Source organism: Hylobates moloch, unplaced genomic scaffold (assembly GCF_009828535.3).
Source record: "Hylobates moloch isolate HMO894 unplaced genomic scaffold, HMol_V3 SCAFFOLD_9, whole genome shotgun sequence".
In the NCBI taxonomy this organism is placed as follows: domain Eukaryota; kingdom Metazoa; phylum Chordata; class Mammalia; order Primates; family Hylobatidae; genus Hylobates; species Hylobates moloch.
The window spans coordinates 21,627,900-21,699,988 of NW_026652284.1; the positions used below are offsets into that span (position 1 = coordinate 21,627,900).

A 72,089-nucleotide genomic window follows, 5' to 3' on the forward strand; every position below is an offset into this window, starting at 1 on the left:
GGAAGAAATGGTTCAGAAAAGTGATCATTAATTCAGTTCTGACCAAGGATTTCTCACATGAAGCCTTAAGTTTTCAGTAATGGAAAAATACAAATATTAGGAAACCTACCTTCACCTTTGTTCCTTCAGATTCACACAATCACTCCACCTTTACATTTTAATATTTTCTTTAAATAAAATTTGAACTAGATAGATGAAAATTCTTAAAAATCAGGCCGGGCGCGGTGGCTCACGCTTGTAATCCCAGCACTTTGGGAGGCCAAGGCGGGCGGATCACGAGGTCAGGAGATCGAGACCACGGTGAAACCCCGTCTCTACTAAAAAATACAAAAAATTAGCCGGGCGTGGTGGCGGACGCCTGTAGTCCCAGCTACTCAGAGAGGCTGAGGCAGGAGAATGGCGTGAACCCGGGAGGCGGAGCTTGCAGTGAGCCGAGATCGCGCCACTGCACTCCAGCCTGGGCGACAGAGCGAGACTCTGTCTCAAAAAAAAAAAAAAAAAAAGAAAATTCTTAAAAATCAAGTTACTTGATCATATCCAGTGAACATTAAGCTTAATTTTTTTAGTCAGCTAAAAAAAAATCAGAATATACACATTTTACAAACTCTTCTGCTGTCCTAATCTAAATCATATATATTATTCATGTATTGCAATTACAATCTGAATATTTTATTAGGAGCACAGGACACGTTTCAAACTTCCAATAGTGTTTCTGGAACATTTGGTTTGATGATTATCACTACTATTTATAAATCTTTTATTGTCTCCTACAATCCTCTCTAAATTATTTGAAGACAATGACCATAACTTACTAATTTTGTATGCCTAACTCCTGAAACAAATACACAATGGCCATGAAATTTAGAATGAATATCGTATCAATTATCAATGTTAGGTATAAACTAGACAACATTTTCAATATATGGCTGACTTTGAACTAGTTATCTATATTTGGTTGATGATGTTTAAGATCAATCCATTTAATGATATCCCTTCTTAAGCATTAACAGGTTGCTCGAGATGTTACTGTACTTTCTGAAAAGAAAAGAAAGTTAATTACTTTTATAATACTTCTTAAGGACAAAAGCCAGGAGGGGAATTTCTGGAAATTCCTATTATCGTATCACACTATGAAGAAATAAACTAGCAATTGTCATATAGGTCTTGCAATCCTCATTTTAAGACAAAAAACCCCATGTTACATCAATAAGAACAAGATTAGAATTAAGAATTTCCAACAATATTGCAAGCCATGATAAAGGTTTCTTAACAGAACTCAATTTGGGTTCTATTATCTTATTAGAATTAAACATTTTTCTCAAATGTTTATTGGTAGGCAAGATCACATAAGTTATATACTGAGAATAATTCATGTTAAGTGTTCAGCTGGTGGAGTACTCACACTTCTTTATTCAAGGCTACATATATCTATATACACTTAAGCAATCTGCCACAGCCAGAATCTTTTTTTTTTTTTTGAGACAGGGTCTCACTCTGTCATCCAGGCTGGAGCGCAATGGCACAATCTCAGCTCACTGCAGCCTCTGCCTCCCAGGTTCAAGTGATTCTCCCACCTCAGCCTCCTGAGTAGCTGGTGCTACAGGTGCACTCCACCACACAACTTTTGTGTTTTTTGGTACAGATGGGGTTTCACCATGTTGGTCAGGCTGGTCTTAAACTCCTGACCTCAAGTGACCTGCCTGCCTCAGCCTCCCGAAGTGCTGGGATTACAGGCATGAGCCACCATGCCTGGCCCAACTACAATCTTTTGAATAAATTTTATAAAACATTTATCCTGGTTTTGACTTACTTTCCAGATTAAAAGATAAGCGGGCACAGTGGCTCACACCCGTATAATCCCAGCACTTTGGGAGGCTAAGGCGGGCAGATCACTTGAGACCAGGAGTTCGTGACCAGCCTGGCCAACACGGTGAAACCCCATCTCTACTAAAAACACAAAAAATTAGCTGGGCATGGTGGTGCGCACCTGTAATCCCAGCTACACAGGAGGCCAGGCAGGAGAATCGCTTGAACCAGGGAGGCAGAGGTTGCAGTGAGCCGAGATCGTGCCACTGCACTCCAGCCTGGCGAAAGAGCAAGACTCCGTCTCAAAAAAAAAAAAAAAAAAAAGTTTTTAAAACCATCTTTCTTTCTGTATCAGAGAAGATAACATTTCCTATAACAATACATATGGAAAGCAGGTTCTCTACACCCACCAATTTTAGGGCCCAGCATAGTGGCTTCCGTTATGTGTAATTCTGTATCTTGCATACAAATGCAAACACACACTCAGGTCTGATAAGTAAGCCTTTTAACAAACTCTTCTACAATGGCCTTGAAAAATATAGGACTAAGTCCCGGCATGCTGGCTCACGCCTGTAATCCCAGTACTTTGGGAGGTCGAGGCAGGCGGATCACCTGAGGTAAGGAGTTCAAGACCAGCCTGGCCAACGTGGGGAAACCTGTCTCTACTATAAATAAAAAAATTAGCCGGGTGTGGTGGTGCATGCCTGGAATCCCAGCTACTCAGGAGGCTGAGGCAGGAGAACGATTGAACCTGGAAGGCAGAGGTTGCAGTGAGCCGAGATCATGCCACTGCACTCCAGCCTGGGAAAGAGTGAGACCGTGTCTCAAAAAAAAAAAAAAAATGTATAGGACTGGAACTAAAAATTAGGCGATGGGATAGCTTAAAATATTTGCTTTTTGTTTTTGTTTTTTGAGATGATGTCTCATTATATTGCCGAGGCTGGTCTCCAACTCCTGGGCTCAAGGGATCCTCCTGCAATCTTTTCCAAACAAGTATTAAGTTTACCTAGGTTAAAAACTTTTTTTTTTTTTTTTTGAGACAGGGTCTCACTCTGTCGGCCAAGTTGGAGTACAGGGGCCTGATCACAGCTCACTACAACCTTGACTTCCCGGCCTCAAGTGATCCTCCTACCTCAGCCTCCCAGGTCTGGGTCTACAGAGGTGTGTCACCATGCCCAGCTAGTTTTTTAAATTTTTTGTAGAGATGGGGTTTCGCCATGTTGTCCAGGACAGTCTTGAACTTCTGGGCTCAAGCAATCCTCCCACCTTGGCCTCCCAAAGTGTTGGGATTACAGGCATGAGCTACCGCGCCCAGCCCAAAAGTGGCTTCCTAAAGACCAAAATCCAATACATTTTGGCTTAAATTTTTATAAATGATGAAAAAAGAGCAAAACAAATGACAACTATCAACATAAACAAAAAAGCCTAAGTAATCCTTAATTTCAGACAAAACTATATTACTTTAAATTCTAATTAGGTTAGCTTTATTTTAGACATAAACAGCTTTTAAGTACACATAAACTTTACCACTTAGTTCTACCCTCACATTAGGTCTTTCTAATCTAGAGTAAAGAATGTACACTTTAAGTCAGGCAGAAGAGGATTTGAATCCTGGCCTTGCCACTTCATAGACAGGTGGCCAATAGCCACAAATATGAAGTTACCTAACCTCAATCTTTGAATTCCTTATATGTAAAGTAGGTAGGAACAATACCACCTACCTTGCAGGGTTGTAAACTACATGATATACACAGAATATAAAATGCCTTAGTACAGAGCATGGTACATAGCACTTACACCATAGTAGGTGTTATTAATCTATCATTTTAAAAAAAAGCTCACCATGAAAAAACAGCAGAATGTTTTCCACCCATACTTCATCTACACTATTTTTATTTTTCAAGATAAAATTCTAGAGCTGAAAATCAGACTTTAAAAACATTGTTTTCAGGGATCACCTTCTAGCTCCTAACTTTATATAATAAAGATGGATACATTTGTCGTCTCTATTCTTCACGAGAATTTCCCAGCTGTTGATCTATGAAAATTGTTTTTATTTTTTGAGACAGGGTCTCACTCTGTAGCCCAAGCTGTAGTACAGTGGCGTGACCTCAGCTCACTGCAACCTCCGCCTCCAAGGCTCAAGCAATTCTCATGCCTCAGCCTCCTGAGTAGCTGGGACTACAGGCGTGCGCCACCATCCCTGGCTAAATTTTTGTATTTTAGTAGAGACGGAGTTTCACCATGTTGCCCAGGGTGGTCCGGAACTCCTGAGCTCAGGCGATCTGCCGGCCTCAGCTTCCCAAAGTGCTGGGATTACAGGTGTGAGCGACAGTACCTGGCTGAAAGTTGTTTTTAAAAAGTCACCTTTAGGGCTGGGCATGGTGGCTCATGCCTGTAATCCCAGCACCTTGGGAGGCCAAGATTACTTGAGGTCAGGAGTTCCAGACCAGCCTGGCCAACATGGTGAAACCCTTTCTCTACTAAAAATACAAAATTGTTGGGGCATGGTGGCAGGTGCCTGTAATCCCAGCTACTCGGGAGGCTGAGGCAGGGAGAGAATCGCTTGAACCCAGGAGGCGGAAGTTGCAGTTAGCTGAGATTGGGCCACCGCACTCCAGCCTGGGCGACAGAGCTAGGCTCCGTCTCAAAAAAAAAAAAAAAAAAAAAGTTAGGCCTGGCACAGTGGCTCACACCTGTAATCCCAGCACTTTGGAAGGCCGAGGTGAGGGGTTCACGAGGTCAGGAGCTCGAGATCAGTCTGACCAACATGGCAAAACCCCACCTCTTACTAAAAATACAAAAATTAGCCGGGCGTGGTGGCATGTGCCTGTAATCCCAGCTACTCAGGAGGCTGAGGCAGGAGAATCACTTGAACCCGGGAAGCGGACGTTGTAGTGAGCCAAGATCGCACCATTGCACTCCAGCCTCGGTGACACAGCGAGACTCCATCTCAAAAAAAAAATAGTAATAAATAAGTCACCTTTAACAATTTTCTTCATTAGTTTGCTTTTGCTTACTACCCAAGATTTACTTGGATTTTTTTTTTTTTGGTGGTGGGGGTGTTGGTTGGTTGGTTGATTTTTTGAGATGGAGACTCACTCTCTCGCCCAGGCTGGAGTGCAGTGGTGCGATCTCGCCTCAGTGCAACCTCTGCCTCCCGGTTTTGAGTGATTCTCCTGTCTCAGCCTCCCAAGTAGCTAGGTACAGGTGCACGCCCGCCTGACCTCAAGTGATCCACCTGCCCTGGCCTCCAAAAGTGCTGGGATTACAGGAATGAGCTGCCACACTTGGCCCAAGATTTACTTTGAACTAGTTAGTGAAAACCTTCCTGGGGAGACAAAGTTACAGATTCCAAAAATAAAACCACATAGGCATTTTTAGTAACCTATCAACCTTTCCTTTCTGAGCTTTAAGTTATTTTTATTTTTTCTATCTCATGTAACTGTTTTCAGATCTAATTCCTAAATAAACATGCCATGACATTTTCTCAGCATCCTGATCTTTTCTGCATATTCCTTCCCATTATTTCCTAGCAATTCCTTGAAACTACTAAAACCTGTTTTTCTAAATTCATTTCATTTTCTTGCAGAAAATGTTCCTAACCTTTCCTTGGGATCCTAAACACTATTAAACATTTGTGGCAACCTTTACCATAGTTTTAAATCTCAGACCAACTACATCCAGGCAAATCACTGCAAACATCTGTTGTTATCTTTTCTACTAAGATCATTTTCCAAAATCCCCCCAAACGTGAGATAATCTGTAACTCTGCTACTGAAAGTGTAGTCAGGAACACTGGCATCACCTATGAGCTTGTCAGAAATGCAGACTCTTGCCCATCTCAGATTTAATGAGTCAGAATCTGCATTTTAATCAAAATTCCCAGAAATTCCTACCCACTTCAAGTTTGAGCAGCATTTTTGAATGACGAATTCTGACCTAGACAGCTTAACTAGAAAATTTAAATAATCACCAGAAATTCCTTCAAAATCATTTGATATGTGCAAGAAATGGTCTTTCATCTTTTCTTTCACATTTAGGAAAGTAAAATAGAAATGACATTACAACTAATGAAGACATCCACATTACTACTCATCAATTAAAAGGAAGTTTCAATAAAAATATTTATTGTTGGTTGTATTTAGATCAAATCGTTTTCCATACCAACTCTATAGATTATATTTAAATATGACTCATTTGGTAAGGTTCTATTTCTTAATAGGAAGCATGAAAAAGTTTCAAAATGACAAGCCAATGCTAAACATGTATCACTTAACCAAAAATATTTAGTTATACAACAGCTAGCTAGAACACCCAAGTCCTTCTGACCAAGCCAATTCAGGTACTTGAACAATAGCCAAATAAATAAGTACCATTATAATCAATAGGTTCAAATGAAAACAGAATGTTTTGATAATATTTTGAGTATAACACACAAAATTTTCAAAAGTGATTTAGCTGATAAAAATAGTGGCCTTTTAAAACGTATTAACGGCTGGGCGCGGCGGCTCATGCCTGTAATCCCAGCACTTTGGGAGGCTGAGGAGGGCAGATCACGAGATCAGGAGATCAAGACCATCCTGGCTAACACAGTGAAACCCCGTCTCTACTAAAAATACAAAAACAAAATTAGCCGGGCATGATGGTGGGCGCCTGTAGTCCCAGCTACTCGGGAGGCTGAGGCGGGAGAATGGCGTGAACCCGGTAGGCGGAGCTTGCACTGAGCCAAGATCGTGCCACTGCACTCCAGCCTGGGCGACAAAGCGAGACTCAGTCTCAAAAAAAAAAAAAAAAAGTATTAACTTCTGCTTAATCTACTTAAAAACCTAGGCTGAAACTGAAGTTTACAGACTTAAAGGATTCCTAACTGAAGTACAGAATAATCTCCCAAGAACACACATACAGGAATGTTTCCAAATTCTATTAAACAGTATTGAGATCTGCAATAACCCGGTATTTTTGTATCTAAGGAAATATTACCCCTTAACATACTTAAAAACTGAGCTCCTTTTCTCACCAACGTTACCATACTTGACAATACTGATCCTCACCTTCACCCCATGGGAAAGAATCTTAAAATGATCAAACTCCTTGTTATTTTAAGAGGCATGACTAAACTGTGTCTAATTTAATCTCTTGCCTTTTTTTTTTTTTTTTTTTTTTTTTGGAGACAGAGTCTCGCTCTGTCACCCAGGCTAGAGTGCAGTGGTGGCAGGATCACAGCTCACTACAGCATCTACCTCCCAGGCCCAAACGATACTCCCACCTCAGCCTCCACGGTGGCTGGGACTATAGGTGTGTGCCACCATGCGCAGCTAATTTTCTGATTTTTTTGTAGAGATGGGGTCTCCCTATGTTGCCCAGGCTGATCTTGAACTCCGGAGCTCAAGCAATCCTCCCACCTGGGCCTCCCAAAGTGCTAGCATTACCGGCGTGAACCACCACCACACAGAGCCCCTCCTGCCTCTTAACAAATGGACATCTAGGCCTAAAAGTCACCATTTGGAATTTTAAGTAAACAGCTGAATAAAACACTACTCTTGCTTATGAGTTGGAGGAAATGTCTACATGTGGTCTTGATTTTGGTCACAACTTTCAATTCTAAGGAAATAGAAATGTAATTTCTTTTCATAGCTATAGACAGAAGATATCTCCCTAGGTGAATATAATATACTCCACAGGAAAATACCTAACAAAATCTTGTTATTTCTAAAACTAAACTAAATAAATTCAGGGTTTTGGTAGAGCTAAAGCTTAAGCAACCCTTTATTTTTGGAAGAAATACATCGCAAATCAGTGAGATGCCCCACCTTTCATTCCACCTCCCATTCTGCAAACATCTAAAGATGCCCAAGTTTAGATATTTCTGCTCTTAGAACATTCCTTCCTGTTTCAGTGAGTGATCTTTTGATCTTCGAACAAAAAGAATATAACAAAACAAGAACAGTAAATTCTGGAAAACACTAACCAAAAGGAAGTATACTGTCTACTCTTTATTATCTTGAAACAATAGGGTATTCACTTTTTCTTCCCCGTAACTCAGTTTAACAGTCTTCATTTGAAAGAAACAAGGCAGAATACATTACTAGTCCTTCTTAATGCTTTCTTACTCAATTTGTTTATAGACTATTAGGTCCCAATCATCTTCCTTTTAAATATTTTTTGCTATTAACGGCACTGATTACAGAGGAATCACACATTACTTCAAGTGAATTTCCATTCTGAGTTGCAGAACTTCTATGTTTTTGACTGGTGAGAAACGAAGTACACCCTCAAGAAAAATAAGTCATAAGAAAAACCACTGTATTAGGGCTACCCGCAAGAGAAGAGGAAATCTTATAAAATTAACTTTAAGACATAAAGAGAGAACTCTTTATACAGTACTTCCTGTAAATTGGCAGTATCTCCCCCGATGATGCATCCAAACTGTCCAACAAAGCTTTCCTCAAATAATCCCCTCACCACTTCTCCTTCACTTGTGGCATGTCACATCAAGGGCACAAGGGCACTGGGGCAATAAAAAGCCTGCTTAAAGCACTGTACAAGTGTTTCTGTTTGCCCACCTCTGTAGATTCTCTAGGATCATTTCCAAAATGCCACAATTTCCTCAGAAAAACGCTATTGGCAGCCTGTTATGCCACAGCCAATATTCCTATCTGCCACCTGTAGATCTAGTTCTAACCTCAGTCAAGCTTCCTGACAATTTAATAAATCTCTGGGGAGTTCAGCCTTTTCATTTTTACTATCCTACTCCTTCACTACCTTCCTTAGAACAGGTACAGTATCTAGTACTAAATTTGAAGGCAGAAACTCCATTTGACTACAAAAGCCTCAATCACATAACTACTAAATCTGTTTTGCACAATCAAACCCATCACACCCCACCCAAAATCACCAACACAACATTTTGAACATGTTAAATTTTATTAAAAATATTTAACATCGTACAAATATTCCAATACATTCATGGTACATGAACACTGTACCAAAAGCATGATTTTTATTAAACTAATGATTAAATGGAAAAGGTCTTGCAAATGTCCCTATTTTGGTATTTCTTATGTTACTATATCCATATCAGCAATTTATGTTTGCAGGAGCCTTCAGTCCAATTATAGAAATAGTCTTAGAACATAGTACCTAACATTATAATAGGATTCACTAAGTACAAGTCTACCTATGTTATTGAACAGGCTAGAGAAGTCCCTTTTGCCCAACCCTCATATGTGAGAAATCAAGAAAAGCAATGTTCATGGGATCCTGACAAATCTACTATATAAAGTGAGAGCCCTTATTTAAATTTGAGCAATTTAAGTTTTTTCCCCAGAATGTCTCCTTTGTTGGTTCCATGAAATGTATTTTAAGTGTTTAAAGTCAACAAACTGGCATTGCATTTTCCTTAACTTACATAAACTCATTAGAATTACATGAATATTCCTACTGCTTACCTTAAAACTTCCTAAGGAGCATGCTATTTAGTGCAAGTTTTATATCCCGATCCTTTCTGTCACTGACACATGCATAAAATGTTACCTTAACACAACCCTGCAATCACTGCAATTCTTAAAATTATTACATAATTTCATTCTAGTGTTGTACAACTAGTCTATAGCAAACTTACAGGTAAGGGTTTATATTCATGACACTGACTAGCACATTTAACACCTAGGAAAGTCTTTCTAGACTGATATTCTCAACCAATAAAGAAGATACAGTGCTGTAAGAATACTGAGAAGGTTCTTCAGGCATGAAAATCCATAATTACTTTTGATCAGTGCTGATACCATATTACAATTATTTTTTATATGGTATGGTCAGAAATGCCTAGTTACTAAATTTAATTTCAATCTATACCTTACCATCATGGAATCCCCTACAGACTATAAGATGAGGGATTTTAATCTTCAGCAATAATTTAAATATTGATTCTTAATTCTACCAATATCTACTAATCCTATCAGCTATCCTAGCTTTCACACAAAACACAAGTTGTTCATAGGTTTATGCTTCTGCTATGTTCAAGGTCTTAATATTTCAGCTATGTAATTTCCTCTTGACCCAAAGTCATTGTCTCAACATATCTCTAAATTGAGGCCATTATTGTCAAACTGCTAAAACTTTTTAAAGTTTTATTTTACAGTGTTAAGATTAGTTTGGAAGATTTTTAAAAACAGTATCTTTGGTGTTTAAGCCCTCCATTCTATCAATGTCTTCTTGTTTTCACTAAAATTAGTGTGCAATAAACATCTCTTTAAGATGCATTATATGTTAATCTATCCAACAAAATATAGAAAATATAATACTAGACTGAAATGACAGTTAAAGCTAATTTATTGTCTCTCCAACAGACTTTTTAAGATTATAAGGTGTCTATTTTGCTCACTTAAAATATACCCTGAGTATTTCATTACTTCATACTTGCAGGCCTTTCCTGCTGATCTGCTACCAATTTAAGAGTAAGTGAAGTGTTATTATATGTTCCTATTGAGAACAAAATAATTTAATATTAAAGTCCTATTTTTCTACAAGGCTGACATAATTGCCCACTTACAGGATATGGGCATTCTCCCACACTTAATGCCCCACTACTGATAAAAAAAAAAAAAAAAATAGGAAAAAAAAAGTTCTTACCAACAATTCCACTGGTTATCGTCCCCAGCGAACCCCACCTAGCAAGTCGACATCATGACATGTCAGGTCAGGGCAGCCTCAACCTCGCTTCCCTGATAGTCAGGTGATAAAAGGAAGGAGTTAAAACAGGAAAAGTACACTTGCAGATTTCTGGATAACATCTGAAAATGATTAAAAAACAAAAAAAACAAAACAAAACAAAACAAAACCAGAGCTTCTGGTAACCTCTAAATAAAAAAGTATATACATGTACTTTTATTTAAAGAAAAAAAAACTTTTCTAGAAGGATTAACAATAATTAACTTCAAATTAAATATTATTAAATTGCTGACCAATACATTGTATATGCAATATTTTTAAAGCTTGGTGTTTGCATTTGAAAATTAAGACCTAATCAACAAACTTCTAATATAAAAGTAAACATGTCTGGCTAATGGATTTGTTATTCTGGATTCTCCAGTCAGTCATCCAATCTACTGGTTTTCTCAGAACAACTCCACCCCTAAGTTAACAGAAGCTCCCATTCTTAGAGAAACATAAACACACTTATAAATCCAGTGTAGGCTTTCTATAAGGCTTTTTCTTAGCTGCTCACTTATGAGATTCCACATAGTAATTGTCCACATAATAATGGACTACACTAACATTAACTTTGGTTAGTTTAAGAATACTCGTAGCTCAGTATAATAAAATTCTCTTTGAAAAATCAAAATGACAAGTTTTAACATATTTAGAAGCCTTGATAATTGACAAGCAATAGCCTTATAGCAAGTATTTACTGGAAGGGCTTGGTTTTACAAATACACAATTAATAAAACGTAGGTATGATTATATTCAAATGGGCAGGAGGCAAATGATGTAATGAGTTTCAAGAATAATATTATATGGCTTTATGCTAGGAGTGAAATTTTACGTCCCTTCTCTTTTAGAATTTAAAATATATAATTTAATTTTTGCATGCTGACCTGTTTAAAAAGAATTCATCTCCTAAGTCAGATTTCAAAGTCAAAAGAGAGAAAAATTATCTCCTACTATCAGAAAGCATTGGGCTTTCTTATGCAGAATAACCCCAGTAACTAAAAAAACCTGAAAAACAATTATGCTGAACTCATTTTTAAAAAACTACAGAATCGTAACTCATTTTCCTTATCTTTTCACCAAATAAACCTGGATTTATTAGAAATCTGGCAACTTATTAGAACTTTTTTGCTCTTAAAAATTAAAATACCTTCATATAAATACATACATTTAAGCAACTGCTATAAATGAGTGATCAAATAAAAATTAGTATTCCATTATGGGGAGGGGCATATTTGTATCAGTCTCACCAGGGTACCTACAAAGAATAGCTGTATACCTCAATATATTTCCCAACACACACTTTACTGAAACAGGCTCATAAATAAAGCCAAATCAATTAGCTTGGGGAACAAAAAAGATGGAAAGACAGGAGAGCAGGAAACCAAATTCCTTAAACTCATAATTTGTACCTATTAAAAAAAAAAATGCCAATCTAGAATAAAGACCTCCCTCAATTGACATTTTTCAGGTTTATATATTACACTGTTAGATTTATTTATGTGAAAAGCTGAGCTCTGAATCTATTTTCTCTGAATGCTGCTACAGTGTTAATTTACAAGACATGAAAGAAGAAAAGCTCTTGAGTTTTAATGTTTATAGGATTATGCTTTACAATTTAAAATAGCCACAAAACCTATAAACCAAATATTACAGGGTACCTCTGCAAATGTATTTTTAATTAGTGAAAAGGACAGAGGAGGAGGTGGCCACTTTAAAATTCAAAATATAATTTGCAATTAAAGGAAAGGATTTTGACATGGAACCCAAGTTTTAATCTTATGTTTTTGCGAGGGTTTATGTTTTCTCAGAATCATTTCTATCCCCATTCTTAGCATTCTTTATGACAACTTTGTAGCTTGTAATACCTAATTAAGAAATACAAACAACTCAAATTTTATTTGTAGATTTTGTTCTTTCCAGAAAAAAAATCAGGGTTTTACTTAAGTCTAATTAGATGTATAGTTACAACTTCAAATTGTACTTTCAAGGTTTAAAAGCAGCATTTAAAGAATGTTTGGTGTCTTTACTTGCATACATGGGCATAAGAAAAACAACTGGATCTGTCTTACCAAAGAAATACCCATGTTAACTCAAAATTATCCTACAACAGACCATAATTTTTATGTTTCCAAAAAACTAAAATAAGGTCTGTTAAATGACTATACTGTGTAATGAGTGTACTTTGAAAAAGAAATGAAATATATTGACTTTCATCAGTAAATATTAATCTTACTTGAAATGAAAAGAAGCCATGAAACCCAGTATCATCTAGCCAAGATTACACAGAATTAAGTGGCTTATGATTTTGAAATCTAATATTCCTATCACAAAGACACCAAACAGGAACAAAACACAGAATAATGGTGTATCCATTTTAATTATTCCCCAATGGCTTCTGATATTTTTATCATTATAAAAACATTTGAGAACCACATAAGAATAAGATGGAGGGGAAAACTTAATAGTAATTTGAAAGTGATTCAGACTTTTCTGTACCGTAAAGCTTAGATTCTTTTGTTCCTCTCATTCTCAAGCAAAAAAGTCATTAGAATAAATCAGAATTTCTAAAGGAAATAGGGAAATAGATGTTATGTCTTGGCCAACAAAAAATTTAGGCACCAGGGATAGCAGATAAATAAAAGTAAACGAGGTGTTAACAAAAGTCAGAGGTATTACTACTGGATATTTTTAAGCCTCTCTTACAAGGCATGAATGTTTCTCAAAGCAAATTTACATAGTAATAGGAAATTATACTCCTAAACCAGTAACTGAAATGGTAGTCACGATCATTTTCACTAAAGTCCGCAGTGCAATTGACGCCACAGTACTAACAGTTTTCCCTGTGTGTACATTCACTTATCCAGCAAATAAGGTCTTCAGTCACAAATTATCCCTTACAAAGAATGTGGGTCAAAATAAATTGCAGTCTGCTTCCCCAGCCACATTTTATTTGTTTTAATGCAAATTATCCAATGCCTGCAAGAATGCTCAAAAGTCTATGAACCTGTTTTTTTTTTTAAATAAAAGATAAAATTTCAAAATTAGAAGAGACTATGAGAGAACACCAATCAATGAAAGTGCTAATTGGAATAAATACTTGAATTTAGACTAATCCTCAGTCTAATATCCACAATACATGTTGGAATAGACAAGAAATTTTGCATGAATTTGATCACTCACATAGGCAGTTATACTTTGAAAACAATATTCCTTGCAAGGATTACGAATAAAATAATGTTTTAGGACACAATTGAATTTGAAATAGGTAATGTTTTGAATAGATTTTTTAGTTTTATTGAAATCTTACATGAACAAGAAATTGGAAATACAATCACATCAAAGAACAAATTGTCACGGCTTTTGACGTTTAAGCCAAACAAATTTTGTAGGGCAGATTTCAAAAAGGTGTGAAGTTATAACAATTTAAAAACACAGTTAACCTACTTCTAGGAATGCAAAACATACAATCATAGGTTATTTTCAATACAAGAAAACTTAAATTTGTTTGCTTTAATTTCTTAAAACTAAGACAAAGCACTAGCTTGTATTTTTATTTACAGCATACTCCATACTCCTATGTAATCTATCCCAAATCCAAAAAAATGAAACTGTCCAAAACCAAAGGTTCTGCAAAATCATGATTTAACAGTGTGCCCAGCTTGTTTTGAAGCTAAAATGAAGCCTGAAACAATAAAAGCATTGTAATCCCCAGAATAAGGGAACTCTGCAAGCCCAATAATGTCCAAGAGCATTTATGAAAAGAGGAAAAATAAAAAGACTTGAGTATATACACAATAGTGATTTCTTCAGCCCAATACAAATGGCAGCAAAATGCTACTTAAAGATGAAACAGTTAAGCCAATTTTTTTTTTTTTTTGAAGAATGTAGATCTAGAGCCAATTATATCTTGCCAGTATCATTTTCAAGCCCTTACTTGTCTACTTCCACTGTTGCCCATAAGTATCCTGATAAAATTCCTGGTTGTCATTATTGTAACCATAGTTACCAGAATAGTCACCACCTTGCTGAAGCGGCTGCTGAGCGATGGGTTGGGAACCCCAGTTCTGTTGGTTGTTGGTCTGACGACGCTTGGAATCAGGCTGGTTGTACCCATCTGCCTTTCTCTTGCCTCCTACATTGCCCCCACGATTGCCCCGAGATCCACGGGAACCACGGCCTCTCTGCTGTTGAGCAGGACCCCCTCTGCCACCCCTAGAGCCTCTTGGTGGTCCCAAAGGTGCCCCCCTCTGTGAATAGCCAGCTCTACCTCTTGGAGGTGGTGCTCCCCTCCCCCTTGGTGGTGGTGGAGCACCTCGCCCTCCCCTTCCTCCTCCTCTTCCTCTTACTGCATAGCCATCATCATAGCCGTAGTAGGGATCTTCATAGCCTCCACGATAGTCGTGATAATCATAACCATAGTAATCATCATAGTAATCTTCATAGCCATAGTAATCTGGAGGGTAGCCATATCCACCTCTCCCCCCACCACGACCCCGACCTCTAATTGGAGGTGGCATGCGAGGAGGAGGGTGGTAGTAATAATCTTCATACCTAGCAAAGGAGAGAAGGGAGAAAAGAAAAAACAAATCAGTTTGCTTCAAGACTCTGATTTTGTTTTATTAATCTGATCTCCATTATCAAGTTATTCCTCGTCCAAAGATATATCTACTAAAATGTAGACTCACGCAGTGCTTCTGGAGGCCTGTCTAGCAGCTTGGCGCTCTTTCCTTTTCTTGTCTGGTGGCTTGGCTAAGACTATTTCGATCTCTTCCCCTTCTATTTCTTTGCCATTCATTTCATCCATAGCCTATAAAAAATTAGAAAAGTTATTTTACAACAATATAAAACTATATTATGTTTTATACAGTATGTAAGCTATTATACTTGTGTAATTTAATATACTTAACAATTTACTTCACAATTATTTTAAATGGCAAAAGGTGAATCTAGCCAGAAAGTTAAACACAAACACACAAAGAAAATGTTTCCCTTGACCTTATCTTTTTATACGTAAATTACATTTAGAACAAAACCGACCTCCTGATATTATAATTTAAAAGGTAAAAGGGCTGCCACCTATTGCTGCTCCTTAATTCCAAATAACTCCTTAAAAGATAAGCCATACCAAAGAAGCAAATCCATACCAGGGAAAAATGCCAGTATTAATACGAGCCAGACAAAGATTAACTTCTCGGGATTAGAATTTTAAAATAAACATGTAGCATACAACATACAGGTCTTACACTGTTCTTATACAACAATTTCATGGATCTGAAGCACAAATGAGGTTACTGAGTGAGATTATCTGTAAAATTCAAGAAGATATTAACACAAAAAAGCCTAGGTTTCCCTCACAATGCTTAACCCAAAATGTACTTTGCTTGAACAGTTAAAAGTATAGAGCCAGAAAAGGCCTGGACTAAAGAAGACTCAAGCAATTATGTAGAAAGCAGTAATCAAACATTCCATGTTCTAGCCCTTTGTTCATGTTGTTCCACCTAACAACCTCTGCTGTACATCAAAAGGTTCATGTACTCAGTAACAAAATGTCACCTCCTCATGATATTTCATTTTTTGTTTCCCTATACCTTTCCCCACTCTGGGCACACATAGAAAAATGTTCTATTAGAGCTATCAGTGATTTGTAAGTATCTAGACAAAAACAAAACTAGTCCTCAAGACTGCAATTTTCCCTTTTACCACCTCAGCTTTGCGTTGCTTCAGTTAAAGCAACTAAACAAGTTTACAAAAGCTTCCTGGCATAAATTAAAAAATGAAACAAAGCCAGGCGCAGTGGCTCAAGCCTGTAATCCCAGCACTTTGGGAGGCTGAGGCGGGCGGATCACGAGGTCAGGAGATCGAGACCATCCTGGCTAACACGGTGAAACCCCGTCTCTACTAAAAACACAAAAAATTAGCCGGGCGTGTTGGCGGGCGCCTGTATTCCCAGCTACTCGGGAGGCTGAGGCAGGAGAATGGCGTGAACCCAGGAGGTGGAGGTTGCGGTGAGCCGAGATCGCGCCACTGCACTCCAGCCTGGGGGACAGAGAAAGACTCCGTCTCAAAAAAAAAAAAAAAAAAAAAAAATGAAACATCTACCCTCTGCCCTGACCATCCTGGTGACTCCCAGTTCCTGGACTAGATATTTTACAATTTCATAGGCTTCTTTGGCAAACCATCCTATAAATATTTTCAATCAGGACAACCAGTTATTTAAAACCAGTCAAATCAAGAGGAATATTTGGAAAGCATAAAATTATTAGTTATCTGCATTCTATACCAGTGAAATTTCAGAAGCCACACATTAACAGATAAAACAGCATAACAGATAAGACTCCACACTTCAAAGCCAGATTATTACTGAGTTTGTGATCTTGGACAAGTTATGAATTTTATGAACAATACTGCCTCATTAATTAGCTACCATCAATGAGCAAGCCGATTAATTATAAACCAGTCAGAGATTCTATAAAGCCTGTTTTAAAAGCAGTAGCCTGGGCAAAAAACAAAACCAAAAAATGCTCAAATTAGAGGTGGCAGTATCCCACCGACCAAACATGCAGAAAAAGAACCATGCCTGTGTCACTAAGCATTCTGGATCTATCTTCCTAATAACATAAACAAGATTTTTGTAGTGTTTTGTCTTGCTCCCATCTCCCCAAGGAAGGAGAGATGAATAAGAAAAGAAACTGAAAATTTCACCCATTAAAGATAGTCCTAAACCATTGTCAATAGAAAGCAGGTTTTGTGTTCCAGATACCATATGAAAATACTTTCTTCACACTTTTCATTATCATCAAAGACTAAATCAACTATTATACACAAGTGATATCTCTAACAATTACCAAAATCAGTAAAACATAGTGAATGCTATTTTAACTCTAAAATGATTAAATAGGCCGGGCGCGGTGGCTCACGCTTGTAATCCCAGCACTTTGGGAGGCCGAGGCGGGCGGATCACGAGGTCAGGAGATCGAGACCACAGTGAAACGCCGTCTCTACTAAAAATACAAAAAATTAGCCAGGCGTGGTGGTGGGCGCCAGTAGTCCCAGCTACTCGGAGAGGCTGAGGCAGGAGAATGGCGTGAACCTGGGAGGCGGAGCTTGCAGTGAGCCGAGACTGCGCCACTGCACTCCAGCCTGGGCGACAGAGCAAGACTCCGTCTCAAAAAATAATAATAATAAGATAAAATAAAATGATTAAATAAAGGTAAAACTAATCATACCCTCAAAATATATCTACTCGATTAAACATGGTATACTGTATGAGTCATGTACACCAGTTTCCTTCATAGGTACACAAACTGAGGTAAACTAAGTAGTTATAATGCATTCATTACCTATTTAGTGTTTACAGCAGCTAATTTTTATACCTTGTAATACTTCCAAGGCATCATGCTATCGAATCTTACAAATACAGAGATTAAAAATAACTTGCCTAAGATCACAAACCCAGTAATAATCTGGCTTTGAAATATGGAGTCTTATCGTTAATATACTATTACCACTTTACAGAGATTAAATAGAAAGAGTTCAGCAAAAGCTAACAACCAATTTTATTTCAGTTTTTAAAGTTACTTTGTGTTTGGCAAGTTTCAGAAACAAAATTCAAATATCAAGAACGAAAATTTCAAAATTTCTACCTTAACAGCTGCTCCTCTGTCTTCAAAATGAACAAATGCATAATCTTTCAACTTCTTTACTCTTTCGAGTTTTCCAAATTCAGAAAATGACTTTTCCAATATTTCTTCTGTCACTGTAGTAGCCAAGTTTCTCACAAACAAAACTTTTACCTAGTAAGCAACAAATAAACAAAACTGTCATTGGCCACTTAATTTTACCTGAAAAGTGTTTCTTCCTGTCTTCATAGCATAGCTTTTCTCCTCTAAAACATTAAGTGCTAAAAGCACTGTTACAGGTAGTAAGAGAAATTGCTAGGAAAATGACACTGATATCAGTCACCAATTTATAAAAATTATTGGTTCCTCCCTTCTCTTTGTTGTCATTAAAGCACCTAAGACTGAGCAGAACCTTCAAGGAACCAACACATAATTATTATTACCAAGTTAATCAACAAATTTAACATGGTTTCCAAGTCCCTTTCAAAACAAGTTTTTCTGTTTCTTTCCTCTAAAACTGAATAACTTTCAAAAGTTCATATGAAAAAATAAATAAGCAAGAATAACCAGGAAAAAAAAGAGTGAAATTTAGAGGCTGGCCCTACCAAATATAAACAAACTATAATGCTTAAATCATTAAATCAGGTAGTGTCAATTAGAAAAAAAGGAGAAAAGCTGGTCCATGCCTCACACTATACACCAGGATAAACTCCAAATAGATTGAAAATTTAAATAATAAAAGGGTGGAGGGAGGACTGTGAAAGTATTAGAACAAGGATGATTCCTTTATATAACACTGGAGTGAGGATGACCTTATGACTTAAATCTAGGAGCCATAAGAATGATATATTCAACTACTAAAAATAAATGACTTCTATATGGCAAAAAATACTATAAGCGAAGACAATAAATATGGATGAAAAATTTGCAACATGTATCACAAACAGCTAATCTCTCTTTTATATCAGAGCACCAGAAAATAAGAAAAAGCTCAACAACTGAATAGAAAAATAGGCAAAATTCCTGAATACATGGTTCATACAAAGAAACACATATGGCTCTCAAAATATATTTAAAGTTCAAACCATTCACAGTAAAAGAAGCAAATCATTAATCATTAATGGCACTGAGACATCATTTGTTATCAAGCTGGCAAAATTCAAAAGTCTGATCATACACTATTTTGTCAAGAATGAGGAAAATAATTCTCTTGTATTTTGCTGGTAGGAATGTAAAATAGTGTACCTCCTACAGACAGGAATATGGCAGTATCTTAACAATCACAGATGTATCTACCCTTTGGCCCACAATTCTACCCCTAAGAATCTATCCTAAAGATATATCTCCACTTGTATCAACTGACATAAGCTTATTCATTCCAGTACTGTAAGAGCTAAAGACTAGAAACAATATTTAGCTGGTTAAATACACTATAGTACCTCACAGGATAGACTGCTGCGTAGTCATAAAAAATGAAGAAGAGGGCTGGGTGCGGTGGCTCACGCTTGTAATCCCAGCACTTTGGGAGGCCGAGGTGGGCAGATCGCCTGACGTTGGGAGTTCGAGACTAACCTGGCCAGCACGGTGAAACCCCGTCTCTACTAAAAATACAAAAATTAGCCAGGCGTGGTAGCAGGCACCTATAACCCCAGCTACTCAGGAAGCTGAGGCAGGAGAATCGCTTGAACCCGGGAGGCGGAGGCTGCAGTGAGCCAAGATTGCACCACTGCACTCCAGCCTGGGTGACAGAGCAAGGCTCCATCTAAAAAAAAAAAACCCCAAAAATGAAGAGGAGCTCTACGAGCTGATAGAGAATGATAGGATACACTGTTTTTCCTGTTTTTACATCTCTGAAATAAAGAAACAACTTACAGTCAATGTGATAAGCAAGTACTGTGCCATAGTTTAGTTGGCAGTGTTTTATAACTATTTAGTTGTACATATAATAATGGTGTATTTCCTCAGAACTGATGAAACAAGATGGTGAATAAACAAAAGGGAGATCAGTGGATATGGTAGGCTACCAACACTACTACCACTCATGTAAGAATTAAGGAAGTATATTCATATTTGCCGGAGGAAATACTAAAAAGAAACCAGAAACTATTAAAACTGGATGCCTTATAGGAAACAAAGGGGATTTGGTAGACACAGGCATAGGGGTAGAAAGGCAATTTCTTTGTCTATACTTTGCTGTATAACTTGGGAACTAAGAAAATATAGTACCCATCCAAATAAAAAACTAACACATTGAACAAATTGTTGCTTCAGATAAAGGGCTATCTAATACGAAGATACTAATTTAAGGAGGAAAAAAACTAACATTTTCCACAAATGCTCCATCCCCTTTATTATTCTCAATTTGTCATACTAAGGTCCAGCCTCTATGTTACACAGACTCCTACTGGTTTAGTTGCTTTTTAAAAAAAATTCAACATGTACTTTTTTATGATGAAACAATAACATACTATATGAAAATTACTTACTAAAATGGTGTTTAAAATGTTCAACAGGAAAAAGGGTCCCTTTAAGAGACATATATTTAGGCTTTTAGGTTTTGGTATATTGTAAAACTGACCCAACTTGGCAAAAAAATCTTCAGTGAATTGTAAATTGATGTGAATAACAGAAGCTTTACTCAAATGGATAAACGTTCCTTTTCAATTAGGAAACAATAAAGGAGCTGGGTGCGGTTGCAAAGCACCAGTAGTCCCAAGCTACCTGGGAGGCTGAAGCGGGAGGGACGCTTAGGCCCAGGAGTTCAAGGCTGCAGTGTGCTATGATTGCACATGTGAGCAGCTACTGCACTCCAGCCTGGGCAACATAATGAGACCCCATCTCTTAAAAAAAAAGAAAACAATAAAGGGCTCTATAATATTTAATCCTAAGTTTATAGAGACCTCCTTTTCATTCTGAAACCTGTTTTAGATCTAGGAAAAAGGAGTTACCAGAATGAAATCTTGAAGTTTTCTAATCCTAAAAAAAGATTAGGGTGAACTTCCATCTGAGCAGTTACCAAAGGTTATGTGAGAAGTGGCTGGTAAGCAAATTACAAGCTATACTTTTGGTTTTCATGGGATTTTATTCCTCTTTTATAATATGTAATACATCTATAATACTATTTTAAAATATTTTTACAGAAAAAGCAATATAGGCTATACTTAGTTACTACAGGTAGATTCAAAGTTGTGATGAATCTTAGAGATTGATCCAGGCTCAATAAAATAGATGACATCCATGTTCAGTAGTTGACCCAAAGTCATAGTTGTATTAGGAGAAGAAACAATAGGAATTAAAATCAAGCTAGTAAAAAATCAAAATAAAAACTCACAGCTATTTAAATTCTCTATCCCTTTCCTAGACACCCATCTACTCAAGGAATATGAGATAAAAGATACTGAGTAGCACTTCTGAGAGCCTCTCTGGTTCATTCTCAATAGAACTTATCTGCTTAACCCAAAGATGTCATTGCCTACCCAGACTTTATACAAGTATAAACCAGGGTTCTCCTCCAAACTACTCAGAACGAGGGTTTGCCTCCTCAAATTCTGGAATAAAAACCTTGACTTCTGACTTATCAATAAGAATCCAACCATTAACTCATGGGCATTCAGAGTTGCTGCCTCCCTGTGAAGGGAAGAGACAATTAAAATGCTCAAGAGCTCATTGCAAGCAGCAGAAATGCAACTCTGAGGCCGGGCGCGGTGGCTCACGCCTGTAATCCCAGCACTTTGGGAGGCCGAGGTGGGTGGCTCACGAGGTCAGGAGATCGAGACCACCCTGGCTAACATGGTGAAACCCCGTCTCTACTAAAAATACAAAAAATTAGCCAGGCATGGTGGCAGGCACCTGTAGTCCCAGCTACTTGGGAGGCTGAGGCAGGTGAATGGCGTGAACCCGGGAGGCAGAGCTTGCCGTGAGCGGAGATCGCGCCACTGCACTCCAGCCTGGGCGACAGAGCAAGACTCCGTCTCAAAAAAAAAGAAATGCAATTCTGATGTGTCCTAGGAGTTGCCCAAAGGAAAGCTTAAGAACCAGTACTCAAGGCACCACTATTAGGATCCTGACAACGCAAGTACAGAAATTAGGAGGGAATTGAGGGCCCTTTACAGGACTTGCCATGCATATTTTGCCACTAACAAATAAGAGCAAACATGACAATCTTTTGCCTTTCTTCATGGGGACAATACACTATGGAATTTGATAATTTAAAAACAACAGGCAGGGCGCGGTGGCTCATGCCTTAATCCCAGCACTTTGGGAGGCCAAAGCGGGCAGATCACGAGGTTTGGAGTTCGAGACCAGCCTGGCCAATATGGTGAAATGCTGTCTCTACTAAAAATACAAAATTTAGCCGGGTGTGGTGGCAGGTGCCTGTAGTCCCAGCTACTTGGGAGGCTGAGGAAGGAGAATCGCTTGAACCCGGGAGGCGGAGGTTGCAGTGAGCTGAGATTGTACCACTGCACTCCAGCCTGGGCGACACAGCAAGACTCCATCTCAAAAAATAATAATAATAAATAAAATATTAAAAAAAATAAAAACTACAAAAAAAGCTTAAAAAAAGAAAAATTAGCTATAAATCTAAATAAAACATAATTCATGGCCAAGTAATAAAAGTCATAATATAGTCAATGAAGATTATAATTTATAATCTCCAAAACATTACTTCTCTCTTTACTCAGGACCTTTTTAAAAAACAAAAAACAAACAAAAAAAAAAACCTCTATCCCTCACAGTACCTGGCACTAAACAAACACCCGGTGTGTATGAAAATACTTAATTGAAGGAATTTCATTTCAGTTCCTTTTGCACATTTAATCTGCAGGAAAAGGGATGGTTAATGGAAATTCCCGGATACCAAGACAGGCTGTTAACTTTAGTGTTAAAGCCACTCCTTGCCAAACAGTTGAAGTCTAAAGCTACAATTTCTATTTATCATAAAACTCAAAATATTTGAACTTTGCTCTGAGTACAAAATTTAAATGATGACCCTATGCCCATTCCAAGCAACTGTATTTACCTTAGCCATGACTTCTGGATCTGGTTCTTCCACAGGGTCAGCCCATTCAACTGTAACTACATTTCCCCACACTTTTACTTTTCCACTCATCAGCCGGCGTCTGGCTTGTGCTGCTGACTTGTGATCCTCATATTCAAGGAAGCAGAACCCCCGATTCTTCTTTTTGTCATCGGGTTGATGATAGAGAATAACGTCCACCAAACCCTCTGTTAAACCAACAGCCAGATATATAAGCCAAAAGCATCCACCACACATCTAGCGATTAGGCAGACCTAAATCCGCTTGACGATGAGCAAAATATAAGTGAAGCAGCCTCAAAATGAGTCACTAATTTTGTAGACAATTAGATCAACATAATTAGATATGGGGTTTGGGACAGTATTTGATGTTCCTTTTTAATTTTAGGCGTTCTGAAGGTACAGCCATATACAACAAATCTACCATATTCTGACATTTAACATGCTACAATGTTTTAGAGCGTTTGATATAACATGACTTTATAAAAGCACTAACAAGGATCTTAAAAACAAAATTAGTAATATAAACCCAAGAGAAGTAACTTTTGACAACTAATCATGGCCAAAAATCTTCCTTGAAGCTAACTTAAAAGTTACTATTTTTACCAAGAATGGAAGTGATCACTAAATATTAGTGTTCCTCTAGTCTTAGTCCTTTGCCCTTATCTCTCCATGTGTTCTTTCTAAATAATGTCAGCTAGCCCTACTTTTAAATGTTACCTATACGCTTATAAACACTTAGATTTTTTTCCTACCCCAGACTTCTCTAGCTCTAGATGTGCCTACGTTCTTACCTGATGTATCCTCTTTGATGTCTTAGACATTGCAAATTTAACATGTCCAAAACTGAACCACCATGGCCAAAATCTGCCTTCCCTAGACTTCCTATCTAATAAACAGTGCCATCCATCTGGTTCTGAAGCCAGAAATTGGTTAGACATTCTTGATTTCTTCCTTTACTTCATCTCTCCTATCCAATTCCAAACTCATTTACTTCTTTCTATCTCCACTGCTATTACCCTAAGTCTAATCCTGTATCTGTACTAGTAGGACAGCTTCAACTAATTTATCAGCTTCCACTCATGCCCCTTCTCTCCAAGCCCCTATCCACACAGTGGTAGGAATAATATCCCATAAACATGAAATAGGTGTTATTTCCTGCTTAAAACCTTTAAATATCTTCTCATTATATATACAGTAAAAACCCAACTCCTTATATGGCCTACAGAAGCCCTGCCTACTTCATTTCATACAATTCTACTCCTAATTCTACCTTTTAATAATACTGGCCTCCTCAGTTACTGTAATTTACTGACTTCTTTCTTGCCGTGGAATCTTGGCATGTGCTGCTGTCTTGGAATGCACTTCCTTTTGCTCTTTGTGTGCTACATCCTCTACATCCTTCAGGTGCTGGCTGACATGTCATCTTATCAGAAAAGTCTTCCAGAACCGTCGAAACAGGGATAGTAGCTATTCTCTAGCTAAATATCCTGTATTTCCTACTTCAGTGTCTTATCACAATGTCTAAATATTCCTTTAATTTTTATTTTTTATATTCTTGGTCTTATCTCCTTTCTCAGGATATAGGATCTATGAAAGCAGAGAATATGTCTCTTAGCCACCAGTGTATCCCCAGGCACATAGCACAATGCCAGCACTTAACAGGAACTTTAATGAACACCTGCTGAAAGAATGAATAAATGATCATGAAGCCAGGAGGAGCTATAGATAATAAAGTGATGAGGTCAAAGAACTGTGCCAGCAGGGGTACTTGACAACACAATACAGCGGGTGGTAGCAGTGGTTACAAAGTGGGACGCTAGAAATCAAGAGTTCAAAGTGCATAGAATTTCTGGTGACTAGATCTAGAATGTAATCTGGATATGGTGGAGCTGAAGTAAAGGACTAAAAATAAGGTAGTTATAGAAGTAGGTAGGAGTCTAAAGCCCTGGATGGTTCACCAATGTAGATGTTAAAGGTATTAGAAAGAAGTCAATTTAGGGCACAAGAGGAAGACAGTGAGCCAGAAGCAATCTTTAGATTAATGAAAGGCTGAAACCACAAGAGCAATGAATGACAGCTTCGACAAAAGGGAAAGGATATGTCTGGATGATAAAAATGTAAAGGAATAGTGGTTTTTACAAGGGGAGGCAGTGGTCTAACGCAGCGTTTTTAAATCATAGGTAGTATTAGATCACAACTGGCATTTTAAAACATGAAATACAGTAAGAAATATCAAAACAGATCATGTATAATAAATAAAAGTACAGTTTTGTTAAATTGTTTCAGTTACATATAAATGTGTATAGAACTGTGATATAAATCTACTTCTCAATCAATTCCACGGATTTAGAATTGGGTATTTAAAAAAAATCTGATCAGCCAGGCACGGTGGCTCACGCCTGTAATCCCAGCACTTTGGGAGGCCGAGGCAGGAGGATCACCAGAGGTCAGGAGTTCGAGACCAGCCTGACCAACATGGAGAAACCCCGTCTCTACTAAAAATACAAAATTAGCCAGGCGTGGTGGCGCATGCTAGTCCCAGCTACTCAGGAGGCTGAGGCAGGAGAATTGCTTGAACCAAGGAGGCGGAGGTTGCAGTGAGCCAACATCACACCACTGCACTCCAGCCTAGGCAACAAGAGCAATACTCCATCTCAAAAAAAAAAAAAAAAAAAAAAAAATCTGATCTAGACAAGGCAACAGGGAGAGAGTAAAAACTTTCATCCTCTTGGTCCTAAAATACACTAATTGTCAAGGGGAAAAAAAGCATTCACTTGAGGGCTATAGAGCAAAAGCTCCAGCAAATGCCAAGGTTCAATTAAGACAAAGAAGTGAAGGGGACATTCCAAGAAATGCAGGATATAAGGGAACTTGCTTAAACCCAAACCACTATAAAGCAGAAAGGAAGCAATTTAGATACTTCAGACCTCAATTCTTAATTTAATACATACAACCCCTCAGTTTTTTTGAGCACTTGTAAGTAGTACAACATATTTCGCAAAAGTAATTTCTAAATACATTTTTGTTTTACCTGTGACTTTACTGAACTCTTCCAAAATGTTTTCTTTAGTCTTATTCTTCGGAATGGATCCAACAAAAAGTCTGTTGTTTGCCACAGAAATGCACACTCCAAGGTGTTTACCAGGGCGAATTTCATAGCTGTCACACTGCAATAAGAAAAGAACCAGAGACCCCAAAACCACCCCAAACTCAGGACAATTGATCCTAATCTAAAAAATCCAACAATTTAAGGCCAAACGTTCCCTGCTTCATCAACTCACCAAGTTCCCTCATGCTTTCCATAATATGAATGTATATTTTAAACTTCATTGTTACAGTCTCTTGTTTTAGTTTGGTTTTGTTAACCTTCACTACTCTTCCATATAAAAAGGACTCACTCTATTGTTTAAAATATCTTATTTCATATTTTATCTATCTGAAAATGTTTTTCCACAGATTTTTCAGAAAAAAATACCTGAGACTGATCATTCAGGGTCCTTAGAAATGTAATTGCATATAGGTAAGCCATAGTCAAAATAACAATATGTAAAGGGTAACAACTATGTTTAATCAATGCAAAGATATTAGAAAAATTTCAAATTCTACAGAAGTCACAGAATTCTAAATATATAGTTTTAAATTGTCTACCGAACACAATACTTTCAAAGTTTTATAAAATTTTTAAAAATGTTTTATTTAAATCACTATAGTGGATTTTCTTGATAAATTTTAGCCCTTTTTTTTTCTTAAGACGGAGTCTCACCCTGTCATCCAGGCTGGAGGGCAGTAGCACGATCTTTGCTCACTGCAACCTCCACCTCCTGGGTTGAAGTGATTCTCCTGCCTCAGCCTCCCAAGTAGCTGGGACTACAGGCGTGCGCCACCACACCCAGCTAATTTTTGTATTTTTAGTAGAGACAGGGTTTCACCATGTTGGCCAGGCTGATCTTGAACTCCTGACCTCAGGTGATCCGCCTGCCTCAGCCTCCCAAAGTGCTGGGATTACAGGCATGAGCCACTACACCTGGCCAATTTTAGCTTCTTACACTTTAATAATATTTAACCTTTAGTTTACTAAGAGATATGATTATTAAAAATAAAATCATCCACATGCTGCCAAAAATGAAAACTTAATATTAAATAAACAAGTTTGAAGGAAAAATCCAAAATAAAAACTAAAATCTGGGTCAAGCTAGTAGTGGAACTGATTCACACACCAGTAATGAAACCAAAGCCTTGATGAAAGAGGTTGACCATTCTAGAAAGGCTAGAACTAGACTTAGTGAGGCCCTCAGAAGTCAAGCAAGAGTATGCCAAAAAATAATGACATTGTTATTTTAAGATACTGAGATAGCTGTGTCTTAAATACAACAGGAGTGAAGATACATTTGATGTGCAGAACTTTGTTACTACTACTACTGGTCTGAAATGAGCACCAAGTGGTTAAAGGCCCTAGAGAAAGGAAATTAATATGAGACTGGCTATGAATAGTAGGAGAGGAGAGAAAGATTAAAGACAGAGAAGACTCAAGGGCCAAGAAACATAAAGAAAGAACAAAAATACACTTAGAAAATATGAAATAAATCGTAATGAGTAGGCTGTAACAAAAATAAAACAGATTCACAACTATTTTCTGAATTGAATCCTAAAAGTCACTGTCATTCACTATTATGTTCCCCACAGCCCATTCCAGTCTTCATTATACTTTAAGAATCCTACAGTTTAACATCAAGAATTGACATCCTTTTGCCTAAAACCAAAAGACAGAAATGCATAAGCCAAATACTCTTATGAAACTTCTGATATTAATCAATTTAATAGATAACTCCTTAAATCAATGGGAGACTTTCTATAAAACATTACTTCTTGGGTATTTTCAGTTCTTTTTTACTTTTATAGTCAGAAGAAAATAAACGTCACATACCAACTTGGTCAGTATAAAAACATTCCAAGCAACAACTGAAGAAATCAAAATAATGTTAACTACAAACATTTTTGAATTAAAGTTTATTTCCTCAAATAGTGACTTGCTAGACAGTGGATAATTATCACATACCAGTTTCACGGCTTCCTGTGCAGCTTCCTTTCCACAGAAGGTGATAAATGCATACCCTCTATTCTGACCGGACAGTGGATCCATCATAAGACGTAGATCCCAAATGGGTCCGGCCTTCTCAAAAAGGGGCACCAACTCATCCTCATATAAATCTCTTGGTATTTTGCCTACAAATACCTGAAATAAAACCCCCTTATTAGAATCCAACATAAGCATTTGATTTTAGAGCCGTAAAGCCTACTGCTTTTTGTTTTTAAAGATGGGGGCAGAAGAAGATGGTTAAGTAAGAATGGAAACAATCTGAAACTTACAGTTGACTTGCAGAGCTAATCCTGATTTTTATTATAATGACCTTAGGGTTATCAAAGCACAACAGTCTCTTGAAAAATGGAAACTGACTAATAAGAGTGTGAAATTTGTATTTACTCTAAATTTTAAATTTTTATAACTTGCCTTTTTCTCATAAAAACAGAATAAAGGAGGCTGGACACAGCGGCTCATGCCTGTAATCCTAGCACTTTGAGAGGCCAAGGATGGTGGATCACTTGAGTCCAGGAGTTCAAAACTAGCCTAGGCAACATGGTGAAACCCCATTTCTACTATTTAAAATTAAAAAAATTAATTTATAAATTAAAAATAAATAAAAATGAATAAAAATAAAATAATTGAATAAAAGATTGTCATAGCCCTCAAGTTATCTCCTCAACTCTAAAATCTTTACTTCTTAAAAAGCAACCTTGGCCAGGCACGGTGGCTCACGCCTGTAATCCTAGCACTTTGGGAGGCCAAGGCGGGTGGATCACGAGGTCAGGAGATCGAGACCATCCTGGCTAAAACAGTGAAACCCCGTCTCCACTAAAAATACAAAAAATTCTCCGGGCATGGTGGCGGGTGCCTGTACTCCCAGCTACTAGGGAGGCTGAGGCAGGAGAATGGCATGAACCCGGGAGGTGGAGCTTGCAGCAAGCCGAGATTGCACCACTGCACTCCAGCCTGGGCGACAGAACAAGACTTCGTCTCAAAATAAATAAATAAATAAATAAAATAAAAAGCAATCTCAATATTTTTCAGAAACTCCAGTGCTTCAATCTATTCCTTTCTCTATCCAGATATTAAATATTAATTTTTTTTTTTTTTTTTTTTTTGAGACAGAGTCTTGCTCTGTCGCCCAGGCTGGAGTGCAGTGGCGCGATCTCGGCTCACTGCAATCTCCGCCTCCCGGGTTCACGCCATTCTCCTGCCTCAGCCTCTCCGAGTAGCTGGGACTACAGGCGCCCGCCACCACGCCCGGCTAATTTTTTGTATTTTTAGTAGAGACGGGGTTTCACCGTGGTCTCGATCTCCTGACCTCGTGATCCACCCGCCTCGGCCTCCCAAAGTGCTGGGATTACAAATGTGAGCCACCGCGCCCGGCCTTAAATATTAAATTTTAAGGTATGAAGAAAAACCTCTTCACCATTTGAAGAATTTGTGATCTACCTTTAATTACAAAATTATATACGATTATAATATACAATGATAAATTTAAAATTATACAGTCAAAAACCCTCATTTGATACCAAATTACAATTTTCTTCAAGTTTTTCCAATGTAAGCAACATTAAAAATGTTTTATGTTGGCCGGTCGCAGTGGCCCACGCCTGTAATCCCAGCACTTTGGGAGGCCGAGGCGGGTGGATCACGAGGTCAGGAGATCGAGACCATCCTGGCTAACACGGTGAAACCCTGTCTCTACCAAAAATACAAAAAATTAGCCGGGCGTGGTGGCTGGTGCCTGTAGTCCCAGCTACTCAGGAGGCTGAGGCAGGAGAATGGCGTGAACCCGGGAAGCGGAGCTTACAGGGAGCTGAGATCGCACCACTACACTCCAGCCTGGGAGACAGAGCAAGACACTATCTCAAAAAAAAAAAAAAAAAAAAATTTTTGTTAAAACATTTGTAATCCACAAAGTCTGAATGAGTAAAATTAGTATTTGCATGACAAATTTTCTAGTGAAACTCATCTACATCACCATTTCACAGTCTGAAAAATAGCTGGAATAATAGGTAAATAATGAAGTAACAATAGCAATCCAATCCAAAATATGCCGACATTATTATGGACATTAAGTTTCTGAAGTTAAGCTCTACAACAGATGTACTATCTAGAGATAATCCTTTCCAAAATAATCAAGACTCACTTTCACTGCTATCTGGTAAAACTTGAGATATTCTTTTGACTCCTTAGCATGATTCTCACACAACAGTTACTGCAATTCTTCTACCTCCTTAAGGTCCCCAATCCTCATTCACTAAACCTCATTCTAAGGATATCACCTGAGAAAGTCATTGGTTTCTTCATATGCTTACCTCTCACAATGTCTACTTTCACTTCTATCGCACCTCAGAGAAAGAGATCTACCTCCTTTCTAAGGTTAACTCCTTAACCACAATAAATAAGCCCATTTCTTCTTACCACTTTCTGGAAATAACTGCAAACCGTTATTCCTTCAACTCTCATATTTTGCTCAGTACCATCCTTCCCTTCCCACTGGTTCCTTCCTGTCTCCAAACAATCCAAAAACAAAATACAACAAAACATCCCTTACTTTAGCTTGTATTGTATTTATTTCCTTTCACTGATAAATGTTTGGTTTGTTTTTGAGACAGGGTCTCACCTTGTCGCCCAGGCTGCAGCGCAGTGGCATGATCATGGCTCACTACATCCTCACACTCCCAGACTCTAGTAATCCTCCCACCTCAGCCTCTCAAGTAGCTGGGACCACAGGCTCTTGCCACTATGCCCAGCTAATATCTGGGGGTGGGGGTTGGGGGTAGAGAGAGGCTCTTGCTATGATGCCCAGGGTGGTCTTGAACTCCTGGGCTCAAGTGATCTTCCCGTTCCTGTCTTGGCCCTCCAAAGTACTGGGATTACAGGTGTGAGCCACTGCGCCCGGCCTGTTTTGAATACACCATCCGTATGGTTTTTTTTTTCACTCACACGGTTATTATTTTCAACACATCTACTACATGCTTAATACCGTGAAGCCAAAGAGAAGTCGAAATAAGACATCTATGGCATCATCACAATTAGGGATACAAGATACTGTTATATGTGATTTAAGTGATGTCCCTGCAGAACAATCTTTCTAACAAAAACATACTCGGAAAAGCACACAGCATCTATGTTCTCTTTAACCCTCTATAATTGGCTTCTTCCTCTAACTCAAACCGTGTACCCAGATGTCACTAATAAACTTCTAATAACCAAATTCAAAAGTCTTTTTCCAGGCCGGGCACAGTGACTTATGCCTGTAATCCCAGCACTTTGGGAGGCCAAGACGGGCGGAATACCTGAGGTCAGGAGTTCAAGACCAGCCTGGCCAACGTGGTGAAACCCCATCTCTACTAAAAATACAAAAATTGGACAGGCATGGTGGCAGGCGCCTGTAATTCCAGCCACTCGGGAGGCTGAGGCAGGATAATTGCTTGAACCTGGGAGGCAGAGGTTGCAGCGAGCTGAGATCACGCCATTGCACTCCAGCCTGGGTGACAAGAGTGAAAATGTCTCAGAAAGAAAAAAAAAGGTATTTTTCCCCCTCAGTTCTCATCATCCTTGCCTTCTCTACAAGTATTAACACTGGTGATGCAACTACTACTGTCAAAAACTTTTCTTCCGTTAAGTATTCAGAATACCAATATCATCTTTGTACCTTGAAATCTATGATGAAGACATGTTTGTAACAAATGATTTTTTCTAAAAATCAAAATTATTAAAACCCAGCCTTGTCAACTGGCTCCTCTGACTGCCCCCATCTACCTTTAGAAGAATATAATTTCTGTTTCTCTCCCCTCCTAGCCCCCAACTCCAGGTGACTGAGGAACTACTTCCATAAACAGACATCCCAGATGTTTTCAATTCCTCCCATTACCACCCATATCCAATTAATCTTTAAAGTATCTGCTTGAAGTTGCTCCACGTAAATGCCTAGCCTATACAAACACATGGCTCCCACCCTACTCAGAACTTGTATAATACAAATCTTTCATGAGACAAGTAATTAGATATACCTTGGACTCATGTGCCATATATTTTTCTAGATTCTAGAAATATAGTGACTACCACAGACAAGGTCTAGGCATTCATGAAGTTTATATTCTACTGAGAGAGACAGACAAAAATAAAAAAAGTAAACAATATGGGTCATGAGCAGTGGCTCACATGTGCAATCCCAGCACTTTGGGAGGCCAAGGTGGGCAGATCACTTTAAGTCAGGAGTTTGAGACCAGCCTGGCCAATATGGTGAAACCCTGTCTGTAACTAAAAACACAAAAAATTAGTCAGGCATGGTGGCACAAGCCTGTAATCCCAGCTACTCTGGAGGCTCCGGCAGAAGAATCACTTGAACCAGGAAGGTGGAGGTTGCAGTGAGCAGAGATCACACCACTGCACTCCAGCCTAGGCAACAGAGTGAGACTCTGTCTTAAATAAATAAATAAATAGTGGTTATATGATTTTAAGAGGTATTAAATGTTAAGAAGACGCAAAAAAACAGAAAAAGGGGATAAATGATGGGGCTGAGTTTTCACTAGGATGGCTTCCCTACAGGGGTGAATTTGAGCTGAGATCTAAGAGATCTAAGAGAAAATTAAGTAAAAATCTGAGGAAGGCAAGGGGGCAGTGTCTCATGCCTATAATCCCAACATTTTGGAAGGCCAAGGCAGAAGTATCACTTGAGGCCAGCCAGGAGTTCTAGACCAGCCTGAGAAACACAGCAAGACTCTGTCTCAAAAAAAAAAAAAAAAGAAGAAAAGAAAAGAAAAAAGAAATCTGAAGAAAGAGCATTCTAAGTTGAGGGAACAAGTACAAAAGGCTGTGAGATGTGAGATGGGAGTACACTCGACAAACCTGAAGAACAGCACACAGGCCAATGGCTAGAATGAAAGTGACAGTGGTGGGAAAACAGAGAATGGGGCCAGAGTAAGTTAAACCATGGTTAGGCATTTCTGCTCCCAGATGTGTTGGGAAGCCATCAGAGAGTTTAGAGCAGAAAAATGACTGGGTATGACTTACATTCTAAAAGGTACATTTCAGCGATTGGGCAGAAAATGGACTGCATGGAGAAACAGGCTGACTAGTCAGGTGAACAGGGCAATCTGGGAAAGAGATGAAAGTGGCTTGGTATAGTAGGGTGATAGCTATGACGGTGTAAGAATGTGAGCAACAGTGAGTTTTTGGTTATACTGGATTCAAATCTACATTTTAGTTACCTTGAGCAAGTTTCGTTTTGTTGTTGTTGTTGTTTTCGAGATGGAGTCTTGCTCTGTCGCCCAGACTGGAGTGCAGTGGCACCATCTCGGCTTGCTGCAACCTCCGCCTCCCAGGTTCAAGCAATTCTCCTGTGTTGGCTTCCTGAGTAGCTGTGATTACAGGCATGTGCCACCACGCCTGGCTAATTTTTGTATTTTTAGGAGAGATGGGGTTTCAACATGTTGGCCAGGCTGGTCTCGAACTCCTGACCTCAAGTGATCTGCCAGCCTCAGCCTCCCAAAGTTTTGGGATTATAGGCGTGAGCCACCGCACCCGGCCAAGTTTCTTAAGCAATGAGTCTCAACTTCCTCGTGTGGGCTGGGCATGGTGACTCACATTTGTAAACCCAACGCCCGAGGAGGCCAAGGCAGGAGGATTGCTTGAGCCCAGGAGTTTGAGACCAGCCTGGGCGACAAAGCGAGACCCTGCCTCTATAAAAAATTTAAAGAATTGGCTCAGTGTGGTGCCATGTACCTGTAATCCCAGTCACTTGGGAAGCTAAGGCAGGAGGTTCCCCTAAACTCAGGAGTTTGAGGTTGCAGTGAGCTACGATTGTGCCACTGTACTCCAGCCTGGGCAAGAGTGAGACCTTGTTTTTATAAATAAATAAATATAGAGGAAACATCAACAAATCTGTGGCCAATAAAGTCCCCAATACTATAGTCACGTGAGTCCATGAAGAAACAGACCACGAATTGAAAACACTGGTTTATCTAAGAAACAGGAAATATCTTCATTTCAAGAGCAATTTAACTTGGGACCTAAAAAGAATTCAAAAGGCTGAAGTTTTCAAAAACTAATTCAGTACTGTTCCTTTTAAAGTTTTTAAGCTCAATTTTTAATTAACTAAAATGAAATAGGATACTTTCCTTTTATTAACTTTTTAGTCTCTGAGTCATTCTGGATCCATGTGAGCCCTTTCAGAGTAAGCACGCAGTCATCTTCAGGTAACCCTCCTCCCTTTTCAGAACCAACAGAATCTAGTGAATACCATAATGACACTTCTTTCTTCACTCACTGGCCATGAAGACCCAGAAAAAGTTTTAGCTGTCTACTATTTATCCATCAAGTACTTCAACAGTAATAAAGGAAGTAACCAAGTCATTCAACAGTCTTTTCTTTTTTTGAGACAAGGTACTTGCTCCATCACCCAGGCTGGAATACAGTGGCACAGTAACAGCTCACTGTAGTGACCTCCAGACTCAACCGATCTTGAGTCTAGATCTCACCTCAGCCTCCCAAGTAGCCAGGGCCATAGCTGTGCGCATGCTGCCATGCCCGGGTAATTTTTTATTTTTTATAGAGACAGGGTCTCCTTATGTTAGCCAGGTTGGTCTCAAACACCTGGGTTCAAATGATTCTCCTGCCTCAGCCTCCTGAATGCTAGGATTACAAGCATGAGCCACCATACCCAGCCAACAGAGTCTTTTGGGTATCTATTAGGATTCTTATCATCTAGCTCCTACTTACATTTGCTATCTTGCAAATATATCAGTTTCTCATACATAATACAATTCAGGTGCCACAAAGTCATATACTTTAGGTCTCTGTTAAATACACTGGGGTTCTGTGACACCACCATGAATAAACCAAAGAATGAGATCTCAATCTACCATTTCTTTTCATTACTCTGCAAAACATCAGTGGTATGCTCTGCAAACAGGTAAGAATTTATTATATACAGTCATGACCTCCATGAATACTGCTTACATTAATGGAAACAAAAACAGAACTTGGCCAGGCGAGGTAGCTCACGCCTATAATCCCAGCACTTTGGGAGGCCAAGGCGGGTGGATCATGAGGTCAAGAGTTTGAGACCAGCCTGGCCAACATGGTGAAACCCCATCTCTACTAAAAATACAAAAATTAGCTGCGTATGGTGGTGCATGCTTGTAGTCCCAGCTACTTGGGAGGCTCAGGCAGGAGGATCACTTGAACCTGGGAGGTGGTGGTTGCAGTGAGCCAAGATCGTGCCATTACACTCCAGCCTGGGCGACAGAGTGAGACTCCATCTCAAAAACACAAAAACAAAAACAGAACTTGCTTCCCAAAGCAGCTTAACAATACTAGCTGAAGAATACAAAAATACTACAACTAGAGTAGGTCTGAGAGCTTAGACACACTAAAAAATATATTTCAAAATTACTACCTATCATCCTTGTATATTTGTCATCTCAGAACAATACTTAGCAACAATGTCTGTTAATGAGTGCTCATCTAATGGGTTAATTTACAGATTTTACCCAAAAATGAGATATCATAGTCCTCTCATAATTTTAATACTGCACAGTCTCAGGCACTGACTCTAACTTCAAACTCCTGAATCAAGACCTAAAAATGTTTAATGACGACTGAAAGAAAATATAAAAGAACAAAATCCAAACCTCACAACATCAAAAATCACAATTAAAACCAATTTATTATATCTACTAGCAACACATTAAAAACCTATTTTTCCTGAGTTTTTAAAACTTTGTCAACAAATACTTGCACAATCTCATGAAATCTAACTTTATGAGAGAAATCTGAAACTTTACATTAGGACTTTGCTAAGAGTGATTGCTTGACAGGAGTGGTTTTAGGCTAGTGATCACATATAGGGATTTTGCTGGAATCATATTTGCTGTATATAACAACATTTAACATACAGAAGAATGCATCTTTCTCCTAAAGGAACAATGCAATCTAAGAGAATGTATATGTGTTTTACAATTAACAGATCAACTATTTGTTTCAAATTGGTTATCTCCGAGTTTATTAGGCCAGACATGGTGACTCACGCCTATAATCCCAGCACTTTGGGAGACCAAGGTGGGAAGATCACTTCAGCCCATGAGTTAGGAGACCAGCTGGGCAACACAGGGAAACTCCATCTCCACAAAAAATTAAAAAAAAAAAAAAAAAAAAAAAAAGAAGCTGGGCTTCACTTTAGGAGGCCGAGGCAGGCGGATCACCTGATGTCAGGAGGTCCAGACCAGCCTGACCAACGTGGAGAAACCCCTCCTCTACTAAAAATACTAAAACTACAAAATTAGTCAGGCGTGGTGGCGGATGCCTGTAATCCCAGCTACTGAGGCTGAGGTAAGAGAATCGCTTGAACCCGGGAGGCAGAGGTTGCAGTGAGACGAAATTGCACCATTACACTCCAGCCTGGGAAACAAGAGCAAAACACAAAATAGCTGGGCTTGGTGGCATGAGTCCACAGTCCCAGCTACCGGGGAGGCTGAGGCAGGAAAGCTGCTTGAGCCAGGCGGAGTCTGAGGCTGCAGTGTGCTATGATCACACCACTGCACTCCAGTCTGGGTGACAGTGAGACCGTTTCTTATTTAAAAAAAAAAAAAAAGAAAAAAAAAAAGGCCCTGGTATAACAGGTTACTTTTCAGCACATAGTTTTCTCCATTTGAAGGATTAGCAGGAGTTCGTGACCTGCCTGGCCAACTTGGCGCAACCCCGTCTCCACCAAAAATAGAAAAATCAGCAAGGGGTGGTGGCAGGCGTCTGTAGTCCCAGCTACTCGGGAGGTTAAGGCAGGAGAATCGCTTGAACCTGGGAGGCGGAGGTTGCAATGGGCTGAGATCGCACCACTGCACTCCAGCCTGGGTGACAGAGCGAGACTCTGAATGGAGAGAGGGGAGAGGGGAGAGGGGAGAGGGGAGAGGGGAGAGGGGAGGGGGGAGGGGGGAGAGGGGAGAGGGGAAAGGGGAGGAGAAGAGAAGGAAGGAATAGAACAGGCTAGCAATAAGGCAAATCGAAAAAGCTTTATGAAGACAGATGGGGAAAGAACTGCTTCTTTGTTCAAGTATGGACTAACACACTCAATCTTTTATCTGATTCCACATCGTTCCCTTGTGCAATCCACGCCCATCAATAATATCTCTCTGTAAATACTAAGTCCCTTCTAAGTGATAGGTGAGGCAAGGGAGAGGACAAGCACAGTTCTAAGTTATTGACATTTAAAAAAAAAAAAAAACAAAAACAAAAACAAAAAAAAACTTGGCCAGGCACAGTGGCTCACGCTTGTAATCCCAGCACTTTGAGAGGTCAAGGCAGGTAGATCACCTGAGGTCATGAGTTCAAGACCAGCCTGACCAACATGGTGAAATCCTGTCTTTAGTAAATACAAAAAATTAGCCAGGTGTGGTGGTGCATGCCAGTAATCCCACCTACTTGGGAGGCTGGGGCAGGAGAATCGCTTGAACCTGGGAGGTGGAGGTTGCAGTGAGCCAAGATTGCACCATTGCACTCCAGCCTAGGCAACAAGAGCAAAAATTCTATCTCAAAAAAACAAAAAACAAAACAAAACAAAAACAAAAAAACTTGGTTGGGCACTGTGGCTCATGCCTGTAATCCCAGCACTTTGGGAAGCCAAGGCCAGCAGTTCAAGACCGGCCTGGGCAACACAGTGAGACCTGGTCTCTACAGAAACAAAAATAATCCCCAAAAAGCAAAAACCAAAATAAAGCAGACGGGTGTGGAGGCTAACGCCTGTAATCCCAGCACTTTGGGAAGCCAAGGTGGGTGGATAACTTGAGGTCAGGAGTTTGAGACCAGCCTGACCAACATGTGAAACCCCGTCTCTACTAAAAATACAAAATTAGCCAGGTGTGGTGGCAGGTGTCTGTAATCCCAGCTACTCAGGAGGCTGAGGCAGGAGAATCACTTGAACCCAGGAGGCCGAGGTTGCAGTCTGCCAAGACCGCGTCACTGCACTCCAGCCTGGACAACAAGAGCGAAACTCCATCTCAGGGGAGGGGGAAAAAAACAGAATAAAGCAATGCGTCTTCCAAGTAACTTTACTCCAAGTATCTAAAATGGTGTGTTGCTAATAGCATGGTTTTAGCAACCTGTTCCAAGAACTCTATATTATATTCCTATATAAAGTGTTTGGGAGTCTACCAGTCACAAGATTATCCATCCTCATGATGGCAGCAAAATACACATAGATATCTAAAAACTAACAACAGCTACACTTTGAAAGGAATCAAGAATTTTCCCCCGTCTGTATAGTATCTGCATAGTAGATAAAACACTTTCCAAACTGGAAAGATCTTGGTAAACTGCTAAAGAACACTTACCTCCGTTCCAATTCCAGGTTGCACGCCAGAGTACACACTGTCTGGTGGAGGACCACCATATTTCCTCTGTCCTGTGGTTACATCCAGAGTATAACCAGTTCTCTCAAGCAAGGCCTAGAGATAATTATACATCTCTTTATACTTGAATACTAAATCTCACACACAAGCATCAGTGTATTAATCTTTTCCAAAATGGACCCCAGCTTCCTAGGAGATATATTTTTATGGTTAGGTAAAAAAAAAAGTCAAAATCCACACTGGGGACATGTTTCTACCGGTGAGTCTTTTCAAATAAAATGTTCTCTATCCTTAAAAAAATTAGCAACAAGTCTTACCTCCTTCATGCAGCTTCTCTCATTTACTATCACTCACATCCATTTCTCCCTACTGTCTTTTCTTCTTTTTTTTGAGATGGAGTCTTGCTCTGTTGCCCAGGCTGGAGTGCAGTGGCATCGTCTCGGCTCACTGCAACCTCTGCCTTCCGGGTCTAAGCGATTCTCCTGTCTCAGCCTCCCAAGTAGCTGGGATTACAGGCATGTGCCACCATGCCCAGCTAATTTTTTTATTTTTAGTAGAAATGGGGTTTCACCATGTTGGCCAGGCTGGTCAGAAACTCCTGGCCTCATATGATCCGCCTGTCTTGGCCTCCCAAAGTGCTAGGAGTACAGGCATGAGCCACTGTGCTCGGCCCCCACTGTCTTTCTAGTGTACTTTTTTTTTTTTTTTTTTTTTTTTTTGAGACGGAGTCTTGCTCTGTGGCCCAGGCTGGAGTGCAGTAGCGCGATCTCGGCTCACAGCAAGCTCCGCCTCCCGGGTTCACGCCCTTTTCCTGCCTCAGCCTCCCGAGCAGCTGGGACCACAAGCGCCCACCACAATGCCCGGCTACTTTTCTGTATTTTTAGTAGAGACAGGGTTTCACCGTGTTAGCCAGGACGGTCACAATCTCCTGACCTCGTGATCCACCCGACTTGGCCTCCCAAAGTGCTGGGATTACAGGCGTGAGCCACCACGCCCAGCCTCTAGTATACTTAAAGTTCCATAATTTAAGCTTGATTTTGTTTGATCCTTTTGTTTTGTACTCGTGCCATATCATAAGTTCCACAAGAATCAGATAATCGGACAAGAATCATACAGTACAAACTAAAAATAATTGGCAATTACCAAATGAGTATAGTCAGGTTTCGAAAAATAAGTAAAATCTTGTGTTTCCCGATTACCAACCTTCCTTACATTCTATTAGGTATTAAGAGCAATCATAGAAAAGAAGATAATCTCCTTGCTCTCAGGAATTTATGTTATAATTGAGGCAACATTTATATCAAGAGCCTACAGAAGACAAGACACAATGGTAAACAAAGAAACACAATCTACCTAGAAAAGAGAAATTTACATTTCAGGTTTTTTTTTTTTTTTTTGATACGGAATCTCGCTCTGTCGCCCAGGCTGGAGTGCAGTGGCGCAATCTTGGCTCACCACAAGCTCCGCCTCCCGGGTTCACGCCATTCTCCTGCCTCAGCCTCCCGAGTAGCTGGGACTACAGGTGCCTGCCACCACGCCCAGCTAATTTTTTGTATTTTTAGTAGAGACGGGGTTTCACCGTTGTTAGCCAGGATGGTCTCAATCTCCTGACCTCGTGATCCACCTGCCTCAGCCTCCCAAAGTGCTGGGATTACAGGCATGAGCCACCACACCTAGCCAGGTTTTTAAAATACACAATGTCAGAACAATAAGAGACTTTAGATATCATCGAGTTCAGTGAACACTAGGATTTCACAGGGATGCATGCCTTCGGCCTTCCATTCTTCTACCTTTGACTGAAACAGAGCCATAAATGTAATATAAAACAGGGGTCCCCACACCCCTGGGCCACAGACCCGTACTGGTCCATGGCCTGTTAGGAACTGGGCTGCATAGCAGGAGATGAGTAGCGGGCAAGTGAGAACAAAGCTTCATCTGTATTTACAGACGCTCCTCATCCTCCCTATCTGTAGGGACCAGCCCCACAGGGTCGGTGGGTCTCTCCCCGTGTGCGGCGACGACAGAGTGTAGAAATAAAGACACAAGACAAAGAGATAAAAGAAAAGGCAGCTGGGCCCGGGGGACCACTACCACCAACGCGCGGAAACCGGTAGTGGCCCCGAATGTCTGGCTTCGCTGTTATTTATTGTATACAAAGCAAAAGGGGCAGGGTAAAGAATGTGAGTCTTCTCCAATGATAGGTAAGGTCACGTGGGTCACGTGTCCACTGGACAGGGGGCCCTTCCCTGCCTGGCAGCCGAGGCAGAGAGAGAGAGGAGACAAAGAGAAAGACAGCTTACGCCATTATTTCTATGTATCAGAGACTTTTAGTACTTTCACTAATTTACTACTGCTATCTAGAAAGCAGAGCCAGGTGTACAGGATGGAACATGAAGGCGGACTAGGAGTGTGACCACTGAAGCACAGCATCACAGGGAGACGGTTAGGCCTCCGGATAACTGCGGGAAAGCCTGACAGGTGTCAGGCCCTCCACAAGAGGTGGAGGAGCAGAGTCTTCTCTAAACTCCCCTGGGGAAAAGGTGACTCCCTTTCCCGGTCTGCTAAGTAGCAGGTGTTGTTCCTTGACACCTTTTGCTACCGCTAGACCACGGTCCGCCTGGCAACAGGTATCTTCCCAGATGCTGGCATCACCGCTAGACCAAGGAGCCCTCTGGTGGCCCTGTCCAGGCATAACAGAAGGCTTGCACTCCTGTCTTCTGGTCACACCTCACTATGTCCCCTCAGCTCCTATCTCTGTATGGCCTGGTTTTTCCTAGGTTATGATTATAGAGCAGGGATTATTATAATATTGGGATAAAGAGTAATTACTACCAACTAATGATTAATGATATTCATATATAATCATATCTAAGATCTATATCTGGTATGACTATTCTTGTTTTATATTTTATCATACTGGAACAGCTCGTGTCCTCGGTCTCTTGCCTCAGTGCCTGGGTGGCTTGCCGCCCACACCTATCACTGGCATTACTGCCTGAGCTGTGAGCTCCACCTCCTGTCAGATCAGCAGCCACATTATATTCTCACAGGAGCGTGAACCCTATTGTGAAGTGCGCATACAAGGGATCTAGGTTGCATGCTCCTTATGAGAATCTAATGCTTGAAGATCTGTCACTATCTACCAGTATGCCCAGATGGTACCATCTAGTTGCAGGAAAACAAGCTCAGGGATCCCACTAATTCTACATTATGGTGAGTTGTATAATTATTTCATTCCATATTACAATGTAATAATAATAGAAATTAAAAAGTCTATCACAGGCTGGATATGGTGGCTCACACCTGTAATCCCAGCACTTTGGGAGGGTGAGGTGGGCAGATCCCCCAAGGTCAGGAGTTCGAGACCAACCTGGCTAACACGGTGAAACCCCGACTCTAAAAAAATTAAAAAAAAATTAGCGGCCCGGTACGGTGGCTCACGCCTGTAATACCAGCACTTTGGGAGGCCGAGGCAGGCGGATCACGAGGTCAGGAGATTGAGACCATCCTGGCTAACACAGTGAAACCCTGTCTCTACTAAAAATACAAGAAAAAAAAAAGTAGCTGGGTGTGGTGGCAGGCGCCTGTGGTCCCAGCTGCTCGGGAGGCTGAGGTAGGAGAATGGCATGAACCCAGGAGGCGGAGCTTGCAGTGAGCCAAGATCGCGCCACTGCACTCCAGCCTGGGCAACAGAGGGAGACCCCGTCTCAAAAAAAAAAAAAAGAAAAGAAAAAAAAAATTAGCTGGGTGTGGTGGCGCACGCCTGTAGTCCCAGCTACTCAGGAGGCTGAGGCAGGAGAATCGCTTGAACCCAGGAGACAGAGGTTGAAGTGAGCTGAGATGGCACTACTGCACTCCAGCCTGGGCCACAGAGTGAGACTCTGTCTCAAAAAAAAAAAAAAAAAGTATATCACTATAGCAAGACACGAGTGTCCATTTAACTAAGGAATTAGGTTCACTGGTCTTTCATTAAAACCTGTATATTTATGTTTCAAAGCTGTTTAAGTAATAAAATGGTAATAATAATAATGGTTCATGGTTATATAGTTCTTGCTACATTCCAGGCATTATTCTAAGTGCTCTATATATGTTAATTCATTTACTCCTTACAATAACTCTGTAAGGTAGTCACTATTACTATTCCCATTTTACAAATAAAGAAACTGAGGTAACTGAATATTCAAAAGGAGGAAAGCAGTTATAACAACTTTTTATCAAGAGAAAAGAAACAAAGTGGCTGGAAAATAACTTAACCAAGAGACATTACTGGATCAATCCAAGAAACTACCAGCGAAGCATCAATAAATATACATCATTCATGGCCACAAAAGAGGGAACGAGGAAGAGTATGAATTAGGGCTTTTCATTAAACATGCAATTGAGTGTCAATCCCCAAAATTATCCTTCTTACGTAATTCCTCTAAATTATTTCATTTCTAAATGAAATGTTTTGAAAAGTGAAACTTCTGGCCGGGCGTGGTGGCTCACATCTGTAATCCCAGCACTTTGAAGGCCGAGGTGGGTGGATCACAAGGTCAGGAGATCAAGACCAATCTGGCCAACATAGTGAAACCCTGTCTTTCCTAAAAATACAAAAAATTAGCTGCGTGTGGTGGTGCATGCCTGTAATCCCAGCTACTTGGGAGGCTGAGGCAGGAGAATGGCGTGAACTTGGGAGGTGGAGCTTGCAGTGAGCCAAGACTGCGCCGCTACTCCAGCCTGGGCGACGGAGCAAGACTCTGTCTCAAAAAAAAAAAAAAAAGTGAAACTTTCTAGGAAACATGGAAAGAGGCATTTGACCTCATCATTAAATGCAATTTCATTACAACTACCCAAGTCAAGTTTTACCTTGATCTTCGCTTCATCAGGTCCCTTTGTGGACTCTTGCACCTTGCTCCCCTGTTTCTCTCTCTGCCTGTAGGTCTTCATAACTCCACATAAAAATGCACTTTTGTTCTAGAACAGACAAGTAATTCAATAAAAAGAATCACCAAAAATCTCTGAGGGGTCAGATACATAATTAAATTTAAATTTCAGAAAACCAGGATCTTAACAAAAGATTTACTGATTCATTCAACAAGTATTTGCTGAGTGGTTACTATGTGCCAGAGACTGGAGCAGACAGCAGTAAGGCAGTATAGACCTCAGGGAGCTTACCTTCTACCCTGGGAAAACACAGTCTTCCACTTGTTGATATGTGACTGCATCTAGACTGTCTTTGCCAGATGTCGGAAACTATTCCTCCCACCTACATTTTCCACTAAGATAATAAAACAGGATCAAATAACCCCCAAATGTTAAAAAGCTGAGTAACATGTAAAAACCTATAGTAACAACCATCAAAACTTGGCTTTAATTTTAAGTTTTTAAAATAACTTACTGTACAAGGGGGTGGGAGGAAACTTTTGCTTTATACTTGGGCTTCTGAAACTCTGCCACAAGCAGATCTTTTTTTCCTTTAAACTAATTTTTTACAAGAAGAGGTGGTCGCAAACAAAAAATACCACTTCTCCACAGGTAAAAAAGTAATAGTAAAATAATTTCAGATCACTAATTGTTCAAAGACATTTCTGAGTAATGACCTTACCTGAACATGTGATAAGTCACTTTCCTTGAACTGCTGTAGTACAGACAGAGCTCCTTCTTCATTAAATTCCCTGAGAGCATCAATTGCTCTTTCATCAAGATCGACATAAGCTACCAATCCTAAAAATTAAATTGAAAGGGGTAACGTTATTGCAACAAAAGGGGTAACCTAAGCTCTACTGATGTTTAATCAAGAATTCTTACATTATGATCACTAACAAACTATATTTTCATTTAACTATATGCATATACGCAGCTATCCAAATACTACATAGAAAGGTCCAGGACAAATATGAAAATAAAGATAAAATGTCAACAACCAAAAACATGAATTTCAATCTCCATATCCACAAACCTCCCCCGCCAAATCCTAACATCCATTTCCCACTCCCCCAAAAGTGTAAGTCTTGAAAGTTAAATCTGATGTACATACTGTATTACAGATTATGCATTAATATAACAAATTTTGGTTTATATTAGAGTGATAAGAATACACTGTGTTTTCCAAGGATAAACCTCAAATTACAGACGGTTACAGTTGATGCTAACCACATAAGAGGTGGAGGAAAATCTGAAAACAAATTTTACTAAGTAATTCTTTCCACTCTCCAGAAAGTGTCAAAAGGCTTTCCCTCTTGAACACCAAAGATAAACTGAAATGCATTTGTTTATCTGAGCATCCACTTTGCTGCAGTCAGAATGCGGAAAGGCATAATTTTAAACTTCTACAAATGCAAGTGCAGCTTGATTAATCAATTCTGAAAGTCATACTTTAAGGCATTCTTTGTTCTTCTGAAGTGACAAGCTGAGATTTAAAAGATGCTGTGGCATTCACACTGACTGTCAAGAATGACAATCTTTTTCAAATGGCAATAAAGACTTTATGGACTTACAAGTAAACTTGACAGAAAATATATACACTGCATTTCATATATGTAGTATATTCAACTGCACACAGAACATCTACTAAGTTGAAAATATAATTTCTTAAGTCTGTTAAGTTTGTGTCATATTTATATATGGAATATATTTCAGAATTGATCCAACGTAAAATGGAAGTATTTCATAGATTAAAACCCCCAAGTTCATATGAACATGAAAAGTAACTCCATTTTGATAAAGCCAAAAAGAACTTTATTCCATATAGTAAATTTTAAATAAATGTAATGCCACTTCCAAAGTTACTTTTTTAAAAAGTTGCCATGATTTGTTTCAAAAGCTCGAAATGAGCATGTGTAAATAACTGGAGCTGCCTCACTTGAATATTCCATACCACCACCCAAAGCCACAACTCAGGACACCCATCACTCCATTTTGTCAAACCAAGCCTACGCCCAAACCATCAGCCTCTTATCGATAACAAAACACTCTACAAGAGAGCATCTCTAAGCAGATCACTGCCAATTCTCTATGGCAGAATGTCACAGAAAGTTCCTGAGGACTGATTTTCAAGTGCAACCATGACCCAGGAGTCATTTTTATAAGTCATTTTAATGTCTAAAATTATGCTAAGCTTCCCAGATTTAAAAATTTTTTAAGGACAAAAAAAAAACCAGCTATTTGTTTCTACTGTACTTAAGACACATTTGTGAGTGAGACAATTCAATTCTCTCTCAGAATCTGAATAGGCACACACAACACAGAGGAAGAAAGTTTCCATCTATGTCCCCAAAGGAGGAGGACACATTCATTTATGAACAACGCTCCCTAAGGGTAAATATTTCTCTCCCTCTTTAAAACTTCAAACCACTTACAACCAACTATATTAAGATGTTCAAATTTGCTTAAGCACTTAACCATGGCACTTCTGGATTTAAAAAAAAAAAAAAAGCAGCTGTTACAAACCAAACACTTCCAAATTACGGAGAGATGTGGATTTCTATTAGAAACTAGACAAGCCACAAACTCTCAAGGAGTCTGACATTTATTATGGTTTCAGACGATACAGTCTATCCTCTTATTATGCCACCTAATCAGACCTAAGCTGATTTAACAATCACTTTAAGAAGGTAAAAGTAGAAAAGCAAAAGCAAAATGATGACTGATTTCGATTAAGAAAAAAATGTAAAATTTGGTATGCAGAAACATACATTTTAGTGGGTGGTAAATCTAAGACAAATCGATGTGCTGTTCTGAAACAACTAAGACTGCATATTCAACACTAAGAAGGCTTCAAAATAATGAAATAAGAGTATCAAAGTCAAACCCAATATGCCTTCAATGAAGGGAAAGTAACAAACATTCAGCTCTACAGATCAGAAACAATAAGTATTATTTAACCTTAAAAATCTATAAAATTCAAAGTGGTTTGCCCTCACTTTCATAACCAGTCAGAAACAAGAAATGCATATTATACCTGTCTGAAATATTTCATCAAGTCTTTCTGCCACCTTCTGTGGGAGGCCTGCCTCTATCAGTGTCTTGTAGTGTTCTGTGTGAGTTACACTGGAAGTATCCATTGGTTCTTCCTCTTCTTTTAACTGTACCGCATTACCATTCACCTGATTAGCCATTTTATTATGCTGCTGGAAAAAATTCAGGAGCTATATTACATTAAGCCAGAAATAACTAGTTTGTAGGACAATGCATGATTTATCTAAACTAATTTGTATACATGCTGCTAATAACCTCTATCAAAATAATAATTTATTCCTCCTGTGATGTATCTGACCTAAATTGGCAATAATAATCCTGTAAAACCATAGAAAATGTACATGGAAGCATTAGTTCTTTAAGGAACTTCATGTACACCAGGTAAAATAAAGGCTTTAATTTACTGAAGGTAGAATTGCTGATTAACAAAAGCAGCTGTTCTGTCCTGGTGAAAAGATCAAAATCACTACAAAATCCTAAAAGCCCCTCAGCTCTTGGGTCTTACACAGTTTTAAAAAGTTTTGGTTTAAAAACAGAATGAACACCCACAGACCACTTAATCAAGATTTATGGACTTTCAAATTTTCCTGGCTCTGCTTCAAATACAGTATCGGTGTGAAATAAGTGCCCTGTTTTCTCTAGTTCAACATGCTGGTGGTTTGGGTTTTCTCCACCTAACAATACAAAACGAAAACAAAAAAAAACCAACTTGACATTACTTTTTGTTCTAAGATTAATTCGCTATTCCCACAGATTTAAAAGAAAAAATGACCAAGTTTAAAAGCGAAACAATTGTTTTCAGTCCAAATAAAATACTAAGTGAGCTACAGTTTAGGCTGCTTCTTAAAAAAAAATGAGTACATGTTGAAATTTTCATGTCAGTAAAATAAAGATGTAAAAACATACTGAAGAATGGACAACTTCTTCCAAATATTTCAAAAAACGTTACCTAATTAGGCTAAACTTCAGCCAGATTTCTCAGATTAACCTATCAAAAATAACTTTGTACATTCAGCCTGTAGGTAATGCTGAAATGGACTGATTCCCTGAAGAGAGAGAGTAAACAATAAACCATACAAGGCCAGTCTGTATACTGCCTCAAAAGACAGGGAATTAAAGTGCATTTGTCTGTGGTGAAATTATAATGTGATGAAGATAATAGGCAGCAGAACAAGACATTGCAACACATACTAAATAAAAGACATAAAGGTGGATCTCAAGAAACAGCCTACTTTTCTTGATGAAACTCAAGATACCTAGTCATCTATAAAGAAAATACAAGTCTCCTACAAAGTACTAAGACACATAACATAACCACACTTCCAGACAGCTTATCGAACATTGTGCAAATGCACCAGGTGCAGTTTTCTGGCTTAAAACAACTTCTTTTCACTTCAAAGTCCACGGATATTTAGTTGAAGTTAACGAAAGAGGGAGGAAGACCAAGAGGGGAAGGAGGTAATAGAGAGTAGGAAGAAGAAAGGAAAATGCAAAGGGTTACTCTGAAAATGAGATAAACATGACTCCTCACAATTACAAAACACTATTAAGACTCGATAGCCCTTAATAGACGCAGACTGTGGTTAAATTCTAGGTGGATGTTTCTCAAGGCAAGCTTCAAATTCTGATGAACTAGCAAAAACGGAAACATTCGAAACTGTCACACTTTTGATCAAGAAACTGTATTGTGTGAGATGAATACGTTTACTGATTAACACAACCTATTTCTATAAAGATGCATCCTAAAACCCAAAATCTCCTTGTGAACATAAGGTTCTGTTTTCCCATGCTCCCCCATCCCCACATACTACCTTAAGATCATCAGAACTCAAAAGTTCTCAGTATCACAAGACCCTTACAGCATTGCACCTAGGAATACTATTAGTCACAGAAAAGAGGCAAATTTTTAACAGAAAAGTTCAATGAACATCTGTTAAGGTGGGGTTTTTAAGTATGTGTAAAGCAAAAAGACAAGTTGTGTATTAAGCACAAGACAGAAATATTTATGCCTACCATTTCATTGCAAAGGCTCTACAAGTTGATACTGAAATTGGTTAAAATTTTCAAAAAAAAAGTTTGTAAATTTTAACAAAAAAACCGTAAAATAATTAGATTCCAGAAAATAAAACCTTCGGATCAAGGAAAGCCCTCTCTCTTCAAGCCAAATACAAAGTGCTCATTTTAAAAAGACTTTTTATGTCATATGAGACCATTTGAAACTCATGTCAATTCAACACAATGCCCCACACAGCCAAACCATATTTCTGGATGCAGCAAATATACTAACGTGACTGGAGTCATTTGATCTAAACATTTTTGCAAAAAAAGGAGACATTTAAAGATTTAAAAGGGCTGCTGGGAGATTCGGGATGTCAGCACTAACTCCTCCCTGACTTTTTCTGAACCTCTCTGTGCAAATTCTTCATATTAAGAAACGGGCTTTAAAAGAACCAACGAAATGAGACTAACGGTTATCTCATGGCTTAGGAGTGTCGAGCTCTCATCCTACGACTGACTCATGAGACATCGATTCAGCCACTTGAGGACTGCAAAAATCTCAAACAGGTAGTGTGAAAGGACTGAACCTTCCAAGAAGCCCTGGGCTTTTTAAAAAATTTGGCAATACGGCCACTACCGTATAAGAAAAAGGATCGCCTTTCCAATTTGGTGCGCCTCTGACAATCTCAGAATTATTCATTTCAGGCGCCGCTTGGAGCCTAAGTTCCACGGCCTCTAGTAGTCATTTTTTCCTTCAAATCTCAGCCCGCGGCATGCAGATTGTGGGAGGGGAGGGAGGCTTCCCACACAAATCGGCCTTTCGGTTTCTGCTCACACAAAACTTTTCTCCCGGCTCAGATAACCCTGGGATCTGCACCCCGCCTTCCGCCCCCCACCCCCATCCCCTCAGGCCCGTCCGGATCATCCAGCACATCCCACTCGGGCTAGGCCGGCCGCGGCGGGAGCGAAGTGGCTCCGGCGGGGAGAAGCGGCAGGGCCGCGGGCGCCTCAGGCCCTTCGCGGGTCCGGCCGCATGGAGCAGCGGGCGGAGGCGGGAAAAGCACGGCCGGCCCCGGCAGGCCGCGCGGAGAGCGCCCGGCAGGCTGGACCGCGGGCTGGAGGGGCGGGGGGGAGGAAGAGCGAGGGCGAGAAGCGTTTCGGCCGGGCTAGGCCCACAGCCGCGCGGCCGGACTAGACCGAAGCCGCCCCCAGCCCGTCCCCACCCCCACCCCGGGGCCTCGGAGCGCAAACGAAACGGGACCAGGCACGGAGCCCGGGCTGAGTCGGGTCGGATCGGGGCTCCCGGCCCCTCCCCCCACGGGCCGGCGCGAGACTCACCAGGGCAGAGCGGGGGCCGGCGGCCGGGCCCGTGAGAACCAGCGCGAGGCGCTTTGAAAACGACTAGAAATGGCGCGCGCGCCACCCCCTCCCCCCCTCATGGACCGAGACGCGATCCCGGCAGCACGCGGGGTTTCCCGGAACTGCTTCCAGGGACTCCGAGCTACGGGGCAATCGCTTGGCGAGGCGGCCTGACAGGCAGCTCAGACGACCAGTAGTATCGAGGCAAAACGGACCACGCCGGACGACTCGAGAGCCAATCGATGAAGCTGTCGGCTGAACCAATGAGGGTGCTCAGCGCCGCTGGCTGGGGCGCCTCCGGGGCGGGGGCAGGCACACAAAGGGGTCTGTGGTGGAAGCCCTTGGTGGCTGCGAGGCTTTGGAGCACTGGGTCCTGGGTAGACTAGGCTCCTCCCTCTTCGTCTGCCGCCGACGCGAGGGCTAAAATCTAGGCCTCGCGCCGCGTGGCCGCCTCCGGAGCCCCGCCCCCTACGGCAGCGCTGGCCCATGGCTCCGCCATGGCGCTCGCGTCCAGCCACCGGCCGCGCTTAGCCACAGAGTCCTCCCTGGCACCCCCGCAGCCGGCGTTCGCCCCAGACACGCCCATAGCCACGCGTTCGGGCCTCTTTCGGTTATCTTTTCGCCTTTAGTGAGCACACGATTTAAGGATGATTTGGCTGGTCATTTTGCTGAGGATTTTGTCTAGATAATCATTCCTTGGAACGATCGGAGAAATGCCTCTTTCCCTCCCTGGCTGCCGTCCACACATCGTTGGTGGCAGACTGAGAGGGAAATCGTTAAAATGACTCAAAAGCAATGTGTAACACAAGTGATAGAGCAGGGAGCTTTTCCTCACAGGGTTTGGAGCTACTTGATATTCATAAAATAAAGCAGCTATATCCATCTCTGAAGCCAAAAGAGCCATGCAGGGGAAAGGGGTAATTCCCAAAGGACGCTATAATTCTTGTTAGTCCTAAACCTATTTCTCACCTGCCATTCCTACTGATTTGTTCCCTGTCCTTAGTTCCAAACCTGTCTCGTCTCACAGAAACCTTCCGAACTCACTTCTGTGGTGCAAGCCCCTTTTTCCCAACCCCAAACTCCAATGCCCACCCTTAGGAAGCGGAGGAAGTCAAGCAGTGGTCTGCAGGATTTCCAGATGCACTCAAGGATGATTAAATTTCTCAGAACCTACAAACCTAGATTTAATTATTGAAAACAGGCGGGGCGCGGTAGCTCATGCCTGTAATCCCAGCACTTTGGGAGGCCAAGGCGGGTCAGAAGTTCGAGACCAGCCTGACCACCATGGTGAAACCCTGCCTCTACTAAAAATACAAAAATTAGCCTGGTGTGGTGGCACGTGCCTGTAAACCCACCTACTCCGGAAGCTGAGGCAGAAAAATCGCTTGAACCCGGGAGGCGGAGGTTGCAGTGAGCCAATATCGCACCACTGCACTCCACCCTGGGCAACAACAGCGAAACTCCGTCTTTTTTTTTTTTTTGGAGACGGAGTCTCGCTCTGTCGCCCAGGCTGGAGTGCGGTGGCGCAATCTCGGCTCACTGCAAACTCCGCCTCCCGGGTTCACGCCATTCTCTTGCCTCAGCCTCTCCGAGTAGCTGGGACTACAGGCGCCTGCCACCACGCCCGGCTAATTTTTTTTTTGTATTTTTAGTACAGACGGGGTTTCACCGTGTTAGCCAGGATGGTCTCGATCTCCTGACCTCGTGATTCGTCCACCTCAGCCTTCCAAAGTGCTGGGATTACAGGTGTGAGCCACCGCACCTGACCCAGCTTTTACTTTATAATTTTTTTTTTTTTTTAAGATGTGCTCACTTTATCACCCAGGCTGGCGTGTAATGGTGCAATCTGGGCTCACGGCAACCTCCGCCTGCAGGGCTCAAGCGATCCTCTGACCTCAGCTTCCCTAGTGGCTTGTAGGAACTACAAGCGCTGGCCACCGCTCTGGGCTAATTGTTGCTTTTTTTTTTTTTTTTTTTTTTTTTTTTTGCAGAGACGGAGTTTCACCATGTTACCCAGGCAGGAACTTTTTCTTTATTAACACAATAACTATTAAGATCTTAGAGCAGGTCTAATAACTACAGAAATTGTAGAGTGATATTTCAAGAAATTCATGACTAATAAAGTGATATGAAAATGATTTCTATTGGTTACAGAGGGAAAGCTAATACTAATTCTACTGTGATATGTTGTCTACATTCACAACGGGGAAAAATGCTAAATGTCAGTTAGATGTTAGAGAAAACAAAGATGTAATTTTTTTTCCCCATCCAAGTTAAAGTACTCCTTACTTCCATTCAGAGACTCCTTTAAGTCCATTGATGAGAACCCGTGGGTCAGATATGTAATTTTTTTTTTTTTTTTGAGACAGTCTCACTCTGTCACCCATACTGGAGTGCAGTGGTGCAATCTCAGCTCAATTCAACTTCCACCTCCCGGGTTCAAGCGATTCTCCTGCCTCAGCCTCCCAAGTAGCTGGGATTACAGGTGCCTGCCATGACATCTGGCTAATTTTTGTATTTTTAGTAGAGGCGGGGTTTCACCATGATGTCCAGGCTGGTCTCAAACTCCTGACCTCAAATGATCTACCCACTTCGGCCTCCCAAAGTGTTGGGATTACAGGTGTGAGCCACTGCACCTGGCCTAGATATGTAATTTAAAATGATTCTATCACCCAGTATTTTCTGGGATAATATTTCAAATGTTCTGCTACGTAGTCATCAAAGGTATACTCCACATTTCAGACCATATATCTTGATTTTTTTACTTGGAAAGAAAATTATTGTATAGATACAGATATTCATGAATTCAATATTCCACAAATATGTATTGCATGCCTCTATATAAAAATCATGGAGTTGGCCAGCACGGTGGCTCATGCCTGTGGTCCCAACACTTTGGGAGGCCAAGGCAGGTGCATCACCTGAGGCCACGGGAGTTCAAGACCAGCCTGACCAACATGGAGAAACACCGTCTCTACTACAAATACAAAAATTAGCCAGGCATGGTGGTGCATGCCTGTAATCCCAGCTACTCAGGAGGCTGAGGCAGGAGAATCACTTGAACCCGGGAGTCGGAGGTTGCGGTGAGCTGAGATTGCGCCATTGCACTCCAGCCTGGGCAACAAGAGTGAAACTCCATCTCAAAAAAAAAAAAAAAAAAATCATGGAGTTAAGAGTAGAGAAAGCCAGGCGCGGTGGCTCATGCCTGTAATTCCAGCACTTTGGGAGGCCGAGGCAGGTGGATCACGTGGTCAAGAGATCTAGACAATTCTAGCCAATATGGCTGGAAACCCCATCTCTACTAAAAATACAAAAATTAACTGGGCGTGGTGGCGCACGTCTGTAGTCCCAGCTACTTAGGAGGCTGAGGCAGTAGAATCGCCTGAACCCAGGAGGCAGAGGTTGCAGTGAGCCAAGATCGCGCCACTGCATTCCAGCCTGGCGACAGAGCAAGACTCCATCTCAAAAAAAAAAAAAAAAGCCAGGCACGGTGGCTCATGCCTGTAATCCCACCACTTTGGGAGGCGAGGTGGGAGGATTGTTTGTGTTCAGGTGTTCAAGACCAGCCCAGGCAACATGCTGAAACCCCGTCTCAACAAAAGTTGCAAAAATTAGCCGGGTGTGGTGGCACATGCCTGTAGTACCAGCTACCTAGGAGGCTGAGGTAGGGGGATCACTTGAGACTGGGAGGTGGAGGTTGCAGTGAGCAAGTGAATGTACCACTGCACTCCAGCCTGGGCAACAGAATGAGATCCTGTCTTAAAAATAAATAAATAAATAAACAAATAAATAACCTAGGGAATATAAAATGAATAAAACACAATCCTTGTCCTCCATCCTCGGTGAAAGGTAGGACAAGTATAAACATTTAAAAAAAGGGGGGTGGGCGTGGTGGCTCATGCCTGTAATCCCAGCACTTTGGGAGGCCGAGGCAGGCAGATTGCCTGAGGTCAGGAGTTCGAGACCAGTCTGGCCAACATGGTGAGACTCCGTCTCTACTAAAAATACACACACACACAAAATTAACTGGGTGCGGTGGCATGCACCTGTAATCCCAGCTACTCAGGAGGCTGAGGCAGGGGAATTGCTTGAAGCAGGGAGGTAGAGGTTGCAGTGAGCTGAGATCATGTCACTGCACTCCAGCCTGGGCAACAGAGTGAGACTCTGTCTCAAGAAAAAAAAAATGGGTTGCTAAGGGAAGCTCCAGCTATACCCATAATTTCTGAAATTAGGTAACATAGTGCAGTCAGGCCCTTCTGCATCTCTTCCCTGTTACAGACCAAACCTGTTGTCTGAGCTGGTATATCAATGAATATACTTTTGCTTCTTATAACAATTATAGGGTCCAGTCATGGTGGCTTACGCCTGTAATCCCAGCACTTTGGGAGGCCGAGGTGGGCAGATGTCCTGAGTTTAGGAGTTTAAGACCAGCATGGGCAACATGGTGAAACCCCATTTCTACAAAAAATACAAAAATTATAGCTCACACCTGTAATCCCAGCACTTTGGGAGGCTGAGTCAGGTGGATCACCTGAGGTCAGGAGTTCGAGACCAGCTTAGCCAACATAGTAAAACCTCGTCTCTACAAAAAATTAGCTGGGTGTGGTGGCTCACACCTGTAGTTCCAGACACTTGGGAGGCTGAGGTGCAAGAATCACTTGAACCTAGGAGGTAGAGATTGCAGTGAGCCGAGATTGTGTCACTGCATTCCAGCGTGGGCGGCAGAGCAAGACTCTACCTAAAACAAAACAAAACAAACAAAAAACGAAGAAACAGGCCGGGCGCGGTGGCTCACGCTTGTAATCCCAGCACTTTGGGAGGCCGAGGCGGGCGGATCACAAGGTCAGGAGATCGAGACCACGGTGAAACCCCGTCTCTACTAAAAATACAAAAAATTAGCCGGGCGTGGTGGCGGGCGCCTGTAGTCCCAGCTACTCGGAGAGGCTGAGGCAGGAGAATGGCGTGAACCCGGGAGGCGGAGCTTGCAGTGAGCCGAGATTGCGCCACTGCACTCCAGCCTGGGTGACAGAGCGAGACTCCGTCTCACAAAAAAAAAAAAAAAAAAAAAACGAAGAAACAACAACAAAAAAAACTAGAATCATTTTTATTATTTTAAAACACTTAGCAAAATGGTGGAGTTCCAACTAAGATTGACCAGCACTTAAGCTGTTTGTCTTTCATTTATACCTCCTAAGATGATGCTTCTTTTACAAAAATAAAATGCCATGTGGATGACTTGCAAATGGCTTATAGTTAGCTTACCTCAAGATCTTATTGCAGTGCCTGCCTTATCATTTTTTTTTAATAATTTTTTTTTGAGACGGAGTCTTGCTCTGTCACCTACGCTGGAGTGCAGTGGCGAAATCTAGGCTCACTACAACCTCCACCTCCCAGGTTCAAGCGATTCTCCTGCCTCAGCCTCCTGAGTAGCTGGGATTACAGGAACCCGCCATCATGCCCGGCTAATTTTTGTATTTTTGTAGAGATGGGGTTTCACCATGTTGGCCATGCTGGTCTTGAACTCCTGACCTCAGGTGACCTGCCCTCCTTGGCCTCCCAAAGTGCTGGGATTACAGGCGTGAGCCACCATGCCCGGCTTCATCATCATTTTTCTAGCATTTTTTCTTCTGAAGGTTATCCTTGAGCTGGTCTATTGAATGCCCTTCTAGTTCTCAAATGTATCAAAACCATTTTAAAATGAAAAGAAAGTGTATTTCCATTTTAGTGGCACTGTTGCTACCATTTTTGAGCTCCTACTGTGTGTCGAGTGTTCCACATATACTATTGCTGATCCTTACATGGAACCTGCAACCTCAGTAATATTATCCCATTTTATTGAGGAAATAGGCTTACAGAGATTGAAACGTTCGCTTAAAGGCACACCACACTCCTGAACCAAGACTCAAACATATGTCGTGTGTGTAACTCCAAAGCTACTTTACCAAGCAACTTTTCAATTATTGTCTCAGTGTTGGCAGATTCTTCTCTTGAAGGTACCAGTCAAGTAATCATATAGGTGGCCAGGAGTGGTAGCTCACGTCTATAATCCCAGCACTTTGGGAGGCTGAGGCAGGTGGATCGCTTGAGTGCAGGAGTTTGAGACCAGCCTGGGCAACATAGTGAAACCCCATCTCTACAAAAACTACAAAAAATTAGCTGGGTGTGGTGGCACACACCTGTAGCTCCAGCTACCTGGGAGGCTGAGGTGGGAGGATCACCTAGCCTGGGGAGGTCAAGGCTTCAGCAGGCCGCGTTTGCACCACTGCAATTGGCCCTGTCTCAAAAAAAAAAAAAAAATCGTCTGTTTGATCTGATGAATAGGTTAGAAAACACTAGTTAGGGACCAAAGCCAACTATGATATAAGATAACGAGTTCTCACATTTACCTTGTGTGGTTTGCAAATTGGCCTTATAACACAATTTAAACTTGTTCTGAGAAATGAACAGTGCAAGAATAAAATTGTAGCCTCACAAGGTCTCAACTTTGGAAAGCAACACCCCTTTGCGTAGATTTGTTAGAAAATAACATGTCTTGGTCAGGCGCAGTGGCTCACTCCTGTAATCCTCACACTTTGGGGGGCCTAGGAAGATGGATCTCATGAGGCCAGGAGTTAGAGACCAGCCTGGCCAGCATGGTGAGACCCTGTCTCTGCTAAAAATGCAAAAATTAGCTGGGTGTGGTGGTGCCTGCCTGTAATCCCACCTGTAATCCAGTGATAGAGCAAAACTCTGTCTCAAAAATAAATAAATGAACAAATAAAAATAAGTCCTCTTAGGATTGTTAAATCCAATTTAAGAGTGCTGAACACTCAGTCACAACATTCCCTCATTCCACAACAGTGGAATTCCCTGGCAACTCTTCACCAGGACTTTGGTGCACCCACTCACTGACAGTAAACTCTGCAGCCTTTTTTCTTTTAAGCCAGGGTCTCACTCTAGTCTGTTGCCCAGAATACCTCCTGGGCTCAAGTGATCCTCCTGCCTTGGTCTACCAAAGTGCTGGGATTACAGGCCTGAGCCTTTAAAAAGGCTGCAGGTGGCTGGGTGTGGTGACTCATGCCTGTAATCCCAGCACTTTGGGAGGTTGAGGTGGGAGGATCACTTGAGCCCAGGAATTCAAGGCTGCAATAAGCTTCGATTGTACCACTGCAGCCTGGGTGACAGAGTGAGTCCCTGTTTCAAAAGAAGGGTGGGGAAAGGGGGAAGGGAGAAAGAGGCAACAGCAACAGCTGCAGCCTAATTCCATCAACTGAATTCTAGGAGACTGTTGTACATAACTCCATGGAGTTCTCATTATTATCAGGCTTCCCTATAGACAGACGGAAGAGCCGCATGCTGCAAATCTTTGGTGGAGGTGTTGCTGTGAGGTTTTAACTAAAATCTGGTAGAAATCTAAGATAAGTATTATTATTCATATTCAAATATACAAGTTGAATATACAGTTCCACAAATCAGATTCTGCAGGGATTGTGAGTCCTGTTCCCAATATCAGTGTAGTGTCATGGAGTAATTATAGCATTCAGTATAACTTGCATATGTTTTGAAAATTCGATAAAACAATAAGAATTGGTTATAAATAGATTGTGGATATAACTAAATTCTCACTACCCTAAAGTTAAAATATCTATTAGAGGCCGGGCGCGGTGGCTCACGCCTGTAATCCCAGCACTTTGGGAGGCTGAGGCGGGCGGATCACGATGTCAGGAGATCCAGGCTAACATGGTGAAACCCCATCTCTACTAAAAATACAAAAAATTAGCCGGGCGTTGTGGCGGGTGCCTGTAGTCCCAGCTACTCGGGAGGCTGAGGCGGGAGAATGGCGAGAACTCAGGAGGTGGAGCTTGCAGTGAGCCATGATCGCGCCTCGCGCCACTGCACTCCAGCCTGGGCAACAGAGCGAGACTCCATCTCAAAAAAAAAAAAATCCATTCAAGGAAGGGGGCAGGTGCTCTCTAATTGTCATTAATAATAACAACACGTTGCACTTAACAGTTTTCCCCTGTAAATGAGTTTCAAGTACTGTATCTCATGAGATATCTCTGCTGCATTTGAACATCTTAAAATGTGCCATGAACTTGGCTTGTGACCCTCCTCTCCCGGTTCTTCTCTGGACCCTGTAATACGTCCTTGTAGGTCCTCTCCTCTGCCCATCATTATCTGTTGGTGTTCCCCGGACTTCATCCCTGACAACTGTTCTCACATTTTGCCACGGTCATCTCATTCACTTGCATGGTTTCACTACTACTACCATCTCCGTGCAGATACTAGCTATTCCCATTTCTTTTTTTTTTTTTCCTTGTATTTATTTTTAATACAGGGTCTTGTCACCCAGGCTGGAGTGCAATAGCACGATCTCTGCTCACTGCAACCTCTGTCTCCCAGGCTCAAGTGATCCTCTCACCTCAGCCTCTCAAGTAGCTAGGACTACAGGCATGTGCCACCATGCCCGGCTAATTTTTCAAAAAAAAAATTTTGTAGAGATTGGGTTTTACCATGTTGTCCGGGGTGGTTTCAAACTCCTGGGCTCGAGCAACTCACCTTCCTTGGCCTTCCAAAGTGCTGAGATTACAGGTGTGAGCCACTGTGCCCGGCCTATTCTCTATTTCTTTTTCTTTTCTTTTCTTTTTTTTTTTTTTTTTTAGCGAAGTTTCGCTCTTGCTGCCCAGGCTGGAGTGCAATGTGCAATGACCTGATCTCGGCTCACTGCAACCTTCGCCTCCCAGGTTCAAGCGATTCTCCTGCCTTAGCCTTCCAAGTAGCTGGGATTACAGGCATGTGCCACCATGCCCAGCTAATTTTGTATTCTTAGTAGAGACGGGGTTTCTTCAGGTTGGTCAGACTGGTCTCGAACTCCCGACCTCAAGTGATCCGCCCGCCTCGGCCTCCCAAAGTGCTGGGATTACAGGCGTGAGCCACTGCTCCCGGCCTCCCATTTATTTATAGTACCACGTTTGGTCCTGAGCTCTGGATTCATATTTCCAACTGCCTGCTGGGCATATGAATATATGCTTGGATATAACAGTTTCCTCAAACTAAATGACTAAAGATGATTTTTATCTCCTGCCGTGTGATCCCTTCCTCACTGAGCCCCACTCATAGCGACCCTCTGGTGGTGGTTTCTCCAGCATACCAACTGCTGCTTCAGCATCTTCACATTTGCTCTTCAATAAACTGAGTAGTTAGAACAGTTACCCCAGATATCCTGACGTCTTAGTCAGAGATATGCTCAAATGCCACCTCTTTAGAGAGGTTTTCCATGACCACTTCCTCTAAAAGCAGTCTCTTTTGTCTTCATTACACTTGTTACCAGCTAACATTATATATGTCTTTGTTTATTGTCCCTATCCCCAGAAAACAGAAATTCAACAAGGGCAGAATCTTTGTCTCATTCGGTTTTATACCAGGCACATAAGTTGGTGCTCAATGAATTTTTTTATTTTTTAAATTTATTTTTATTTTTATTTATTTATTTATTTTGAGACGGAGTCTCGCTCTGTCTCCCAGGCTGGAGGGCAGTGGTGCGATCTCGGCTCACTGCAACCTCCACCTCCCGGGTTCAAGTGACCCTCCCACCTCAGCCTCCTGAGTGGCTGGGACTACAGGCATGTGCCACCACGCCCAGCTAATTTTTTTGTAGTTTTAGTAGAGACAGGGTTTCACCATGTTTGTCAGGCTGGTCCCAAACTCCTGACCTCGTGATTCACCCACCTTGGCCTCCCAAAGTGCTGGGATTACAGGCATGAGCCACTGCGCCTGGCTTTTTTTTTTTTTTTTTTTTTTTTTTTTTTGAGACGGAGTCTCACCCTGTCACCCAGGCTGGAGTGCAGTGGCCCAATCTTGGCTCACTGCAACCTCCGCCCCCTAGGTTCAAGCGATTCTCCGGCCTCAGCCTCCCAAGTAGCTGGGATTATAGATGCCCACCACTGCGCCCAGCTAATTTTTGTATTTTTAGTAGAGATGGGGTTTCACCATGATGGCCAGGCTGGTCTCGAACTCCTAACTTCAGGTGATCCACCTGCCTCAGCCTCCCAAAGTGATAGGATTATAGGCGTGAGCCAGAATGCCCGGCGGTGCTCAATGAATTTTTGTTAAATGACTTCATTTACTTGTAATCTTTTTCCCCAATCCCAGACTCCTCCTTTTTGCATGTTCTGGTTCCTTTAATAGCATACTCTGCCGAGTGCATTGGTTCATTCCTGTAATCCCAGCACTTTGGGAGGCTGATGCAGGAGGATCCCTAGAGCCCAGGAGTTTAAGACCAGCCTGGGCAACATAGGGAGACCCCGCCCTACAAATAATAAAAAACAAAATTAGCTGAGCTGGTGGTGCATGCCCGTGGTCCTAGCTACTGGGAAGGCTGAGGTAAGAGGATCCCCTTAGCCCAGAAGGTTGAGACTGCAGTGAGCTGTGTTCGTGCCACTGCACTCCAGCCTAGGTGACAGAGTGAGAGTCTTTACCTCAGCTTTACCTGGAGGATCTTAGATGGGTCACATTACTTCTGGAAGCCTTCTTCCTCTTTCCACAAGGCCTCACCAGATGCACTAATGACAGAATTTTTACAGTTCTTTTAATGAGTACCGGCCACGCGCAGTGGCTCACAGCCTGTAATCCCAGCACTTTGGGAGGCCGAGGTGAGCTGATCACTTGAGGCCAGGAGTTCGAGACCAGCCTGGCCAACATGGCGAAACCCCGTCTCTACTAAAAATACTGAAACAGCTGGGCGTGACGGCAGGCACCTGTAATCCCAGTTACTCGGGAGGCTGAGGCACATGAATCAGCTTGAACCTGGGAGGCGGAAGTTGCAGTGAGCCGAGATCACACCACTGCACTCCACCCTGGGTGACAGAGTGAGACTCTGTCTACCAAGAAAGAGTAGCTTGGTGTGGTGACAGTCAAAAATATGAAGGGAATAAAGTTTATGTATATTCTCCTTATTTTATTGTTGCCTGCTTATTCTATGCCAAACATTTGCTGGGGGTTGAAGACACAACGGTGAGCAAGACAGTGACTTCTTCAAAGATATCAAAGTTTAATGGAGGAGACAAAAAAGTAAGTAGGCAATTAGAAAACAGGGATAAAGTGCTTTGATTGGGATAAACCCAGGGAAAACAGAAAAAGTTAACACCTGATCCAGTCTTATGGGATTGGGAAAGGTTTCCTAGAGCAAGTTAGGTATTAGACCTGAAGGCTGAATAGGAGTTGGCCAGAAGAGTGGAGGGAGAGATGCAGCTTGGAGTGTGCAGGAAAGAGCAAGTGCAGGAAAAGAGGAGGGAACCAGAGCTGGGGAGAGCAGCAGAGGCCAGATCATGAATGACCTCCTCAGAAATCACACCAAAGGAGGTTCACTGTTTGCTGCTGGCAATGGGAAGCATGACAGGGCTTTACACAGAAGAGTGGCATAAAAGGATTTGCCTTTCAGAAAGATTGTTCTAGCAGAAAGGGAGAACAGACTGACGGGAATCAAAATAGAAAAGAGGAGACTCATTAGAAGGTCATTTCAGTAAGCGAGATATGGTCCAGTGATGGTCTGAATAATTGCTGCTAATATTTTGAGCCCCGTGATCTCATTTAATCTTTGCAACTCTATGAGGTAGACATAATTACTCCCATTTGCGGATGGGGAATCCAAGGAACAGAAAAGCTAAATAATTGCCCAAAGTCACATGGTAAGTGGTGGCAGTAGAGACAGCGAGGCAGAAGGATCTGAGAACTATTTAGGAGGTGGTATGGGCATGACTGGATACATAGTTATACAATATTTGTTACTGATTTGGGGAGGGTGGCTAAAGGAACGGGAGTTAAGTATGATATGCAAGTTTCTAGCTTGGATAAGTGGGCAATGACTGAGTTAGGAACAGGAGAAGCAGGCAGGGAGTAAGGGAAAATGTGGCAAGTTGAGTTCAGGGTTTGATTTCAAGATGTCTGGGTAATTTCCTATTATAATTTTTTAACTTAGTTATTTTGTTCATGCTTTGATGGATAATTTCCAAGCAGAGCTGTCCAGAAGGCAGCTGCAGGGGCTGGTGTGAAACTCTGCCAGATTTTGGTGTCATCAGCCTCAATCTTTCCCAAAAGGAAAAATAAAACAAAACCACTTTTGGAGAAGCTGAAAATGATATAAACTTTGGGAATGAAGCATTTAGAAAAACAGATCATGCAATGGGATTTCCCACGGACCCATTTTAGGTCATTACAGGGTAATTGTCTCCCATTAATTCAGCTGTTTTTCACTAACGATCTTAACAGTCTTTCAGTTCTTGAAGTCTCCTATTGATAAGCAGGGCCTACATCTGCTACTCTACTGCAGAGGTGGGTATCTAACAACTGCTTCCAAAGAGTCAATTTCTCCCAGGGCTTGGGAACTCCTTTGGGAGCTACACTAACTTCTAAAACACCAGGGAACCACTTAACAAATTATCATTTCAGTGCACTCAGTGATATCCTAATGGCCTGGAAACACAGGCCTAACCTACCTCTAGGGTCTTAGAGAACAGTTCACACAGAAGGAAATTTGCTCAATAATAACAATGTCAAGATATTAACATATCAAATACTCTTAGAGGGAGGCTCTTGAGCTACACTTCTCCAGGTGAATTAGCATCTTCCCTTAACTTTCCTTCCCAGCAATGAAAAATGCTCAACATGCAGTAAGAAGAGTTTTTTTTGTTTTTGTTTTTGTTTTTTTGCTTTTGTTTTTAAGGGATGAGGTCTTGCTCTGCAGCCTCGAACTCAGCCTCAGCCTCCCAGGTAGTTGGGACTACAAGCACTTGCTACCACGCCCGGCTAAGAGTTTACATGTATATATACTTCTGGCTGCTCTATAGACAGAGTAGGGTTCACCCATAGGCAGAATGGCCTAGAGTAGCTTAAATAATATTCTGGGGCCAGGCCTGGTGGCTCACACCTGCAAGCCATCACTTTAGGAGGCTGACTCGGAGCACTTGAGCCGCAGAGTTTGAGACCAGCCTCGGCAAAATATAGAGAGCCCATCTCTAAAAAAATAGTAAGAATTAGCTGGGTGTAGTGGCACACACCTGTGGTCCCAGCTACTCAGGAGGCTGAGGTGGGGAGGATCACTTGGGCCTGGGGAAGTCCAGGCTACAATGAGCTGTGATCATGTCACTGCATTCCAGCCTGGGTGACAGAGCGAAACTCTGTCCCAAAAAAACAAAAAAAAAGTGGTTTTTTTGTTTTTGTTTTTGTTTTTTTTTGGTAAAGTTTCTCTTCTTTGCAAGTCTTGGCTACACAATTAAAAACGTTTGATATTTATATTTTCCCCCAATATAAAGCACTTCCATCCCTACCTTTGCCTAGGCTGGCTATCCATTTAAAAAAAGATTTTATTGAGAGAAAATTACTTGTAAGTAATTTGAAAATTGTGGCCACACCCTGGTAATACCTAATTACAGCCTTAGGCAGACTGTACAACTATGTCACGAATAGAGAACCTTTGTTTCTTTTTTTTTTTTTTTTTTGAGACAGAGTCTTGCTCTGTCGCCCAGGCTGGAGTGCAGTGGCGCGATCTCGGCTCACTGCAAGCTCCGCCTCCCGGGTTCACGCCATTCTCCTGCCTCAGCCTCTCCGAGTAGCTGGGACTACAGGCGCCCGCCACCACGCCCGGCTAATTTTTTGTATTTTTGGTAGAGACGGGGTTTCACCGTGGTCTCGATCTCCTGACCTCGTGATCCGCCCGCCTCGGCCTCCCAAAGTGCTGGGATTACAAGCGTGAGCCACCGCGCCCGGCCTTTGTTTCTAAGTATCTGTTCTAGGAACCCAATTCTAGTGTAGTAGAAACTGTTTTAGTTGTATTTTTGTTTGTTTTGTTTTGTTTTTTTGAGATAGAGTCTCGCTCTGTTGCCCAGGCTGGAGTACAGCGGTGTGATCTCAGCTCACTGCAACCTCTGCCTCCCAGGTTCAAGCGACTCTCCTGCCTCAGCCTCCCGAGTAATGGGGATTACAGGCGCATGCCACCACGCCCAGCTAATTTTTGTATTTTTACTGGAGATGGGGTTTCACCATATTGGCCACACTGGTCTCGAAATCCAGAACTTAGGTGATCCACCCGCATTGGCCTCCCAAAGTGCTGGGATTACAGGTGTGAGCCACCGCACCCAGACTTAGTATTCTTAATGAATACTCCAAAATATCTCCTTAAAGCAACAGACCTTCTCTCATTTTTCTTTTTGGATTTTTTTTTTCCTTCCCCAAAGCTAATGAGTCACCCATACCAAATATTCCTATGTGGCTTCTGTCACCAGCATAACCTTCATAGAAAACTACTCAGGTTTTTTCATCTTCCCAAGATATGGCAATAACCAGAGGGCTCAAGATACTGTACTCCCAAATTCCTACAGAACATCTGTGTAAAATATCTGTATGTCTGTACAGAATGCATCAGTGTAAAGACAATCATGCCCAATTTTAATGACTCTGATGAAAAGCCATTAAACGAATCTGTGCTGGGTTACTAAAATAATTCTCAGGTTTGCTGACTTTAAAAATTATGCTTTTAATTATGGAATATTGTTAGAATAATACAAACACTAAGATAACTGTGACCAATACCATAAGGAAAACTGTTCTACATATTGATTTGTTCATTCACTCTCCACAACCATAGAAAACAGGCACAAACTGTTCACGGGATGTGCAAAGGCAGCCAGGAACTTGGGAGCAGAAGGCATGCAAAAAGCATTAGTGAAGGCAGTCTGATGCATAAGTTCTACACGAAGTTCAACACAGCAAATGGGCAACAATTGGCAGAAAGAGGAGACAGCTGGTGTGGCCCTCGTCCTTTAAGTTTCCCAGCTAGATTGTTCATGTAGAGAGATAGCTGAGTGCTTAGAACCCTTGTTTTGAGCCCTTCACCTCTAAGAAGCCAAAAGCAGCAGCAAGAACTGGTTGGGGTGGGGCAAGAACAGTAGGGAAGGAAAAGGGGGTGAAATACAGTTAGGTCATGGAAATGCGGTCATCTATGGCCACTCCCAAGCTGATACCCAAAGTGGCTCACAGAAGCAACAGGAGAACTTTGACATTTATTAAAATCATCAGCAACATATATGGGAAAAGACATATTTGAGTTTAGTTACCAAGAACATGTGTCACCCGACAATTAAAATATGAATACCCACAGTCTGCTAGATTTTGTAAATAACAAAAAAACATGCTCCTTGCCTGAGTTTGTCCTTAAAAAGGAGTGGCGGCCGGGCGCGGTGGCTCACACTTGTAATCCCAGCACTTTGGGAGGCCGAGGCGGGTGGATCACGAGGTCAGGAGATCGAGACCACGGTGAAACCCCGTCTCTACTAAAAAATACAAAAAATTAGCCAGGCGTGGTGGCGGGCGCCTGTAGTCCCAGCTACTCGGAGAGGCTGAGGCAGGAGAATGGCGTGAATCCGGGAGGCGGAGCTTGCAGTGAGCCGAGATTGCGCCACTGCACTCCAGCCTGGGCGACAGAGCGAGACTCCGTCTCAAAAAAAAAAAAAACAAGGAGTGGCAACATGAAGGAACCCCCCTGGAAGATGGGTTACTTTAAAGGTTGTGTTATTAACAAGTGATGTGGTCCCACACAGCTGTGGGTCACAATAACTCATTATGGTACCCTACCCAAGAGAGACCACTGGCTCCTTTAACACCAAGTCCCAAAAAGCTATGGCAAAAACATTTTTAAAATGTTACAATGTTCACAATAAAGAACAGTAGCAATAAGGCATAGTAGAAATAAACTGGGGGTACTCTCAGAAGAAAAGATATTCCTCACTCCAGTCCCATTTTCTGGGTACCAATTCCCTTCTACCCCAACATGCTTGGATAGCATCAACACTTGAGATATTTAATTCCTACCTGGACTGAGATTAGGAAAACTGACACTACTGGGCTTAAATTAGGCGAACTGTTATTTTAACCACTTATATCTGTAGGGTGGGAGGATGGAAATACATTCCTACTGAGGTCTGTTAATTCCTTCTGACTAAGCCAAAGAGTTCTTCATTGCCATAGAAGATAATTCATTCTGAGAATAGGACAATCGACCTATTTGTCCGGTCATTATCTTCCACAGTTGACAAACACATACAAACAAGTACTTAGCTCTGTACAAAGACAGACCTTACAGGAGAGTGCACACTAAAGCACTAGTGTTTAAATTATTTTCCATAATGAAAAAAGGACATTTCTCACATTGGAGTTATGTCTATACTTCTGTCACATGACTCACATCACCCAAGAACATGCTAAGTCTCTGTAAATTCAGTTTCTGCTATTAGAAAAACCACAGGAATACACATTACTGTACATACACATGCCCTGATGCAAGCTAAGATAAACACTGGGATGTGGCCCTTATCAAATCTTAGAGTTAGCAGGATAGGAAGAGTTGATCTTAAGATTAGAGGGGAAAGAACACAGAAACGACCTACATTCCTTGGGAAGGGACTCTGGTTCCTTCCCTGAAGGAGTCAATTCCACTTGCTCCTTACACTTAACTGTCACTGATGGTCCTATCTTTTCTTGAAGATATTTTCTATACAATATTCTCTATAGTGATCCCCAAAGAAAATTCATAAATCTGAATAATGGCAGTAATAACTGTGGGCATCTTCTGCTAAAGTCACCATCATTGATGGGTCCTTGGTCCCCAAACCTGTGTCTTATTTTTCCTTTCCAACTGTATCTTCAGTTAGCTTTCACAAAGATGCAAGCTTTAAAGGAGGTAATTAGAAACAATGAGAAGGAGAAAAGTTACAATCATTGCCTTCATCGTGCAAAATCTTGCCCTCAGGAAGATGGAAAAGATACAAATGCATGAGAAACTCAAGGAAAAAGCCCTTTGGAGGGGAAGATGTGTGTGCCCAACTACTATGGTGTGTGAATACGTGTGGCAATTCAGGCAGAGTCTCTAGTTGCCTTTTTCCAAAGCAGCCATGACCACCCTATTACAGTCCCACGTTTCACTTAGCATAGTTCCTTGGGCCAAGGATGAGAGAAAATAACATTGAAAGATTTACTCTATTTCCAGGCCTGGGCATTCACCAGCATTTGTCCCCTGGTCTTCAGATTTCCAGTTACTTGTGGGGCTGATTTTAATGAAGTAGCCCACTGAGTGAATAAAAATCACCATTTTGGAGGAGATAACATTCCCAAAGCTGAGGGTCAGAATTTCAAATGGCTTGTCATCTCTCATGGTTTAAATCGTGGCCCACAACTAGGAGAGTATGATAAAAGCAGCTCAGTCTTGAGGGTGTTCAATGATAATAAAATTGTATCTTCAAATGAATCATTTATCATAATTACAGGACTTAGTCCGTATGAACTCTCTTATGTTTAATAAGAGCTGAGCTCCTGCTGAAACTCTTCTCACATTCGGTACATTCGTAAGGTTTCTCTCCCGTGTGAACTCTTTGATGTGTGATGAGGTTGGAGCTCTGGGTGAAACCTTTCCCGCACTGCACACACTCGTAGGGCTTCTCCCCCGTGTGGGTTCTCTGATGTTTAATTAGATCTGACCTTTCACCAAAGCTTCGCCAACACTCATTACACTCATAAGGCTTCTCTCCAGTGTGAATTTTCTGGTGTGTGATGAGATGAGAGCTCCGGCTGAAGCTTTTCCCACAAGCATTGCATTCATATGGCTTCTCTCCAGTGTGAGTTCTCTGGTGCTGAACCAAGTGTGAGATGCGGCTGAAATTTTCCCCACATTCGTTACAGTGGTACGGCTTCTCTCCCGTGTGGGCTCTGCGATGACGCACAAGGTCAGAGTTCTGACTGAAATTCTTCCCACACTCATCACACTTGTAGGGCCTCTCCCCCGTGTGGACTCGATAGTGTTTGATGAGATCAGATCTCTCACTGAAGCCTCGGCCACATTCGTTACACTCATAAGGTTTCTCGCCCGTGTGGGTCCTCTGGTGCTGAGCTAGGTGAGAGCTCCGGCTGAAGCTTTTCCCACACTCCTCACACTCATAGGGTTTCTCCCCACTGTGGGTCCTTTGGTGTTGGATTAGGTGAGAGAGACGGCAGAAACTTTTTCCACACTCGTTACATTTGTGAGGCTTCTCTCCAGTATGGATTGTCTGATGCTGAATCAGGTGAGAACTTCTTCCAAAACTTTTCCCACACTCATTACAGTCATAAGGCCTCTCCCCAGTATGTGTTCTTTGATGCTGAATAAGGTGTGAGCTGCGACTGAAGCCTTTTCCACATTCATAACATTTATAGGGTCTGTCTCCAGTATGGGTCTTCTGATGTCGATTAAGGTCTGAGATCTGACTGAAGGCCTTTCCACAATGAGAACATATATGATAGCGGATGCCTGTGTGGACTTCTTTGTGGACAAGCAGATCAGTTACTTGTTGGAGAGGATAGCTTACCCACTCTTCTGCTGTTAAATCTCCCCATTGTCTTTCTGACCTATCTCCACTTTCAAAGCCCTCTTCACTTTCAGGATTTTCCTCAGCATTCTCAGCAGGTCTTTCAGATGTAGTCCCAAATTGTACATCTTCACTAATCTCTTGCTTGGGATTTACCTCGTTCTCACTCCTGATCTCAAAATCTGTAATAAAAAGTAAACAATAAGACTAGTAAGTACAAAAATTACCTATTGTGTGCCAGGCACTATACTAAATTTTTTTTTTTTTGAGACAGAGTCTCGCTCTGTTGCCTTGGCTGGAGTGCAGTGGTGTGATGTTGGCTCACTGCAACCTCTGCCTCCCAGGTTCAAGCAATTCTCCTGTCTCAGCCTCCTGAGTAGCTGGGACTACAGGTGTATGCCACCACGCCCAGCTAATTTTTTTATTTTTAGTAGACACAGGGTTTTACCATATTGGTCAGGCTGGTCTTGAACTCCTGAGCCACTGTGCCCAGCCTAAATTATTTATATTCTTCATCACATATATTCTTTATCACAGCTATTCTGAGAGTCAGGAATTGTGATTACTTCTACTTCATTAATGAGAAATTCAAGACCCAGACAAGTGAAATGACTTGCTCAAGGCCATAGTAAATGATAGAGCCAGCATTCAAACTCAGGTCTGTCAAAATTCACGTTCTGTATCGCTGTAATTAATGATTCATTAAGAAAACTATACAGGCCAGGTGCCGTGGCTCACGCATGTAATCCTAACACTTTAGGAGGCCAAATCAGGAGGATCACTTAAGGCCAGGAGTTCAAGACCAGGCTGGGCAATATAGGGAGACCCCATCTCTACAAAAAAATTTAAAAAATTAGGTGGATGTGGTGGCATGCAACTGTAGTCCCAGCTACTCAGGAGGCTAAGGTAAGAGGATCACTTGAGCCCAGGAGTTCAAGGCTGCAATAAGCTGTGATTGTGCCACTGCACACCAATATGGGTGACAGAACGAGACCCTGTCTCTTAAAAAAAAAAAAAAGAAAACTATATATATTCGTGTTTTGAAAGAACACTGGAAGCAGAAAATATGAGACTCTAATATCTAAAAGGCAAGATTCTAGGTATTTTGTGAGTATGTATTTTTTAACTTGCCAAGCCTTCATCATTTGCTAAGAAGCCACTATGGTTTTTTGTTTGTTTGTTTTGTTTTGTTTTTTGAGATGGAGTTTCATTCTTGTTGCCCAGGTCAGAGTGCAGTGGTGCAATCTCTGCTCACTGTAACCTCCTCCTCCTGGGTTCAAGCAATTCTCCTGCCTCATCTTCCCGAGTAGCTGGGATTACAGGTGCCCGCCACCACATCCAGCTATTTTCTTGTATTTTTAGTAGACACAGGGTTTCACCATGTTGGCCAGGCTGGTCTTGAACTCCTGATCTCAGGTGATCCGCCTGCCTCGACCTCCCAAACTGCTGGGATTACAGGCACGAGCCACCGTGCCCGGCCAGAACCAACTATGTTAATATGGAGAAAAATGAATCTTTACCTATGTCATAGTTGACAGAAAAGTGACTGACAAATGTCACTTCCTACTTTTCAGTGACCTTTTAATGAAAATAGGAGTGGGAAAGTTGAAGAAGGCAGAAAAGGTGTCTGGCTGAGAACATTCTTGGCATTGTCTATTTCACATGCAGTCTTCAAATGAAAATCAAAATACACGCCGGACGCAGTGGCTCACACCTGTAATCCCAGCACTTTGGGAGGCCGAGGTGGGCGGATCACGAGGTCAGGAGATCAAGACCACCCTGGCTAACACAGTGAAACCCCGTCTCTACTAAAAATACAAAAAATTAGCCAGGCGTGGTGGTGGGCGCCTGTAGTCCCAGCTACTCGGGAGGCTGAGGCAGGAGAATGGCATGAACCTGGGAGGCAGAGGTTGCAGCAAGCCAAGACCGCGCCACTGCACTCCAGCCTGGGCAACAGAGCGAGACTCTGTCTCAAAAAAAAAAAAAAAAAAAAAGAAAAAGAAAATCAAAACACACAACCACTATCTGCAAGGAGTTTTATACCAGACACTGCATTCTCCAAATTGGGTTTCTTAGTACACTCTTCAGAAAGAATATGTATTTTGGGAGAAAAGGGTTCATGGATAAACTGGGTTGGTAAATGGTACATACAATATCGTTTCCTTCAAAATTCACAATGCCTAATAACACATTAAAGGTTCTAAGGAATCCTGAGGTAAAAAGGCCTTATAAGGCCAGATGCAGTAGCTCAGGCCTCTAATCCCAGCACTTTGGGAGGCTGATGCAGGAGGATCACTTGAGCCTAGGAGTTTGAGACCAGCCTGTGCAACATAGGGAGGTCTCGCTTCTATTAAAAATAAAAAGAGGCAGGCCAGGTACGGTGGCTCACGCCTGTAATCCCAGCACTTTGGGAGGCCGAGGTGGGCAGATCACGAGGTCAGGAGATCGAGACCATCCTGGCTAACATGGTGAAACCCCGTCTCTAAAAAAAAAAAAAAAAAGCAAAATTAGCCGGGTGTGGTCGCGGGCGCCTGTAGTCCCAGCTACTCGGGAGGCTAAGGCAGGAGAATGGCGTGAACCTGGGAGGCAGAGCTCGCAGTGAGCTGAGATCGCACCACTGCACTCCAGCCTGGGCAACAGAGCAAGAATCCATCACACAAAAAAATAAATAAATAATAAAAAAATAAAAAGAAGCTGAGCATGGTGGCTCACGCCTGTAATCCTAGCACTTTAGGAGGCCGAGGTGGGCAGATCACTTGAGGTCAGGAGTTCACCAACATGGTGAAACCCCGTCTCCACTAAAAATACAAAAATTAGCTGAGCATGGTGGCATGCACCTGTAATCACAGCTACTCGGGAGGCTGAGGCAGGAGAATTGCTTGAACTTAGGAGGCAGAGGTTGCAGTGAGCCAAGATCGGGCCACTGCACTCCAATCTGGGCAACAGAGTGAGACTCTGTCTCAAAAAAAATTAATTAATTAATTAAAAATTAAAAAAAAATAAAAAGAATTAGCCGGGCAAAGTGGTACACATCTGTGATCCCAGCTACTCAGAAAGCTGCGATGGGAGGATGACCTGGGCCTGGGAAGTCAAGGCTGCAATGAGTTGTGATCGTGCCACTGCACTCCAGCCTGGGCAACAGAACAAGATCTTGTCTCAAAAAAAAACAAAAAACAAAAAACAAAACAAAAAAACGCCTTGTAATCATTTTTAAACCCATTCCCATTCCCAAACTTATTTGGGCAAGAAACCAGTTTTTTGGCGCTTCCATCCTTCTAACAAGTGCTTTTGGGGCTAAACTATAGAATTGTAAATTCACATTTTTTAAAGATTGTCATTTTTTGCTTTTGTTGGATTAAGTGGAATATTTGGGTTATAGACTGCAATAGATCTGGATAGATAACTATTTATGGTTACTTTTATAAAGAAAGGATTCAAGAAACCAGGGACATCAGAGAAAGCTCAAGTTAAAAAGGAAAGCGCTCAGAGTTGCCTTTTGTTCTGAAAAAGGCTATGGGAATAAAGATTTCAAAAAAAGGATTAGTCCTAATGAATGGCAGATGACCTAGTGACCGATACACGCTTGCTAATAATGTCTGTCAAGTCTTGACGTGAGGCAAAGTGAGTCAAAAGACGGTTCAGCTCAAGAATATACTCTTTATTCTAGTTATACCCAGACCAAAGTACAGCAAAGAGAGAAGAGAGGCTTGCAGACCATGAAAAAAAAAATCAGCTGCCCTCTCTAATAGAATTTGTGAACTATTTCAGCATTCTTCTGGAACAGCAT

At 41.4% G+C, this 72,089-nt stretch overlaps 2 protein-coding genes across 8 annotated transcripts in view; both read right to left on the bottom strand.

Annotated features, from left to right (window-relative positions):
• Nucleotides 1–13,787: 13,787 nt before the first annotated feature.
• Nucleotides 13,788–50,030, bottom strand: HNRNPR (heterogeneous nuclear ribonucleoprotein R). 6 transcript variants are annotated; one of them, XM_032759251.2, is made up of 11 exons: nt 49,914–50,030; nt 46,561–46,726; nt 44,206–44,324; nt 43,467–43,574; nt 38,601–38,714; nt 28,237–28,413; nt 26,212–26,347; nt 23,161–23,366; nt 18,165–18,314; nt 15,207–15,328; nt 13,788–15,072 (listed from the first exon to the last, which is right to left on the bottom strand). In XM_032759251.2, the coding sequence occupies exons 2-11, from the start codon at nt 46,715–46,717 to the stop codon at nt 14,460–14,462; spliced, it is 1,902 nt and encodes a 633-aa protein (XP_032615142.1). In that variant the 5' UTR covers nt 46,718–46,726; nt 49,914–50,030; the 3' UTR covers nt 13,788–14,459. The 6 variants fall into 6 exon arrangements, with proteins under 6 accessions (XP_032615142.1, XP_032615143.1, XP_058299678.1 ...); XM_032759252.2 differs by having other exon boundaries at nt 46,561–46,729; XM_058443695.1 differs by lacking the exon at nt 49,914–50,030 and adding an exon at nt 49,213–49,321.
• Nucleotides 50,031–63,696: 13,666 nt separating this feature from the next.
• ZNF436 (zinc finger protein 436) overlaps nt 63,697–72,089 on the bottom strand; it is an 11,285-nt gene continuing 2,892 nt past the window's right edge. For both annotated transcript variants that reach the window (XM_032759263.2, XM_058444409.1), the window contains one exon: nt 63,697–68,484. In XM_032759263.2, the coding sequence (XP_032615154.1) occupies nt 67,232–68,484 (1,253 nt within the window). In that variant the 3' untranslated portion in view covers nt 63,697–67,231. The remainder of the gene's footprint in view (nt 68,485–72,089) is intronic.

What these genes read in the sequence shown, in the direction of transcription:
- HNRNPR (XM_058443695.1), bottom strand. Translation starts at nt 49,275, where the DNA reads ATGAATAATTCTGAGATTGTCAGAGGCGCACCAAATTGGAAAGGCGAT. An exon ending in AACCTGGAATTGGAACGGAG is followed by an intron (nt 28,414 to 38,600) that starts GTAAGTGTTCTT and finishes GTTTTATTTCAG; the next exon opens with GTATTTGTAGGCAAAATACC. An exon ending in CAGGCCTCCAGAAGCACTGC is followed by an intron (nt 15,073 to 15,206) that starts GTGAGTCTACAT and finishes CTCCTTTGCTAG; the next exon opens with GTATGAAGATTATTACTACC.